Genomic DNA, 71,899 nt, shown 5'->3' with positions numbered 1-71,899 from the left:
GGTGGGACTCCATGGTCCTGGTATGGTCCCCGTATAGTGACATTCTTTCTGTGGAGTCCATATTGGTTGGTCCTGGTGAGACTCCATGGTCCTGGTATGGTCCCATATAGTGACATTCTTTCTGTGGAGTCCATATTGGTTGGTCCTGGTGAGACTCCATGGTCCTGGTATGGTCCCGTATAGTGACATTCTTTCTGTGGAGTCCATATTGGTTGGTCCTGGTGAGACTCCATGGTCCTGGTACGGTCCCGTATAGTGACATTCTTTCTCTGGAGTCCATATTGGTTGGTCCTGGTGGGACTCCATGGTCCTGGTATGGTCCCGTATAGTGACATTCTTTCTGTGGAGTCCATATTGGTTGGTCCTGGTGGGACTCCATGGTCCTGGTATGGTCCCTGTATAGTGACATTCTTTCTGTGGAGTCCATATTGGTTGGTCCTGGTGGGTCTCCATGGTCCTGGTATGGTCCCGTATAGTGACATTCTTTCTGTGGAGTCCATATTGGTTGGTCCTGGTGGGACTCCATGGTCCTGGTATGGTCCCTGTATAGTGACATTCTTTCTCTGGAGTCCATATTGGTTGGTCCTGGTGGGACTCCATGGTCCTGGTATGGTCCCTGTATAGGGACACTCTTCCTTTCTCCGGAGTCCATATTGGTCGGTCCTGGTGGGACTCCATGGTCCTGGTATGGTCCCGTATAGGGACACTCTTCCTTTCTCCGGAGTCCATATTGGTCGGTCCTGGTGGGACTCCATGGTCCTGGTATGGTCCCTGTATAGGGACACTCTTCCTTTCTCCGGAGTATGAATGGCATTCCTCAGCCTGGCATCCTATGTGTTCTGCATGAGCGGCGCCGGGTGCGGATTACCTGCAGGACAGACTGAGCCTTGTTCTCTTCTTCCCAGGAACAACAGCCGAGCCGTCCTTCAGAAAGTGGATCCCACGTCCCCAGGAACTCAGGTAAGGAGATCTACAGAAGGAGGTGACACCAAATCTATACATTGCAGAGCGTGGCCCCGGCCGGACACCGGGCTCTCCCACGCCAAGCTGGGAGGGGGGAGGGGAGGAATGACAGCTGCCTCCTCCATCTGCAATCTCTGCTGCTATCATTTCATGTTCAACAAGCTCCGCCGCCTCACCTCAACGCTCCGATTCCCAACCAACACTAATGTGCCAGGAACGTGGCTCCGCGTCCACGGATTCCCCTCCACACTCAGCACCAACACCATTCCTGGACCTGGGACACTACAACCACCCCATCCCAATCATTCCACGGATTCCCCGACCTGGGACACTACAACCTCCCCCATCCCAATCATTCCACAGATTCCCCGACCTGGGACACTACAACCTCCCCCATCCCAATCATTCCACGGATTCCCCGACCTGGGACACTACAATCTCCCCCATCCCAATCATTCCACGGATTCCCCGACCTGGGACACTACAATCTCCCCCATCCCAATCATTCCACGGATTCCAAGACCTGGGACACTACAACCACCCCATCCCAATCATTCCACGGATTCCCCGACCTGGGACACTACAACCTCCCCCATCCCAATCATTCCACGGATTCCCTGACCTGGGACACTACATCCTCCCCCATCCCAATCATTCCACGGATTCCCCTCCACGCTCAGCACCAACACCATTCCCGGACCTGGGACACTACAACCACCCCATCCCAATCATTCCACGGATTCCCCGACCTGGGACACTACAACCACCTCATCCCAATCATTCCACGGATTCCCCGACCTGGGACACTACAACCTCCCCCATCCCAATCATTCCACGGATTCCCCGACCTGGGACACTACAATCTCCCCCATCCCAATCATTCCACGGATTCCCCGACCTGGGACACTACAATCTCCCCCATCCCAATCATTCCACGGATTCCCCGACCTGGGACACTACAATCTCCCCCATCCCAATCATTCCACGGATTCCCCTCCACGCTCAGCACCAACACCATTCCCGGACCTGGGACACTACAACCTCCCCCATCCCAATCATTCCACGGATTCCCCGACCTGGGACACTACAATCTCCCCCATCCCAATCATTCCACGGATTCCTCTACATGGGACACTACAACCTCCCCCATCCCAATCATTCCACGGATTCCCCGACCTGGGACACTACAACCTCCCCCATCCCAATCATTCCACGGATTCCTCTACATGGGACACTACAACCTCCCCCATCCCAATCATTCCACGGATTCCCTGACCTGGGACACTACAACCTCCCCCATCCCAATCATTCCACGGATTCCCCGACCTGGGACACTACAACCTCCCCCATCCCAATCATTCCACGGATTCCTCTACATGGGACACTACAACCTCCCCCATCCCAATCATTCCACGGATTCCCCGACCTGGGACACTACAACCTCCCCCATCCCAATCATTCCACGGATTCCCCTCCACACTCAGCACCAACACCATTCCCGGACCTGGGACACTACAACCACCCCATCCCAATCATTCCACGGATTCCCTGACCTGGGACACTACAACCTCCCCCATCCCAATCATTCCACGGATTCCCCGACCTGGGACACTACAACCTCCCCCATCCCCATCATTCCACAGATTCCCCAACCTGGGACACTACAACCTTCCCCATCCCAATCATTCCACGGATTCCCTGACCTGGGACACTACAACCTCCCCCATCCCAATCATTCCACGGATTCCCCGACCTGGGACACTACAACCTCCCCCATCCCCATCATTCCACAGATTCCCCAACCTGGGACACTACAACCTCCCCCATCCCCATCATTCCACGGATTCCCCGACCTGGGATACTACAACCACCCCCATCCCAATCATTCCACGGATTCCCCTGCACGCTCAGCACCAACACCATGGACTGCATTCCCTGACCTGGGATACTACAACCTCCCCCATCCCAATCATTCCACGGATTCCTCTACATGGGACACTACAACCTCCCCCATCCCAATCATTCCACGGATTCCCTGACCTGGGACACTACAACCTCCCCCATCCCCATCATTCCACGGATTCCCCGACCTGGGACACTACAACCTCCCCCATCCCAATCATTCCACATATTCCCCGATCTGGGACACTACAACCTTCCCCATCCCAATCATTCCACGGATTCCCTGACCTGGGACACTACAACCTCCCCCATCCCCATCATTCCACGGATTCCCCGACCTGGGACACTACAACCTCCCCCATCCCAATCATTCCACATATTCCCCGATCTGGGACACTACAACCTCCCCCATCCCAATCATTCCACGGATTCCCCGATCTGGGACACTACAACCTCCCCCATCCCCATCATTCCACGGATTCCCCTCCACGCTCAGCACCAACACCATGGACTGCATTCCCTGACCTGGGATACTACAACCTCCCCCATCCCAATCATTCCACATATTCCCCGATCTGGGACACTACAACCTCCCCCATCCCAATCATTCCACGGATTCCCCGATCTGGGACACTACAACCTCCCCCATCCCAATCATTCCACGGATTCCCCGATCTGGGACACTACAACCTCCCCCATCCCAATCATTCCACATATTCCCCGATCTGGGACACTACAACCTCCCCCATCCCAATCATTCCACGGATTCCCCAACCTGGGACACTACAACCTCCCCCATCCCCATCATTCCACGGATTCCCCGACCTGGGACACTACCACCTCCCCCATCCCAATCATTCCACGTATTCCCCAACCTGGGACACTACAACCACCCCCATCCCAATCATTCCACGGATTCCTCTACATGGGATACTACAACCTCCCCCATCCCAATCATTCCACGGATTCCCCGACCTGGGACACTACAACCTCCCCCATCCCAATCATTCCACGGATTCCCCGACCTGGGACACTACAACCTCCCCCATCCCAATCATTCCACGGATTCCTCTACATGGGATACTACAACCTCCCCCATCCCAATCATTCCACGGATTCCCCGACCTGGGACACTACAACCTCCCCCATCCCCATCATTCCACGTATTCCTCTATCTGGGGTAACACAGCCCCTCCCCCATCCCAGTCATTCCACGTATTCGTCTATCTGGGGTAACACAGCCCCTCCCCCATCCCAATCATTCCACGTATTCGTCTATCTGGGGTAACACAGCCCCTCCCCCATCCCAATCATTCCACGTATTCGTCTATCTGGGGTAACACAGCCCCTCCCCCATCCCAATCATTCCACGTTTTCCTCTATCTGGGGTAACACAGCCCCTCCCCCATCCCAATCATTCCACGTATTCGTCTATCTGGGGTAACACAGCCCCTCCCCCATCCCAATCATTCCACGTATTCGTCTATCTGGGGTAACACAGCCCCTCCCCCATCCCAATCATTCCACGTATTCCTCTATCTGGGGTAACACAGCCCCTCCCCCGTCTTGTGGCCTTTTCGGAAGGTCATTCCTGATGGGTGTTTCCAGCGATTTTCCTGCCATGCTCGGTCCCCGGTACCGCAGTGGAAATCTGAGTGGTGGGGCCCCGTAGTCCCTGGAGTGTAATAACCGGACATTCCACACTAGTTGGGTGATAAGTTGAGGTGGCCAGATTAGATCTTCTACTGAGCACTACATGGGCCCCAATGTTTACAGGACCAGTACGTGGCCCCTTCCCAGATTCCTTCACTTCTTCCTTGTAAGGGACTGTTGGAAGCTCCCAGCAATATTTCCATCCAGAGAAAGATCCCGATATCTGTGGTCAGTCAGAAAACCAGATCTTCCTGTTCCCATCACACAAAGCTGGGATTTCCTCCAACAAACTTTCAGATTCCAAAATCACCCGGACACAGTTCTGACTACAGAGGAGCCACCAACAGTCCCTCCAGACACCCTTCTCTGACACCAACAGTCCCTCCTGCCTGCTCCTTCCTCCAGACAACCTTCTCCGACACCAACAGTCCCTCCTGCCTGCTCCTTCCTCCAGGCAACCTTCTCCGACACCAACAGTCCCTCCTGCCTGCTCCTTCCTCCAGACAACCTTCTCCGACACCAACAGTCCCTCCTGCCTGCTCCTTCCTCCAGACAACCTTCTCCGACACCAACAGTCCCTCCTGCCTGCTCCTTCCTCCAGACAACCTTCTCCGACACCAACAGTCCCTCCTGCCTGCTCCTTCCTCCAGACAACCTTCTCCGACACCAACAGTCCCTCCTGCCTGCTCCTTCCTCCAGGCAACCTTCTCCGACACCAACAGTCCCTCCTGCCTGCTCCTTCCTCCGGGCAACCTTCTCCGACACCAACAGTCCCTCCTGCCTGCTCCTTCCTCCAGGCAACCTTCTCTGACACCAACAGTCCCTCCTGCCTGCTCCTTCCTCCAGACAACCTTCTCCGACACCAACAGTCCCTCCTGCCTGCTCCTTCCCCCAGACAACCTTCTCCAACACCAACAGTCCCTCCTGCCTGCTCCTTCCTCCAGGCAACCTTCTCCGACACCAACAGTCCCTCCTGCCTGCTCCTTCCTCCAGGCAACCTTCTCCGACACCAACAGTCCCTCCTGCCTGCTCCTTCCTCCAGACAACCTTCTCCGACACCAACAGTCCCTCCTGCCTGCTCCTTCCTCCAGACAACCTTCTCCGACACCAACAGTCCCTCCTGCCTGCTCCTTCCCCCAGACAACCTTCTCCAACACCAACAGTCCCTCCTGCCTGCTCCTTCCCCCAGACAACCTGCTCCGACACCAACAGTCCCTCCTGCCTGCTTCTTCCTCCAGACAACCTTCTCTGACACCAACAGTCCCTCCTGCCTGCTCCCTCCTCCAGATAACCTTCTCCGACACCAACAGTCCCTCCTGCCTGCTCCTTCCTCCAGGCAACCTTCTCCGACACCAACAGTCCCTCCTGCCTGCTCCTTCCTCCAGATAACCTTCTCCGACACCAACAGTCCCTCCTGCCTGCTCCTTCCTCCTGGCAACCTTCTCCGACACCAACAGTCCCTCCTGCCTGCTCCTTCCTCCAGGCAACCTTCTCCGACACCAACAGTCCCTCCTGCCTGCTCCTTCCTCCAGATAACCTTCTCCAACACCAACAGTCCCTCCTGCCTGCTCCTTCCTCCAGATAACCTTCTCCGACACCAACAGTCCATCCTGCCTTCTCCTTCCTCCAGACAACCTTCTCCGACACCAACAGTCCCTCCTGCCTTCTCCTTCCTCAAGGCAACCTTCTCCGACACCAACAGTCCCTCCTGCCTGCTCCTTCCTCCAGATAACCTTCTCCAACACCAACAGTCCCTCCTGCCTGCTCCTTCCTCCAGATAACCTTCTCCGACACCAACAGTCCATCCTGCCTTCTCCTTCCTCCAGACAACCTTCTCCGACACCAACAGTCCCTCCTGCCTTCTCCTTCCTCCAGGCAACCTTCTCTGACACCAACAGTCCCTCCTGCCTGCTCCTTCCTCCAGGCAACCTTCTCTGACACCAACAGTCCCTCCTGCCTGCTCCTTCCTCCAGACAACCTTCTCCAACACCAACAGTCCCTTCTACCTGGTCCTTCCTCCAGGTAATGTTCTCTGACACCTCCAGTCATCTCTACCTGCTCCATCCTCTGGATAATGGTTTCTGACACCTCCAGTCACTTTTACTTGGTCCTTCCTCCGGATAACCTTCTCTGGCACCTCCAGTCACCTCTACTTGGTCCTACCAGTGATCTGCACCCTCTGTATCCTGCAGAGCTTTCCCTCTTCTCTGGAAGTCTCTCCTTCCTTCCAGCACACAATCCATTTGTCCTTTTTGAAGAAAACCTGTAAACCTTCTCTGTCTCCAGAGATATTCTGTACTTTTTGAATACTTCCTACAATGCACTTTAGTGGTTGATGAATGTTGGTTGGTAGGCGTTGGTAGGTGTTGGTTGGTAGGTATTGGTTGGTAGGTATTGGTTGGTAGGTATTGGTTGGTAGGTAAGGGTTGGTTGGTAGGTGTTGGTTGGTAGGTATTGGTTGGTAGGTATTGGTTGGTAGGTAAGGGTTGGTTGGTAGGTGTTGGTTAGTAGGTGTTGGTTGGTAGGCGTTGGTAGGCGTTGGTAGGTGTTGGTTGGTAGGTGTTGGTTGGTAGGTATTGGTTGGTAGGTATTGGTTGGTAGGTAAGGGTTGGTTGGTAGGTGTTGGTTAGTAGGTGTTGGTTGGTAGGTGTTTGATGGTAAGGGTTAGGTGGTAGGTGTTGGTTGGTAGGTATTGCTTGGTAGGTAAGGGTTGGTTGGTAGGTATTGGTTGGTAGGTGTTGGTTGGTAGGTAAGGGTTGGATGGTAGGTATTGGTTGGTAGGTAAGGGTTGGTTGGTAGGAGTTGGTTGGTAGGTGTTGGATGGTAGGTAAGGGTTGGATGGTAGGTACTGGTTGGTAGGTGTTGGATGGTAGGTAAGGGTTGGATGGTAGGTATTGGTTGGTAGGTAAGGGTTGGTTGGTAGGTGTTGGTTGGTAGGTGTTGGATGGTAGGTAAGGATTGGATGGTAGGTATTGGTTGGTAGGTGTTGGTTGGTAGGTGTTGGATGGTAGGTAAGGGTTGGATGGTAGGTATTGGTTGGTAGGTGTTGGTTGGTAGGTGTTGGTAAGTATTGGTTGGTTGGTGTTGGTTGGTAGGTGTTGGTCTGTTGGTAGATGTTGGATGGTAGGTGTTGGATGGTAGGTGTTAGATGGTAGGTAAGGGTTAGTTGGTAGGTAAGGGTTAGTTGGTAGGTGTTGGTTGGTTGGTAGGTGTTGCATGGTTGGTATTGGATGGTAGGTATTGGATGGTAGGTATTGGTTGGTAGGTATTGGTTGGTAGGGGTTGGATGGTAGGTGTTGGATGGTAGGTATTGGTTGGTAGGTATTGGTTGGTAGGTGTTGGATGGTAGGGCTTGTTGGTTGGTAGGTGTTGGTTGGTAGGTATGTGTTGGTTGGTAGGTATTGGTCGGTAGGTGATGGTAAGTAGATGTAGGTTGGTAGGGGTTGGTTGGTAGGGGTTGGTTGGTAGGTGTTGGTAGGTATTGGTTGGTAGGTGTTCGTTGGTTGGTAGGTGTTGGATGGTAGGTATTGGTTGGTAGGTGTTGGATGGTAGGGCTTGTTGGTTGGTAGGTGTTGGTTGGTAGGGGTTGGTTGGTATTGGTTGGTAGGTGTTGGTTGGTTGGTAGGTGTTGGATGGTAGGTATTGGTCGGTAGGTATTGGTCGGTAGGTGTTGGTCGGTAGGTGTTGGTTGGTAGGTGTTGGATGGTAGGTATTGGTTGGTCAGTGTTGGTTAGTAGGTATTGGTTGGTAGGTGTTTGATGGTAGGTGTTGGATGGTAGGTATTGGTTGGTAGGTGTTGGTTGGTTGGTAGGTATTGGTTGGTAGGTGTTGGTTAGTAGGTATTGGTTGGTAGGTGTTGGTTGGTAGGTATTGGTTGGTAGGTGTTGGTTGGTAAGTATTGGTTGGTAGGTATTGGTTGGTCAGTGTTGGTTGGTAGGTGTTGGTTGGTTGGTAGGTATTGGTTGGTAGGTGTTGGTTGGAAGGTGTTGGTTTGTAGGTATTGGTCGGTAGGTGTTGGTTGGTAGGTATTGGTTGGTAGGTGTTGGATGGTAGGTGTTGGATGGTAGGTATTGGTTGGTAGGTGTTGGTTGGTTGGTAGGTATAGGTTGGTAGGTGTTGGTTAGTAGGTATTGGTTGGTAGGTGTTGGTTGGTAGGTATTGGTTGGTAGGTGTTGGTTGGTAAGTATTGGTTGGTAGGTATTGGTTGGTTGGTAGGTATTGGTTGGTCAGTGTTGGTTGGTAGGTGTTGGTTGGTTGGTAGGTATTGGTTGGTAGGTGTTGGTTGGAAGGTGTTGGTTTGTAGGTGTTGGTTGGTAGGTGTTGGTTGGTAGGTGTTGGATGGTAGGTGTTGGTTGGTAGGTGTTGGTTGGTAGGTGTTGGTTGGTTGGTAGGTATTGGTTGGTCAGTGTTGGTTGGTAGGAGTTGGTTGGTAGGTATTGGTTGGTCAGTGTTGGTTGGTAGGTATTGGTTGGTTGGTAGGTATTGGTTGGTTGGTAGGTGTAGGTTGGTTGGTAGGTGTTGGTTGGTTGGTAGGTGTAGGTTGGTAGGTATTGGTCGGTAGGTATTGGTCGGTAGGTGTTGGTCGGTAGGTGTTGGATGGTAGGTATTGGTTGGTCGGTGTTGGTTGGTTGGTAGGTGTAGGTTGGTAGGTATTGGTTGGTAGGTGTTGGTTGGTAAGTGTTTGATGGTAGGTGTTGGATGGTAGGTATTGGTTGGTCAGTGTTGGTTGGTAGGTGTTGTTGGTTGGTAGGTGTTGGATGGTAGGTGTTGGATGGTAGGTATTGGTTTGTTGGTAGGTGTTGGTTGGTTGGTAGGTGTTGGTTGGTTGGTAGGTATTGGTTGGTAGGTATTGGTTGGTAGGTGTTGGTTGGTAGGTATTGATTGGTAGGTGTTGGTTGGTTGGTAGGTATGGGTTGGTAGGTGTTGGTAGGTTGGTTGGTAGGTATTGGTTGGTCAGTGTTGGTTGGTAGGTATTGGTTGGTAGGTGTTGGTTGGTTGGTAGGTATGGGTTGGTAGGTGTTGGTTGGTTGGTTGGTAGGTATTGGTTGGTAGGTGTTGGTTGGTAAGTATTGGTTGGTAGGTATTGGTTTGTAGGTATTGGTTGGTAGGTGTTGGTTGGTAGGTGTTGGCTTGTAGGTATTGGTTGGTAGGTATTGGTTGGTAGGTAGGTGTTGGTTGGTCGGTGTTGGTTGGTAGGTGTTGGATGGTAGGTATTGGTCTGTAGGTGTTGGATGGTAGGTATTGGTTGGTAGGTGTTGGATGGTAGGCGTTGGATGGTAGGTATTGGTTGGTTGGTAGGTGTTGGTTGGTTGGTAGGTATTGGTTCGTAGGTGTTGGTTGGTAGGTATTGGTTGGTAGGTGTTGGTTGGTTGGTAGGTATGGGTTGGTAGGTATTGGTTGGTCAGTGTTGGTTGGTAGGTATTGGTTGGTAGGTGTTGGTTGGTAAGTATTGGTTGGTAGGTATTGGTTGGTCAGTGTTGGTTGGTAGGTGTTGGTTGGTTGGTAGCTATTGGTTTGTAGGTATTGGTTGGTAGGTATTGGTTGGTTGGTAGGTGTTGGTTTGTAGGTATTGGATGGTAGGTTTTGGTTGGTAGGTATTGGTAGGTAGGTGTTGGTTGGTCGGTGTTGGTTGGTAGGTGTTGGATGATAGGTATTGGTCTGTAGGTGTTGGATGGTAGGTATTGGTTGGTAGGTGTTGGATGGTAGGTGTTGGTTGGTAGGTGTTGGTTGGTAGGTGTTGGTTGGTTGGTAGGTATTGGTTGGTCAGTGTTGGTTGGTAGGTGTTGGTTGGTAGTGGTTGGTTGGTAGGTATTGGTTGGTCAGTGTTGGTTGGTAGGTATTGGTTGGTTGGTAGGTATTGGTTGGTTGGTAGGTGTAGGTTGGTTAATAGGTGTTGGTTGGTTGGTAGGTGTAGGTTGATAGGTATTGGTCGGTAGGTGTTGGTCAGTAGGTGTTGGTCGGTAGGTGTTGGATGGTAGGTGTTGGTTGGTCGGTGTTGGTTGGTTGGTAGGTGTAGGTTGGTAGGTATTGGTTGGTAGGTGTTGGTTTGTAGGTGTTGGTCGGTAAGTGTTTGATGGTAGGTATTGGTTGGTCAGTGTTGGTTGGTAGGTGTTGGTTGGTTGGTAGGTATTGGTTGGTAGGTGTTGGTTGGTTGGTAGGTATTGGTTGGTAGGTGTTGGTTGGTTGGTAGGTATTGGTTGGTAGGTGTTGGTTGGTTGGTGTTGGTTGGTAGGTGTTGGTTGGTAGGTAGGTGTTGGATGGTAGGTGGTGGTTGGTAGGTGTTGGTTGGTAGGTGTTGGATGGTAGGTGTTGGTTGGTTGGTGTTGGTTGGTAGGTGTTGGTTGGTAGGTAGGTGTTGGTTGGTAGGTGTTGGATGGTCAGTGTTGGTTGGTAGGTGTTGGTTGGTAGGTGTTGGATGGTCAGTGTTGGTAGGTAGGTGTTGGTTGGTAGGTGTTGGATGGTAGGTGTTGGATGGTAGGTGTTGGTAGGTAGGTGTTGGTTGGTAGGTGTTGGATGGTAGGTGTTGGATGGTAGGTGTTGGTAGGTAGGTGTTGGTTGGTAGGTGTTGGTTGGTAGGTATTGGTTGGTCAGTGTTGGTTGGTAGTGTTGGTTGGTAGGTGTTGGATGGTAGGCGTTGGATGGTAGGCGTTGGATGGTAGGTGTTGGATGGTAGGTAGGTGTTGGTAGGTAGGTGTGGGTTGGTAGGTGTTGGATGGTAGGTGTTGGATGGTAGGTGTTGGTTGGTAGGTATTGGATGGTAGGTGTTGGATGGTAGGTGTTGGTTGGTAGGTATTGGATGGTAGGTGTTGGTAGGTAGGTGTTGATTGGTAGGTGTTGGTTGGTAGGTAGGTGTTGGTTGGTAGGCGTTGGTTGGTAGGTGTTGGATGGTAGGTGTTGGTAGGTAGGTGTTGGTAGGTAGGTGTTGGTGGGTTGGTAGGTGTTGGTGGGTAGGTAGGTGTTGGTTGGTAGGTAGGTGTTGGTTGGTAGGTGTTGGTTGGTAGGTGTTGGTTGGTAGGTAGGTGTTGGATGATAGGTATTGGATGGTAGGTGTTGGTAGGTAGGTGTTGATTGGTAGGTGTTGGTTGGTAGGTGTTGGTTGGTAGGTAGGTGTTGATTGGTAGGTGTTGGTTGGTTGGTGTTGGTTGGTAGGTGTTGGTTGGTAGGTGTTGGTTGGTAGGTAGGTGTTGGATGATAGGTATTGGATGGTAGGTGTTGGTAGGTAGGTGTTGGTTGGTAGGTAGGTGTTGGTTGGTAGGTGTTGGTTGGTAGGTAGGTGTTGGTTGGTAGGTGTTGGTGGGTAGGTAGGTGTTGGTTGGTTGGTAGGTAGGTGTTGGTTGGTAGGCGTTGATGACACCAGAGAAATGTGAGGACTCTCAGTTGGGGGTGTTCTGTGTGTTTGTTGTACTCTGCAGTGAATCGTTCTCCTTCCCGGGAAGAGTGCTGAAGAAAGGGATGACCCCCAGGGGCCGCTCTCGGATCCTCTCCTCCCGGGGACACTCTCGGGATCTGTTTGCAGTCTAACAAAGGAGAAAGTTCTCTTCCAATTAGAGTTGGGCGTGGTGCCAGCGTGCCGCGCTCCGCCATCTTCCCTCCGGCAAACCTTTCATCCTCAATTATGGCTCCGGCTGGCAAATCTCCGAGAACATTTCTTATCTCTGGAATGGATTATCTGTATGAAGGGCCCTGGAGCCGCGCCCAAATATCCCGCCATGTCCGTAAGTGGAGCCGCGCCCAAATATTCCGCCATGTCCGTAAGTGGAGCCGCGCCCAAATATTCCGCCATGTCCGTAAGTGGAGCCGCGCCCAAATATTCCGCCATGTCCGTAAGTGGAGCCGCGCCCAAATATTCCGCCATGTCCGTAAGTGGAGCCGCGCCCAAATATCCCGCCATGTCCGTAAGTGGAGCCGCGCCCAAATATTCCGCCATGTCCGTAAGTGGAGCCGCGCCCAAATATTCCGCCATGTCCGTAAGTGGAGCCGCGCCCAAATATTCCGCCACGTCCGTAAGTGGAGCCGCGCCCAGATATTCCGCCATGTCCGTAAGTGGAGCCGCGCCCAAATATTCCGCCATGTCCGTAAGTGGAGCCGCGCCCAAATATTCCGCCATGTCCGTAAGTGGAGCCGCGCCCAAATATTCCGCCATGTCCGTAAGTGGAGCCGCGCCCAAATATTCCGCCATGTCCGTAAGTGGAGCCGCGCCCAAATATTCCGCCATGTCCGTAAGTGGATCCGCGCCCAAATATTCCGCCATGTCCGTAAGTGGAGCCGCGGCCAAATATTCCGCCATGTCCGTAAGTGGAGCCGCGCCCAAATATCCCGCCATGTCCGTAAGTGGAGCCGCGGCCAAATATTCCGCCATGTCCGTAAGTGGAGCCGCGCCCAAATATCCCGCCATGTCCGTAAGTGGAGCCGCGCCCAAATATTCCGCCATGTCCGTAAGTGGAGCCGCGCCCAAATATTCCGCCATGTCCGTAAGTGGAGCCGCGCCCAAATATTCCGCCATGTCCGTAAGTGGAGCCGCGCCCAAATATTCCGCCATGTCCGTAAGTGGAGCCGCGCCCAAATATCCCGCCATGTCCGTAAGTGGAGCCGCGCCCAAATATTCCGCCATGTCCGTAAGTGGAGCCGCGCCCAAATATTCCGCCATGTCCGTAAGTGGAGCCGCGCCCAGATTTTCCGCCATGTCCGTAAGTGGAGCCGCGCCCAGATATTCCGCCATGTCCGTAAGTGGAGCCGCGCCCAAATATTCCGCCATGTCCGTAAGTGGAGCCGCGCCCAAATATTCCGCCATGTCCGTAAGTGGAGCCGCGCCCAAATATTCCGGCATGTCCGTAAGTGGAGCCGCGCCCAAATATTCCGCCATGTCCGTAAGTGGAGCCGCGCCCAGATATTCCGCCATGTCCGTAAGTGGATCCGGCGCTGCTCCCTAAGTGCACGATAATTGTGACCTGCCACCGGCTCCCCCTCCCCCACAGAGCACTGATGTACAGTTCTATGGTGTGCCATTTCCTGGCTGAGTTCAAAGGTCACCCGGGACGCTCACCCATTGGGGGTCACATTGTACGTCTTGTGTTAGATCTCCCGTCTCTCGGCCAATCCCAACCCAACATCCGATGTACATACCTGGAGTCATCCGGCCCCATGTGACCCCATCAGTCCGGGCAGAAATGTACACAGCGGGAGAGTCAGGTACTGCCGACACCTACCCCCCCCAACTGCCGACACCTACCCCCTCCCAGATCCCCCCCCAAAAGCCGACACCTGCCCCCTCCCAGATCCCCCCCCAACTGCCAACACCTGCCCCCTCCCAGATCCCCCCCCAACTGCCAACACCTGCCCCCTCCCAGATCCCCCCCCAACAGCCGACACCTGAGGGTGTCGGATTACCCCAGGTCGCCGGTCCCGTGTGGGTGAGTTGCAGAGGGTGTCAGGGTACCCCGGGTGGACGGTCCTGTGTGGGTGAGTTGCAGAGGGTGTCGGGGTACCCCGGGTGGCCAGTCCCGTGTGGGTGAGTTGCAGAGGGTGTCGGGGTACCCCGGGTTGCCGGTCCCGTGTGGGTGAGTTGCAGAGGGTGTCGGGGTACCCCGGGTGGCTGGTCCCGTGTGGGTGAGTTGCAGAGGGTGTCGGGGTACCCCGGGTTGCCGGTCCCGTGTGGGTGAGTTGCAGAGGGTGTCGGGGTACCCCGGGTTACCGGTCCCGTGTGGGTGAGTTGCAGAGGGTGTCAGGGTACCCCGGGTGGCCAGTCCAGTGTGGGTGAGTTGCAGAGGGTGTCGGGGTACCCCGGGTGGCTGGTCCCGTGTGGGTGAGTTGCAGAGGGTGTCGGGGTACCCCGGGTTGCCGGTCCCGTGTGGGTGAGTTGCAGAGGGTGTCGGGGTACCCCGGGTTACCGGTCCCGTGTGGGTGAGTTGCAGAGGGTGTCGGGGTACCCCGGGTTACCGGTCCCGTGTGGGTGAGTTGCAGAGGGTGTCGGGGTACCCCGGGTTACCGGTCCCGTGTGGGTGAGTTGCAGAGGGTGTCGGGGTACCCCGGGTGGCCAGTCCAGTGTGGGTGAGTTGCAGAGGGTGTCGGGGTACCCCGGGTCGCTGGTCCGTGTGGGTGAGTTGCAGAGGGTGTCGGGGTACCCCGGGTGGCTGGTCCCGTGTGGGTGAGTTGCAGAGGGTGTCGGGGTACCCCGGGTTACCGGTCCCGTGTGGGTGAGTTGCAGAGGGTGTCAGGGTACCCCGGGTTACCGGTCCCGTGTGGGTGAGTTGCAGAGGGTGTCGGGGTACCCCGGGTGGGCGAGTTGCAGCGGGAAATGAATAGTAGCGATTCCAGCTCACAGGATCGTCGGGATCTGGGAATTGTTCCGGAATCATTTGGCCCTGAAGGCTGAACTCCAGGAATTCAGTCACTTTGTAAAATCTGCTGGCATACCGGGAGTTAATAGGAAGGTGGTGCATGCCACCTCCTGGACATAGCTCTGACACTTCCATCTGACAGTATGATGGAGCACAGGGAGTACGGCTATCACTACACTCCCGGGACTCTGACAGCAGCTCTGCCTCCCTCCCCTCCATTCACATAATACAAGTGCTTTGTGATTGGGCAGGAGGGAGGAGGGGCGGGCACAATGGCACAGAGTCCAGAATCAGAGCGCTGGGAGTATATGGGTAGCTGTGTACCCGGCGCTCAGTAAAAATGGAAATGGAAGAAATAAATCCAGGCAGCAAGCGCCTCATTGGTCTGAACTCCTATAATCCCGCCCATTGCTTCATTCCTCCTCCACCCAACAAGGTTCTCTCCAGTTGGTGGGTCACCAGGAGTCCTGTCCTCTGCTGGGTCACCCGGTGGCCTGTCCTCTGCTGGGTCACCTGGCTTCCTGTCCTCTGCTGGGTCACCTGGAGGCCTGTCCTCTGCTGGGTCACCAGGAGTCCTGTCCTCTGCTGGGTCACCTGGCCTCCTGTCCTCTGCTGGGTCACCTGGCCTCCTGTCCTCTGCTGGGTCACCCGGTGGCCTGTCCTCTGCTGGGTCACCCGGTGGCCTGTCCTCTGCTGGGTTACCTGGCCTCCTGTCCTCTGCTGGGTCACCCGGAGGCCTGTCCTCTGCTGGGTCACCTGGAGGCCTGCCCTCTGCTGGGTCACCTGGAGGCCTGTCCTCTGCTGGGTCACCTGGAGGCCTGTTCTCTGCAGGGTCACCTGGAGACCTGTCCTCTGCAGGGTCACCTGGAGGCCTGTCCTCTGCTGGGTCACCTGGTGGCCTGTCCTCTGCTGGGTCACCTGGTGGCCTGTCCTCTGCTGGGTCACCTGGAGGCCTGTCCTTTGCTGAATCACCCGGGGCCTGTCCTCTGCTGGGTCACTTGGAGGCCTGTCCTGTTTGGTCACCCGGCCTCCTGTCCTTTGCTGGGTCACCCGGCCTCCTGTCCTCTGTTGGGTCACCCAGGGGCCTGTCCTCTGTTGGGTCACCCGGGGCCTGTCATCTGTTGGGTCACCTGGGGCTTGCCCTCAGCTGGGTCACTTAGCCTCCTGTTCTCTGTTGGGTCACCTGGTGCCTGTCCTCTGCTGGGTCACCTGACCTCCTGTCCTCTGTTGGGTCACCTGGGGCCTGTCCTCTGCTGGGTCACCCGGCCTCCTGTCCTCTGTTGGGTCACCCAGCCTTCTGTCCTCTGCTGGGTCACCCAGGGGCCTGTCCTCTTTTGGGTCACCCGGGGCCTGTCATCTGTTGGGTCACCCGGCCTTCTGTCCTCTGCTGGGTCACCCGGCCTCCTGTCCTTACGGATTGGTAGGAGTCTGATGCTCTCTCTTCTCTCTCCAGGAATCAGAAGTACACCGGGTGCCAGCAGCGGAGAGGAAGGCCCCGCGGGTGAAGTGCGGTAAGACAAATCAGAAGCGTCTTCTGCCCAGAGATCCCCCCCCCACTAACAGGCCCGGGGATCCCAAGAACAAGACGGGATTCTGATGAGGTTGTCTCCTCCTACAAGACAGGTTCCCTTCCTACAAGACAGACAAGTTCTCTTCCTACAAGACAGGACCTCTTCCTACAAGACAGGTCCTCCTCCTACAAGACAGGTCCTCTTCCTACGAGACAGGTCCTCTTCCTACGAGACAGGTCCTCCTCCTACGAGACAGGTCCTCCTCCTACGAGACAGGTCCTCTTCCTACGAGACAGGTCCTCCTCCTACGAGACAGGTCTTCCTCCTACGAGACAGGTCCTCCTCCTACGAGACAGGTCCTCCACCTACAAGACAGGTCCTCCACCTACAAGACAGGTCCTCCACCTACAAGACAGGTCCTCTTCCTACAAGACAGGTCCTCCTCCTACGAGACAGGTCCTCCTCCCACGAGACAGGTCCTCCACCTACAAGACAGGTCCTCCACCTACAAGACAGGTCCTCCTCCTACAAGACAGGTCCTCTTCCTACAAGACAGGACCTCTTCCTACAAGACAGGTTCTGTTCCTACAAGACAGACAGGTCCTCTTCCTACAAGACAGGTCCTCTTCCTACAAGACAGGTCCTCTTCATACAAGACAGGTCCTCTTCATACAAGACAGGTCCTCTTCCTACAAGACAGGTCCTCCTCTTACAAGACAGGTCCTCTTCCTACAAGACAGGTCCTCTTCCTACAAGACAGTCCTCCTCCTACAAGACAGGTCCTCCTCCTATAAGACAGGTCCTCTTCCTACAAGACAGACAGGTCCTCTTCCTACAAGGCTGGTCCTCTTCCTACAAGGCTGGTCCTCTTCCTACAAGACAGGTCCTCCTCCTACAAGGCTGGTCCTCTTCCTACAAGACAGGTCCTCTTCCTACAAGACAGGTCCTCTTCTACAAGACAGGTCCTCCTCCTACAAGACAGGTCCTCCTCCTACAAGACAGGTCCTCCTCCTACAAGACAGGTCCTCTTCCTACAAGACAGGTCCTCCTCCTACAAGACAGGTCCTCCTCCTACGAGACAGGTCCTCCTCCTACGAGACAGGTCCTCCTCCTACGAGACAGGTCCTCCTCCTACGAGACAGGACCTCTTCCTACAAGACAGGTCCTCCACCTACAAGACAGGTCCTCCTCCTACAAGACAGGTCCTCTTCCTACAAGACAGGTCCTCCTCCTACAAGACAGGTCCTCCTCCTACAAGACAGGTCCTCTTCCTACAAGACAGGTCCACTTCCTACAAGACAGGTCCTCCTCCTACAAGACAGGTCCTCCTCCTACAAGACAGGTTCTCCTCCTACAAGACAGGTCCTCCTCCTCCTACAAGGCAGGTTCTCCTCCTACAAGACAGGTCCTCCTCCTCCTACAAGGCAGGTTCTCCTCCTACAAGACAGGTCCTCCTCCTACAAGACAGGTCCTCTTCCTACAAGACAGGTCCTCCTCCTACAAGACAGGTCCTCTTCCTACAAGACAGGTCCTCCTCCTACAAGACAGACAGGTCCTCTTCCTACAAGACAGACAGGTCCTCTTTCTACAAGACAGGTCCTCCTCCTACAAGACAGGTCCTCCTCCTACAAGACAGGTTCTCTTCCTACAAGACAGGTTCTCTTCCTACAAGACAGGTTCTCTTCCTACAAGACAGGTCCTCCTCCTACAAGACAGGTCCTCCTCCTACAAGACAGGTCCTCTTCCTACAAGACAGGTCCTCCTCCTACAAGACAGGTCCTCCTCCTACAAGACAGGTCCTCTTCCTACAAGACAGGTCCACTTCCTACAAGACAGGTCCTCCTCCTACAAGACAGGTCCTCCTCCTACAAGACAGGTCCTCTTCCTACAAGACAGGTCCTCCTCCTACAAGACAGGTCCTCCTCCTACAAGGCAGGTCCTCCTCCTACAAGGCAGGTTCTCCTCCTACAAGACAGGTCCTCTTCCTACAAGACAGGTCCTCCTCCTACAAGACAGGTCCTCTTCCTACAAGACAGGTCCTCTTCCTACAAGACAGGTCCTCCTCCTACAAGACAGGTCCTCTTCCTACAAGACAGGACCTCTTCCTACAAGACAGGTCCTCTTCCTACAAGACAGGACCTCTTCCTACAAGACAGGTCCTCCTCCTACAAGACAGGTCCTCTTCCTACAAGACAGGTCCTCCTCCTACAAGACAGGTCCTCTTCCTACAAGACAGGTCCTCCTCCTACAAGACAGGTCGTCCTCTTCCTACAAGACAGGTCCTCCTCCTACAAGACAGGTCCTCCTCCTACAAGACAGGTCCTCCTCCTACAAGACAGGTCCTCCTCCTCTTACAAGTCAGGTCTTCCTCCTACAAGGCAGGTTCTCCTCCTACAAGACAGGTCCTCTTCCTACAAGACAGGTCCTCTTCCTACAAGACAGGTCCTCCTCCTACAAGACAGGTCCTCTTCCTACAAGACAGGACCTCTTCCTACAAGACAGGTCCTCTTCCTACAAGACAGGTCCTCCTCCTACAAGACAGGTCCTCTTCCTACAAGACAGGTCCTCCTCCTACAAGACAGGTCCTCTTCCTACAAGACAGGTCCTCCTCCTACAAGACAGGTCCTCTTCCTACAAGACAGACAGGTCCTCTTCCTACAAGACAGGTCCTCCTCCTACAAGACAGGTCCTCCTCCTCTTACAAGTCAGGTCTTCCTCCTACAAGGCAGGTTCTCCTCCTACAAGACAGGTCCTCTTCCTACAAGACAGGTCCTCCTCCTACAAGACAGGTCCTCTTCCTACAAGACAGGACCTCTTCCTACAAGACAGGTCCTCTTCCTACAAGACAGGACCTCTTCCTACAAGACAGGTCCTCCTCCTACAAGACAGGTCCTCTTCCTACAAGACAGGTCCTCCTCCTACAAGACAGGTCCTCTTCCTACAAGACAGACAGGTCCTCTTCCTACAAGACAGGTCCTCCTCCTACAAGACAGGTCCTCCTCCTACAAGACAGGTCCTCTTCCTACAAGACAGACAGGTCCTCTTCCTACAAGACAGGTCCTCCTCCTACAAGACAGGTCCTCCTCCTACAAGACAGGTCCTCCTCCTACAAGGCAGGTCCTCCTCCTACAAGGCAGGTCCTCCTCCTACAAGACAGGTCCTCTTCCTACAAGACAGGTCCTCCTCCTACAAGACAGGTCCTCTTCCTACAAGACAGGTCCTCTTCCTACAAGACAGGTCCTCCTCCTACAAGACAGGTCCTCTTCCTACAAGGCAGGTCCTCTTCTACAAGACAGGTCCTCCTCCTACAAGACAGGTCCTCTTCCTACAAGACAGGTCCTCTTCCTACAAGGCAGGTCCTCTTCTACAAGACAGGTCCTCCTCCTACAAGACAGGTCCTCCTCCTACAAGACAGGTCCTCTTCCTACAAGACAGGTCCTCCTCCTACAAGACAGGTCCTCTTCTACAAGACAGGTCCTCCTCCTCCTACAAGACAGGTCCTCCTCCTACAAGACAGGTCCTCTTCCTACAAGACAGGTCCTCCTCCTACAAGACAGGACCTCCTCCTCCTACAAGGCAGGTTCTCCTCCTACAAGACAGGTCCTCTTCTACAAGACAGGTCCTCTTCCCTCCCCCTCCCCCCCCCAGAATCATCTTCGGATAGGCAGTGGAGATATTACGGGGGGAGGGGTGTATGGGGGGAGGGGGGGTGTATGGGGGGAGGGGGTCATCTCTGGAAATGTCACCGACGGGCGATCGCCCTTTTCTGATTAATAAACTCATAAACCGAGTCACATGATCCGCTTCCTCTGGAATGAAAGTCGACTTTTCAAAGGTTTCATATCCAGACCTCCGACCCGCCATTCCCGGGAGGCCCCGGGGCCCGTTCCGGGTCACTTCACCTTTTATGAATTCCTCATCAGAGGACCGGCACCTGCCAGGTGTCCTCCACAAAGGGGGGATGGGGAGAGCCAATCAGAATCACCCAGAGAGCCGCCATCATTACACAAACCCCCAGGGGCCAATCAGCTGTGAGACGGGCCCCTCTATGGGTGGAACACTTCTTAATACCATTCATTGTGTGATTGTCAGCCCCCCACTGGATGTCATGCTGAGCCACATGGGGCCCTCCTTCTCCATGCTGGGGCCCCAGCCATTGCAGCACGTTATATTAGCAATCCCTATAAAGTAAGAGGTTGGTGTGGCCCTCAGTAGCAGGAATGTGGCCCCTGGCATTCACTCTGCACAGATTTGCTGAGGTAGATCTCCTGCCCCCAGTGGGGGTGGTGTTCCCCCTCATTCCCGTGTCCCCTCATATCCATGTCCCCCCATCCTGTGTCCCCTCATATCTGTGTCCCCCCATCCTGTGTCCCCTCATATCCATGTCCCCCCATCCTGTGTCCCCTCATATCTGTGTCCCCCCATCCTGTGTCCCCTCATATCCATGTCCCCCCATCCTGTGTCCCCTCATATCCATGTCCCCCCATCCTGTGTCCCCTCATATCCATGTCCCCCCATCCTGTGTCCCCTCATATCTGTGTCCCCCCATCCTGTGTCCCCTCATATCCTGTGTCCTTTCATACCCTGTGTCCCCCCATCCTGTGTCCCCTCATATCCTGTGTCCTTTCATACCCTGTGTCCCCCCATATCCGTGTCCCCCCATCCTGTGTCCCCTCATATCCGTGTCCCCCCATTCTGTGTCCCCTCATATCCTGTGTCCCCTCATATCCGTGTCCCCCCATCCTGTGTCCCCTCATATCTGTGTCCCCTCATATCTGTGTCCCCTCATATCCGTGTCCCCCCATCCTGTGTCCCCTCATATCTGTGTCCCCTCATATCCGTGTCCCCCATCCTGTGTCCCCTCATATCCGTGTCCCCCCATCCTGTGTCCCCTCATATCCGTGTCCCCCCATCCTGTGTCCCCTCATATCCGTGTCCCCCCATCCTGTGTCCCCCCATCCTGTGTCCCCTCATATCTGTGTCCCCCCATCCTGTGTCCCCTCATATCCGTGTCCCGTGTCTCCACAGAGCTGCTTCCGTGCTTCAATGGCGGGGAATGTGTCCAGAAGAAGTTCTGTGACTGCGGCAGATATAACGCCTCAGGACCGCGCTGCCAGATCGGTATTTGTCAGACTTTCCTGGAATCTCATCCAATCGTCGTGTTGCTCGTCCTCCTCATGTGATCCGCATGTCTTGTCATCCCGCAGTGTACAACACGGGAGCCGACCGGGAGAACATCTGCCGATCCTGGGGCCAATATCACTACGAGACCTTCGATGGGCTTTACTATTACTACCCGGGAACATCGACCTTCGACCTCCTGCGCCAGAGCAACCCCGACGAGCCGAGCTTCTCCATCCAGGTCCGAGAAATGACGGGAAATACCCTCCACACATTCCCCAATCTAGTCCCGGATTCCCCAATCTAGTCCCGGATTCCACACATTCCCCGATCTAGTCCCGGATTCCCCAATCTAGTCCCGGATTCTCCAATCTAGTCCCGGATTCCACACTTTCCCCGATCTAGTCCCGGATTCCCCAATCTAGTCCCGGATTCCCCAATCTAGTCCCGGATTCCACACATTCCCCGATCTAGTCCCGGATTCCCCGATCTAGTCCCGGATTCCCCAATCTAGTCCCGGATTCCACACATTCCCCGATCTAGTCCCGGATTCCCCAATCTAGTCCCGGATTCCCCAATCTAGTCCCGGATTCCCGACATTCCCGGATTCCCCAATCTAGTCCTGGATTCCCCAATCTTGTCCCGGATTCCCCAATCTTGTCCCGGATTCTCCAATCTAGTCCTGGATTCCCCACATTCCCGGATTCCCCAATCTTGTCCCGGATTCCCCACATTCCCGGATTCCCCAATCTAGTCCTGGATTCCCCACATTCCCGGATTCCCCAATCTTGTCCCGGATTCCCCACATTCCCGGATTCCCCAATCTAGTCCTGGATTCCCCAATCTTGTCCTGGATTCCCCAATCTTGTCCCGGATTCCCCAATCTAGTCCTGTATTCCCCACATTCCCGGATTCCCCAATCTAGTCCCGGATTCCCCACATTCCCTGATTCCCCAATCTAGTCCCGGGTTCCCCACATTCCCGGATTCCCCAAACAACTCCCTAATTCCCCAATCTAGTCCCACATTCCCCAATCTAGTCCCGGATTCCACACATTCCCCGATCTAGTCCCGGATTCCCCAATCTAGTCCCGGATTCTCCAATCTAGTCCCGGATTCCACACTTTCCCCGATCTAGTCCCGGATTCCCCAATCTAGTCCCGGATTCCCCACATTCCCGGATTCCCCAATCTAGTCCCGGATTCCCCAATCTAGTCCCGGATTCCACACATTCCCCGATCTAGTCCCGGATTCCCCAATCTAGTCCCGGATTCCCCATTCTAGTCCCGGATTCCACACATTCCCCGATCTAGTCCCGGATTCCCCACATTCCCGGATTCCCCAATCTAGTCCTGGATTCCCCAATCTTGTCCCGGATTCCCCAATCTTGTCCCGGATTCTCCAATCTAGTCCCGGATTCCCCAATCTAGTCCCGGATTCCCCAATCTAGTCCCGGATTCCCCAATCTTGTCCCGGATTCCCCACATTCCCGGATTCCCCAATCTAGTCCTGGATTCCCCACATTCCCGGATTCCCCAATCTAGTCCTGGATTCCCCAATCTTGTCCCGGATTCCCCAATCTTGTCCCGGATTCCCCAATCTAGTCCCGTATTCCCCACATTCCCGGATTCCCCAATCTAGTCCCGGATTCCCCACATTCCCTGATTCCCCAATCTAGTCCCGGATTCCCCACATTCCCGGATTCCCCAATCAACTCTTGGATTCCCCAATCTAGTCCCACGTTTCCCAATCTAGTCCCGGATTCCCCAATCTAGTCCCACATTCACAGATTCCCCAATCTAGTCCTGGATTCCCCACATTCCCGGATTCCCTAATCTAGTCCCGGATTCCCCAATCTAGTCCCGGATTCCCCACATTCCCGGATTCCCTAATCTAGTCCCGGATTCCCCAATCTAGTCCCGGATTCCCCACATTCCCGGATTCCCCAATCAACTCCCTAATTCCCCAATCTAGTCCCGGATTCCCCAATCTAGTCCCACATTCCCCAATCTATTCCCGGATTCCCCAATCTAGTCCCACATTCCCCAATCTAGTCCCACATTCCCCAGTCTAGTCCCACATTCCCCAATCTAGTCCCGGATTCCCCACATTCCCGGATTCCCTACATTCCCAGATTCCCCACATTCCCGGATTCCCCAATCTAGTCCTGGATTCCCCAATCTTGTCCCGGATTCCCCAATCTTGTCCCGGATTCCCCAATCTAGTCCTGGATTCCCCACATTCCCGGATTCCCCAATCTAGTCCCGGATTCCCCAATCTTGTCCCGGATTCCCCAATCTAGTCCCGGATTCCCCACATTCCCGGATTCCCCACATTCCCAGATTCCCCACATTCCCGGATTCCCCAATCTAGTCCTGGATTCCCCAATCTTGTCCTGGATTCCCCGATATTGTCCCGGATTCCCCAATCTAGTCCCGTATTCCCCACATTCCCGGATTCCCCAATCTAGTCCCAGATTCCCCACATTCCCGGATTCCCCAATCAACTCTTGGATTCCCCAATCTAGTCCCACGTTTCCCAATCTAGTCCCGGATTCCCCAATCTAGTCCCACATTCACAGATTCCCCAATCTAGTCCCGGATTCCCCACATTCCCGGATTCCCTAATCTAGTCCCGGATTCCCCAATCTAGTCCCGGATTCCCCACATTCCCGGATTCCCCAATCAACTCCCTGATTCCCCAATCTAGTCCCACATTCCCCAATCTATTCCCGGATCCCCCAATCTATTCCCGGATTCCCCAATCTAGTCCCGGATTCCCCAGTCTAGTCCAACATTCCCCAATCTATTCCCGGATTCCCCAATCTAGTCCCACATTCCCCAATCTAGTCCCGGATTCCCCAGTCTAGTCCCGGATTCCCCAATCTAGTCCCGGATTCCCCAATCTAGTCCCGGATTCCCCAGTCTAGTCCCGGATTCCCCAATCTAGTCCCACATTCTCCAATCTAGTCCCGGATTCCCCAATCTAGTCCCACATTCCCCAATCTAGTCCTAGTCAGTGGTGCGGTGTCTGTGATTGGTCGGCGGTGTGGTGTCTGTGATTGGTCGGTGGTGCAGTGTGGTGTCTGTGATTTGTTGGTCGGCGGTGCGGTGTCTGTGATTGGTCGGCGGTGCGGTGTCTGTGATTGGTCGGTGGTGCGATGTCTGTGATTGGTCGGTGGTGTGGTGTCTGTGATTGGTCGGTGGTGCGGTGCGATGTCTGTGATTGGTCGGTGGTGTGGTGTCTGTGATTGGTCAGCGGTGCGGTGTCTGTGATTGGTTGGTGGTGCGGTGCGGTGTCTGTGATTGGTCAGCGGTGCGGTGTCTGTGATTGGTTGGTGGTGCGGTGTGGTGTCTGTGATTGGTCGGCGGTGTGGTGCGATGTCTGTGATTGGTCGGCGGTGTGGTGTCTGTGATTGGTCAGCGGTGCGGTGTCTGTGATTGGTCGGTGGTGCGGTGCGATGTCTGTGATTGGTCGGCGGTGTGGTGTCTGTGATTGGTCAGCGGTGCTGTGTCAGTGATTGGTCGGCGGTGTGGTGTCTGTGATTGTTCGATGGTGCGGTGTGGTGTCTGTGATTGGTTAGCGGTGCGGTGTCTGTGATTGGTCGGTGGTGCGGTGTCTGTGATTGGTCGGTGGTGCGGTGTGGTGTCTGTGATTGTTCGGTGGTATTATCTCTTGTGATTGGTCGGCGGTGTGGTGTCTGTGATTGGTTGGTTGGTGGTGTGGTGTCTGTGATTGGTCAGCGGTGCGGTGTCTGTGATTGGTCGGTGGTGCGGTGCGATGTCTGTGATTGGTCGGCGGTGTGGTGTCTGTGATTGGTCAGCGGTGCTGTGTCAGTGATTGGTCGGCGGTGTGGTGTCTGTGATTGTTCGATGGTGCGGTGTCTGTGATTGGTCGGCAGTGCGGTGTCTGTGATTGGTTAGCGGTGCGGTGTCTGTGATTGGTCGGTGGTGCGGTGTCTGTGATTGGTCGGTGGTGCGGTGTGGTGTCTGTGATTGTTCGGTGGTATTATCTCTTGTGATTGGTCGGCGGTGTGGTGTCTGTGATTGGTTGGTTGGTGGTGTGGTGTCTGTGATTGTTCGATGGTGCAGTGCGGTGTCTGTGATTGGTCAGTGGTGCGGTGTCTGTGATTGGTCGGCGGTGCGGTGTCTGTGATTGGTCGGCGGTGCGGTGTCTGTGATTGGTCGGCGGTGCGGTGTCTGTGATTGGTCGGCGGTGCGGTGTCTGTGATTGGTCGGCGGTGCGGTGTCTGTGATTGGTCGGTGGTGCGGTGTCTGTGATTGTTCGGTGGTATTATCTCTTGTGATTGGTCGGCGGTGTGGTGTCTGTGATTGGTTGGTCGGCGGTGCGGTGTCTGTGATTGGTCGGTGGTGCGGTGTCTGTGATTGGTCGGTGGTATTATCTCTTGTGATTGGTCGGCGGTGTGGTGTCTGTGATTGGTTGGTTTGTGGTGTCTGTGATTGGTCGGTGGTGCAGTGTGGTGTCTGTGATTGGTTGGTTGGTGGTGTGGTGTCTGTGATTGGTTGGTTGGTGGTGTGGTGTCTGTGATTGGTCGGTGGTGCAGTGTGGTGTCTGTGATTGGTCGGCAGTGCGGTGTCTGTGATTGGTCGGTGGTGCGGTGTCTGTGATTGGTCGGCGGGGGGGTGTCTGTGATTGGTTGGTTGGTGGTGTCTGTGATCGGTCGGCGGTGCGGTGTCTGTGATTGGTCGGCGGTGCGGTGTCTGTGATTGGTCGGTGGTATTATCCCTTGTGATTGGTCGGTGGTATTATCCCTTGTGATTGGTCGGTGGTTGGATCTCCTCTGGGGATGTATTTCCAGGCAGAGATTCGGTACAATCAGAACTCGTTTCCTGAATGTTTGGTGTCATCAGATGTTGTCCGGGAATTGGAATGTTCTGATGGCTCAGAGACGATTATTTTGTACTCCTCCCCCCTCCACCATCACACACCATTTCCTGACCAATCCCAGCCCATCCCACCCTTTCCTGACCAAGCCCAGCCCACCATTTCCTGACCAATCCCAGCCCATCCACCCTTTCCTGACCAATCCCAGCCGATCCCACCCTTTCCTGACCAATCCCAGCCCATCCACCCTTTCCTGACCAATCCCAGCCCATCCACCCTTTCCTGACCAATCCCAGCCCATCCACCCTTTCCTGACCAATCCCAGCCCATCCACCCTTTCCTGACCAATCCCAGCCCATCCACCCTTTCCTGACCAATCCCAGCCCATCCCACCCTTTCCTGACCAATCCCAGCCAATCCCACCCTTTCCTGACCAATCCCAGCCAATCCCACCCTTTCCTGACCAATCCCAGCCCAGCACACCATTTCCTGACCAATCCCAGACAATCAAACCCTTTCCTGACCAATCCCAGCCCAGCTCACCCTTTCCTGACCAATCCCAGCCCAGCTCACCCTGCCTGGTCCCATCCTTCTAATCTATATTTGATTTTCTCCTCCACAAGGAGAACAGAGCAATTGATTCCCAGCGTGCTGGCCATCTCTTAGCAGTCGGTGAGCTGTGTGTTCTCCTTGATCTCTGCAGGTCCACAATGACCCAGCCTGCGGCTCCCTCCCGTACTCCTGCCTGCGTTCCGTCAGTCTGTACTTTGCCGGAGTCGGGGAAATCAAGTTACAGAACCGAATTGTCCTCTATAACAACGTCCAGTAAGTGGCCGCGAGCGTCACCACATTATACTGGGGGGGTGGGGGGATTCTGCTGGGGGGGGGGGGTCCTGCAAGAGATGGGGGTCTTGCTGTGAATGGGGGGTTTGGTGATGATGAGGGACAGTGAAGGGGATCTGCACTCAGCGACAACTTTATGAGGTCCACCTTGCTAGTCCCAGGTTGGACCCCCTTTGGCCTTCATTCTTCATGGTGTAGATCCAACAAGGTGTTGGGAACGTTCCTCAGAGATTTACTCCATATTGACATGATGACGTCACGCAGTTGCTGCAGATTTGTTGGCTGTACATCCATGATGGGAATCTAACTTTCCACCGCATCCCAAAGGTGCTCTATTGGATGGAGATCTGGTGACTGTGGAGGCCATTGGAGTCCAGGGACCTCATTGTCATGTTGGAGATGATCTGAGCTTTGTGACACGGAGCATTATCCTGCCTGGAAGGAGCCATCAGAAGATGGGGACACTGGAGTCATGGAGGGGTGGACATGGTCAGCAACAATACTCAGGTAGACTGTGGAGTTTATAAGATGCTCAATTGGTACTAAGGGGCCCAAAGTGTGCCAAGAAGATCTCCCCAACACCATGACACCACCACCAGCCTGAACCATTGATACAAGGCAGGATGGATCCCCCACACCATGACACCACCACCAGCCTGAACCAAGGATACAAGGCAGGATGGATCCCCCACACCATGACACCCCCACCAGCCTGAACCAAGGATACAAGGCAGGATGGATCCCCCACACCATGACACCACCACCACCAGCCTGAACCATTGATACAAGGCAGGATGGATCCCCCACACCATGACACCACCACCACCACCAGCCTGAACCATTGATACAAGGCAGGATGGATCCCCCACACCATGACACCACCAGCCTGAACCATGGATACAAGGCCGGATGGATCACCAACACCATGACACCACCAGCCTGAACCATTGATACAAGGCAGGATGGATCCCCCACACCATGACACCACCAGCCTGAACCATTGATACAAGGCAGGATGGATCCCCCACACCATGACACCACCAGCCTGAACCATTGATACAAGGCAGGATGGATCCCCCACACCATGACACCACCACCACCAGCCTGAACCATTGATACAAGGCAGGATGGATCCCCCACACCATGACACCACCACCACCAGCCTGAACCGATGATACAAGGCAGGATGGATCCCCCACACCATGACACCACCACCACCAGCCTGAACCGATGATACAAGGCAGGATGGATCCCCCACACCATGACACCACCACCACCAGCCTGAACCATTGATACAAGGCAGGATGGATCCCCCACACCATGACACCACCACCACCAGCCTGAACCATTGATACAAGGCAGGATGGATCCCCCACACCATGACACCACCACCACCAGCCTGAACCATTGATACAAGGCAGGATGGATCCCCCACACCATGACACCACCACCACCAGCCTGAACCATTGATACAAGGCAGGATGGATCCCCCACACCATGACACCACCACCACCAGCCTGAACCATTGATACAAGGCAGGATGGATCCCCCACACCATGACACCACCAGCCTGAACCATTGATACAAGGCAGGATGGATCCCCCACACCATGACACCACCACCACCAGCCTGAACCATTGATACAAGGCAGGATGGATCCCCCACACCATGACACCACCACCACCAGCCTGAACCATTGATACAAGGCAGGATGGATCCATGCTTTCATGTTGTTTACCCCAAATTCTGACTCTGCCATCTGAATGTCGCAGCCGAAATCCAGACTCATCAGACCAGGCAATGTTTTTCCAATCTTCTGTTGTCCAGTTTTGGTGATCCTGTGCGAATTGTAGCCTCAGTTTCCTGTTCTTAGCTGACAGGAGTGGCACCCGGTGTGGTCTTAGCTGACAGGAGTGGCACCCGGTGTGGTCTTAGCTGACAGGAGTGGCACCCGGTGTGGTCTTCTGCTGCTGTAGCCCATCTGCTTCAAGGTTGGACGTGCTGTGCATCCAGAGATGGTATTCTGCATACCTTGGGTGTAACGAGGGGTTATTGGAGTTCCTGTTGCCTTTCTATCATCTGGACCCAGACTGCCATTCTCCTCTGACCTCTGACCTCAGCAAGGCATTTTCCTCAGACCAGCCCGTCTGGCACCAACACCCATGCCACGTTCAAAGTCACTTCAATCCCCTTTCTTCCCCATTCTGATGCTCGGTTTGAACTTCAGGAAGTCGTCTTCACCACGTCTAGGTGCCTACATGCATTGAGTTGCTGCCGTGTGATTGGCTGATTAGCAGTTTGTGTTGCCGGGTCATTGGACAGCACTTCGGTGAGTGTAGATTCTGTATGGAGGACAATAGAGTGACCTCTGTTGGTGGTGAGCGGTGGGAGCGCCCTCTGCAGGTGGATGCTTTTCTGGGCGTATTCTGGATATTATGTTTCGTTTTGTACAGGGGGGAGGGGGGGGGAAATCTGCAACAATGTACGAAGTCTTCCCGAGATCCACTGAACGATCGCTGGGAATGGACACGGTGAGAGGGATTCTGGGACGTACCATGTATGCCCCGATGACGTCACCGAATTCCTCCAGGACATGGCGATGTCATTCTCCTCTGGAGACACCACCCAGGGGAACATCCTGACCAATGACAGACTACAGCTCCCATCACTCCCCATCACAGCTACTGGGAGCTCCACAGGACATGGCCTCCTATTGGCTGTGCCTAGAAATCCGGCAGGAGGTGTTTGGGGCAATTATGAGCGGAGTGGGGGGGATTATGAGCAAAGTGGGGGGGATTATGAGCGGTGGGGGGGGATTATGAGCAGAGTGGGGGGGGAAGATTATGAGTGGGGGGGGGATTATGAGCGAAGTGGGGGAGGATTATGAGCGGTGGGGGGGGGGATTATGAGTAGAGTGGGGGGGGGAAGATTATGAGTGGGGGGGGATTATGAGCGAAGTGGGGGGGATTATGAGTGGGGGATCTGTCCCTCAGTCCATTCATTGTATCCCTCGTTCTCTGTGCAGGGTGGGGCTGCCATACACAGTGGGGAACGTGAAGATCCAAGCCGTCTCTGGATACGTCATCGTGCGGCGGCAGGACGTCTTCTCAATGGCCTGGGATGGGAACTCCTCTGTCTATCTGAAGATGAGTCCCGATTATTTCGGGAGGACACACGGACTCTGCGGGAATAATAACTGGATTCCTCAGGATGATCTGGTGACCAGCTATGGTGAGACCCCAAATGTACAATCCGAGACCCCACAATGTACAGACCGAGACCCCACAATGTACAATCCGAGACCCCACAATGTACAGACCGAGACCCCACAATGTACAGACCGAGACCCCACAATGTACAATCCGAGACCCCACAATGTACAATCCGAGACCCCAAATGTACAATCCGAGACCCCACAATGTACAGACCGAGACCCCACAATGTACAGACCGAGACCCCACAATGTACAATCCGAGACCCCACAATGTACAATCCGAGACCCCAAATGTACAATCCGAGACCCCACAATGTACAATCCGAGACCCCACAATGTACAGACCGAGACCCCACAATGTACAATCCGAGACCCCACAATGTACAATCCGAGACCCCACAATGTACAGACCGAGACCCCACAATGTACAATCCGAGACCCCACAATGTACAATCCGAGACCCCACAATGTACAATCCGAGACCCCAAATGTACAATCCGAGACCCCACAATGTACAGACCGAGACCCCACAATGTACAATCCGAGACCCCAAATGTACAATCCGAGACCCCACAATGTACAATCCGAGACCCCACAATGTACAGACCGAGACCCCACAATGTACAATCCGAGACCCCAAATGTACAATCCGAGACCCCACAATGTACAATCCGAGACCCCAAATGTCCTTCATATGAAAAAAACAAATATTCATGAATGTCACCCGAACCACCAACACCGCCACTGCCTAGGTGCCCTCCCCTCCCCTTCACTTCCCTCCTCTTCTCTCCTCTCCCTCTTCTCTCTCTTCTCTCCTCTCCCTCTTCACTCTCTTCTCCCCTCTTCTCTCTCTCCTCTCCCTCTTCTCTCTCTTCTCTCCTCTCCCTCTTCTCTCTCTTCTCTCTCTCTCCTCTCCTCTCCCTCTTCTCTCCTCTCCCTCTTCTCTCCTCTCCCTCTTCTCTCCTCTCCCTCTCTTCTCCCTCTCTTCTCTCCTTCTCTTCTCCTCCCTCTTCTCTTCTCCTCTCCTCTCCCTCTTCTCTCCTCTCCTCTCCTCTCCCTCTTCTCTCCCTCTTCTCTCCTCTCCTCTCCCTCTCCTCTCCCTCTTCTCTCCTCTACTCTCCCTCTCCTCTCCCTCTCCTCTCCCTCTTCTCTCCCTCTTCTCTCCTCTCCCTCTTCTCTCCTCTCCTCTCCCTCTCCTCTCCTCTCCCTCTTCTCTCCTCTCCTCTCCCTCTTCTCCCTCTCCTCTCCCTCTTCTCCCTCTCCTCTCCTCTCCCTCTCCTCTCCCTCTTCTCTCCTCTCCCTCTTCTCTCCTCTCCTCTCCTCTCCCTCTTCTCCCTCTCCTCTCCCTCTCCTCTCCCTCTTCTCCCTCTCCTCTCCTCTCCCTCTCCTCTCCCTCTTCTCCCTCTCCTCTCCTCTCCCTCTCCTCTCCCTCTCCTCTCCCTCTTCTCCCTCTCCTCTCCTCTCCTCTCCCTCTCCTCTCCTCTTTTTTCTTCTTTTCTTCCCAGAGCACTCTGGGTTACCTAAAGTGAGCATTTTCTGCCTGTCTGTGTTGCTTTGTCTGATTGGAAGGTGGGACCGATCCATCCAATTAGGGAGGAGTCATAGAGGAGAGGTCTGTGCTCTGTGTACAATGCAGCTTGAGCTATTGAGCTCTATAAACAAAAGGCTTTCCTATAGGCGGTAGGGAGGAATTGCTGAGAGCTCCACCTGCTGGCTAGGCAGAAGAATTCTTCGTATCCATACCTAGTCCTCGTATAATAAATGTGAAGAAGGCGGTCCTCTTATCCCGGCCTCATGTGGTGAGTATTGGGGTTCTGTATATATAACGTGTATCTCTCTCATAAATCTGCAGGAAAATTGACAGAAAACATTGAAGAGTTTGTGAATAGTTGGAGAGAAGATCTGCCCCATAAATCCTCCCCCGGCGCTCCTATGCTGTACGAACCGCCATGTGCCAAGACAAGTCCACGTGTGACACAGGTACAGCAGGCACTGCCGGCACCTTCCTGCTTCTCTGGGGGGAGGTCTAGTAGTCCTTATTGCCTGGAATGAGGTTTTGTGCCCCTCCCCCACACTGTGCGACCACGTATCACCTTCTCAGGTAAAGTGGACCCATCAACAGATATTCCTCCATCGCCCCTTGAGGGACAAAAGGAGGTCAGACACCATTGGGTTATATGGCTACCTACCGGACGTTGGGACTCCAGGAGACTGAGACGTTGTAGGCCAGCCCCTGGATAGCCCTTCCTCTACCCAGCATGCCTTGGGTTATATGGCTACCTACCGGACGTTGGGACTCCAGGAGACTGAGACGTTGTAGGCCAGCCCCTGGATAGCCCTTCCTCTACCCAGCATGCCTTGGGTTATACTGCCACCTACCAGATGTTGGGACTCCAGGAGACAGAGACGTTGTAGGCCAGCCCCTGGATAGCCCTTCCTCTACCCAGCATGCCTTGGGTTATATGGCTACCTACCAGATGTTGGGACTCCAGGAGACTGAGACGTTGTAGGCCAGCCCCTGTATAGCCCTTCCTCTACCCAGCATGCCTTGGGTTATATGGCTACCTACCGGACGTTGGGACTCCAGGAGACTGAGACGTTGTAGGCCAGCCCCTGTATAGCCCTTCCTCTACCCAGCATGCCTTGGATTATACTGCCACCTACCAGATGTTGGGACTCCAGGAGACAGAGACGTTGTAGGCCAGCCCCTGTATAGCCCTTCCTCTACCCAGCATGCCTTGGGTTATACAGCCACCTACCGGATGTTGGGACACCAGCAGACAGAGACATTGTAGGCCAGCCCCTGTATAACCCTTCCTCTACCCAGCATGCCTTGGGTTATATGGCTACCTACCGGACGTTGGGACTCCAGGAGACAGAGACGTCGTAGGCCAGCCCCTGTATAGCCCTTCCTCTACCCAGCATGCCTTGGGTTATATGGCTACCTACCGGATGTTGGGACTCCAGGAGACAGAGACGTTGTAGGCCAGCCCCTGTATAGCCCTTCCTCTACCCAGCATGCCTTGGGTTATATGGCTACCTACCGGATGTTGGGACTCCAGGAGCCAGAGACGTTGTAGGCCAGCCCCTGTATAGCCCTTTGTCAGGAATGGACTGGCCAGCTATGGTGGGACTCACCTGCCTTTTGATCTGCAGTACCAGGGCTGGATGAGTTCATCATGCTGAGTAGCGGCATCAGGCTGAGGAGAGGCATCAGGCTGAGGAGAGGCATCAGGCTGAGGAGAGGCATCAGGCTGAGGAGAGGCATCAGGCTGAGGAGAGGCATCCGGCTGAAGAGAGGCATCCGGCTGAAGAGAGGCATCCGGCTGAAGAGAGGCATCCGGCTGAAGAGAGGCATCCGGCTGAGGAGAGGCATCCGGCTGAAGAGAGGCATCCGGCTGAAGAGAGGCATCCGGCTGAAGAGAGGCATCCGGCTGAAGAGAGGCTTCAGGCCGAGTAGAGGCTTTAGGCCGAGTAGAGGCTTTAGGCCGAGTAGAGGCTTCAGGCCGAGTAGAGGCTTCAGGCCTCTACTCGGCCTGAAGCCTCTACTCGGCCTGAAGCCTCTCTTCAGCCGGATGCCTCTCTTCAGCCGGATGCCTCTCCTCAGCCTGAAGCCTCTCCTCAGCCTGATGCCTCTCCTCAGCCTGATGCCTCTCCTCAGCCTGATGCCTCTCCTCAGCCGGATGCCTCTCCTCAGCCTGAAGCCTCTCCTCAGCCTGATGCCTCTCCTCAGCCTGATGCCTCTCCTCAGCCTGATGCCTCTCCTCAGCCTGATGCCTCTCCTCAGCCTGAAGCCTCTCCTCAGCCTGAAGCCTCTCCTCAGCCTGAAGCCTCTACTCAGCCTGATGCCTGCATTCAGCCTGATGCCGCTACTCAGCATGATGAACTCATCCAGCCCTGGTACTGCAGATCAAAAGGCAGGTGAGTCCCACCATAGCTGGCCAGTCCATTCCTGACACACTTCCTCTACCCAGCATGCCTTGGGTTATATGGCTACCTACCAGATGTTGGGACTCCAGGAGACAGAGACGTTGTAGGCCAGCCCCTGTATAACCCTTCCTCTACCCAGCATGCCTTGGGTTATACTGCCACCTACCAGATGTTGGGACTCCAGGAGACTGAGATTTTGTAGGCCAGCCCCTGTATAGCCCTTCCTCTACCCAGCATGCCTTGGGTTATACTGCCACCTACCAGATGTTGGGACACCAGCAGACAGAGACGTTGTAGGCCAGCCCCTGTATAGCCCTTCCTCTACCCAGCATGCCTTGGGTTATACTGCCACCTACCAGATGTTGGGACACCAGCAGACAGAGACGTTGTAGGCCAGCCCCTGTATAGCCCTTCCTCTACCCAGCATGCCTTGGGTTTTGTCCGAGGATGTTGGAGGCCATTTCTAAGTCTCATTTTTATCCTGCCCTTTTGCTTCGTAGAAAGATTCCTCCCTACATTGCTGATGGGCCGATCTCTACATAGCGCCTATCTGGACCTGTGTGGAGTCTGTACCCGGACATGTGTGGCCAGCCCGGGTCTTCACCTTCAGGCTCCGGGCTCTGCATTGAAGGGAGTGTAATGTGTTGGCTGCAGGACCCTTTCCAGGTCCAGAGTCATAGCGCAGGTCAGACCCCGTCTCTGAAGACTCAGTGAGGGAGGCCAGTTGGGCTGAAGCACCAGGAGCCACCTCACCATTTGTACTGCTGGGAATCTTTTCAGATTTCCCCCCACCATCCTGCATTGTACCACTTCGAGGGTTAAAGCTGAGGGATCGAGTACCGATGTCAGGTGGAGTGCTGTGTGTACGCCCCTCACATATTGTTATAGGGTTATCATTCTTAGAGTCTCTTTCATTTCTCTCAGGTGGGACCATGGCCTCCACCCTTCTACAGGGGCCTCCATGTCCATTCTGGACTTCCTGTGCCCAGATATTGGAGCAAGCTGCCCATAGAGGTTCTAAGTGTTCCACAGCCCCATCCCTGCAGAGTCCCATCTCCTGAACCCATGAACCAAGCCATGCCTTTGGGTGGCCTGTGTCATGACCTCAGATTTAGAGTCCCAGCAGTCAACCTTAGGAGAGCCTGTTTTTTGGGTCACCACAGTCCCCTGCAGTGGACTAAGATATGCAGGGGGTTGGGTCAAACCTTATTGATGGAGGGCCTATCACCCTACAACTGGAGGATCATCCTTCTCTTCTACCCTTTTAGAGCTCTTACAGCTGCAAAGACCTTTCCAGTACACCATCTTTGTGAGGCGTTTACCCACGTGGCCTGGAACACCCTGAAGGATCCTCAGCCCCACCTGAGAATGAGCCTGTAGGCAGGTGGCACTGCTCTTTTACTAAAAGCCACTCCCTTGGTGATGTTATTAGGAGGAGGTATGTGGCTTTTTATATTCTGGTGTGGGTGAAGCCCTGGGGAGAAGGTGGGCGTGGCTACCCCTGACAGCCTGAAGTGTAGTTGGCCTTCTGGGCCTAAGCCCGGGACTATAGTCACTGCTGGAGGACTCATGGAAGATTGTTCAGGAAGATGGCTGGACTCTAAGTGCTCTATAGATAAGGGAGTCAAGATGTGGAACTGTTGTGTCCGCTCATTCTTCCGTAAAGTGTTGAAAATGCACCTTGAGTGGACATTATTCCTAAAGGTGGGACTCTGGCCGGTAGTGTCTGTGACAAAACATGGCGGAGTCCCTCTGATGGGTACGTGTGTGTCCTATCCAGAGACTCGACCTGGACTTGGCAGGAAACGCTGACTACCAAGCTGGAACATTTCCCCTCTGATATAGAGTTTCTAATCTGGTTCTCTGTGCCGACTCTGGACATCTCCGTCATCCACATTGACAGAATCGCCACTAAATGGGTGGAACGTGTGCCCACATTTCATCTTCAGGGGCAGACAGTTACATTCCCACCTTAGATCCCACTTTGAATCGCCTGGCTTGGCCCTCCATCCTGTGTTGGCGGTAACTTTGGTCTATCAGACATTAATCAGAATGGGAAGAAGCCCTCAAGCAGGATCCCTCCACCACTGGGGTATCCCCCATTTCAGAAAGTGGCTGCAGATGTCTGAAGCTTCATACTTTAGTGGTGACTGTGGGTCTCCAGCCCAGAAACGTGAGTCTCTCCTGGGACTGGAGTCTGTAAAGCGGTGTGGGGCACTCTGGATACATGCGTTGGGTGTAGATGAAATATTCCAGGATTATCTGATATACTTCTCCTTTGAGAGACGCCGACACTGTTCTTCACAATGCCACCAGTATCCAGAGTGTGGGGTGCGTCAGTGCGGAGGGGTTGGCGGAATCCCACCGTCTTCCCTCATCTATCTCAGAATGAAGTACTCATCGCCTTCAGAGCCTAATTCCAACTCGGGCTGTGTGACCAAAAGGTCAGGTATCCCCTCCGATACGTCATCTGCATGAAGATGCGTCCCACTTCTACAAGTGGAGGGGTTGTGTGTACATCCGGAAAAGGTCGTCGAGGAGTTTTGCCCAGCATTTGGATGCTCATGACACCCCTTTTAGCCCATTGGCTAACTCTTTGTGTCTCCTTCAGCTGCCCCTCATCTCCCTCCTTGTGCTACTGTACTCGGTAGTGTCTTCCCAGGTTCCTCCCACCCTGACACCCCCTTTACTGTTGCTGACAGAACTCAGGGGCTGAATCCCATGCAGAATTTCACTCCCTTCTTCAGAACATTTTTCATCCTAGGGTGCTATTGAACCCCTTGTGGTAACTGGTACCTCTCAGCATTCCTCCTCTCCAGAGGCAATTGAGTCCTGTCCGTGATACTTTTTTTATTTGCACTAACATACAATTTTGAGGACAAGCTTTCGGGGTATGTCCCCTTCTTCAAGGTCTAAGCAGTACTATTAAAAATCACAAAGTTTAAGCAGAATGTTAGAATGGATTGAGAGAAAAAAAAAAAAAGGGCTACAGATAAGATACATCAAAAGTGAGGGGGGGAGGGGGGATACAACACTCACACAGAGGGGGTCACGTTTTAGCTAATAGTCATAAAGCTGTCAGATAATGGTTGAGGAATCCCAGGTCCAAATTAAGGCCGTTATCTTTAGTGTCAAATACAATTATCATTCTTAGTTCAAATGTTTTTCTTTCCTGGATGGATTTAAATTTTCCTTTCAGAACTAAAATATTGAGGTCTTCCATATTGTGATCTGGTTGTGAGAAATGGTGTCCTACAGGTGTGCAGAGGTCATCTTCTTTATGTTCCTTGATGGTATGTCTGTGTAAATTCATCCGTGTTTGCAACCTCTGTCCTGTTTCACCAACATAAGATCCTTTGCTGCATTTTCTGCACTGGATGAGGTACACAACATTACTGGAGGTGCAGCTGTATGATCCGGAGATAATGAAGATCCCTTTTGAGTGTCTGACACTTGTTGATGGATTGATTTGGTTGCACAGCTTGCAGCGTTTCTTATTGCAGGGTTCGCTTCCATTATTTGTGGCATCATCATCAGAAGGAAGTTTCCTACTGATTAGTTTATTTCTGAGGTTGGGGGGTTGTCTGAAGGCCAGTATTGGGGGGTTGTCTGAAGGCCAGTATTGGGGGTTGTCTGAAGGCCAGTATTGGGGGGTTGTCTGAAGGCCAGTATTGGGGGTTGTCTGAAGGCCAGTATTGGGGGTTGTCTGAAGGCCAGTATTGGGGGGTTGTCTGAAGGCCAGTATTGAGGGGTTGTCTGAAGGCCAGTATTGAGGGGTTGTCTGAAGGCCAGTATTGGGGGTTGTCTGAAGGCCAGTATTGGGGGTTGCTGGAATATTTCTTTCAGAGTTCCATCCTCTGCTATGATGGGTTGTAAATCTTTGATTATTTTTCTTCCTTCTTCTAGTGCCGGGTTGTATGTAGTTACTAGAGGTACACGGTTGTTTGTTTTTTTCTCTTTGTACTGAAGCAGATTTTCCCTTCGGGTTCTCAAGGCTGTGTTTATGCCGGTGTTGATAGTTTTGTCCTTGTAACCTTTCTTATGGAAGGAGTCTGCTAGTGTCCCGAGATGTGTATCTCTGTCTCTTGGGTCAGAACATACTCGGTGGTATCTGATGGCCTGACTGTGTATGATGGCACGTTCCGTGTGTTGGGGGTGGAAGCTGGAACTGTGGAGGTAGTGGCATCTGTCGGTGGGTTTTCTGTATATTGAGGTGTGAAGCGTATCATCCCTGATGTATACTGGGGTGTCTAGGAAGTTGACCTGTGTGTTTGAGTATTCCATTTTTAGTTTGATTGATGGATGAAAAGTGTTCATCAATGAGTAAAATTGTTTTAGATTTTCTTCACCTTCCGTCCATATGATGAAAATATCATCAATATAGCGATCGTATCTGTATGGTTTTTGTTCCGTGCTGTTCAGGAATTGTTCCTCCAGGTCAGCCATAAATAAATTTGCATATTGGGGTGCCATTTTACTTCCCATCGCAGTGCCCATACATTGGAGATAGATGTCCTTATTGAAAGCAAAGTAGTTGTGTGTAAGTATGAATTCAATGAGCTGTGTAACATCCTCAGCAGTGTATTTGTTGTTTGGTGAGGATGATAAGGATCTGTGACATGCAGCTCATCCATCCTTGTGAGGGATATTACTATACGGGGATACTACATCCATAGTCACTAGAAGTGTATTAGATGGTAATTGCTGGATGTTGTTGATCTTGTTCAGAAAGTCAGTTGTGTCTTGCAGGAAACTAGCAGTATTCATGACTAACGGTTTTAAAATTTTTTCTACAAAGCCTGAGATTTGTTCGGTGAGTGTATTCATACCTGTTATGATGGGTCTGCCTGGATTTCCTGGCTTGTGGACTTTGGGCAGCATGTAGAAGTCCCCGATTTCTGGATGATCCGGAATCGCATTTATAAGTTCTGAATGTAGGTGGGCTGGAAGTGTTTTAATGAGACCTTTTAATTGCTTTGTAAAGTCCTGGGTTGGATCATGATCCAGTTTTTTATAGTAGATGGCATTTTCCAGCTGCCTCTGGCCTTCTTGTATGTATTTGTTTGTATCCATCACAACAACTGCTCCCCCTTTGTCCGCTGGTTTGATGGTGATGGCCTGATTGTTGCGCAAATTGTGTATAGCCCTTCGCTCTAGTGGTGAAAGATTGTACAGAATTTTCTTTTGCTGGGTGGATATCAGGGATGTAGCTCGCAGTCTGAAGCTATCAATATAGGTGTCCAGTTTGGGGTTGCGTCCTTGTGGAGGTGTGAAGCAGCTGTTCTTTTTCTTTGTGTCGCACTCCATTGTCCTAGGATTCCTTTCATTATTGTGGAATATTCTTTGAGCCTTAGTCTCCTGAAGAAATCCTCCATATCTGACAATACTTGTAAATGATCCAATTTGGTGGTTGGGCAGAATGTAAGGCCTTTGGAGAGGATAGTTAATTCTGGTTCAGAAAGTTTATGATTTGACAAGTTGATGATTCCAAGTTCCTCTGTAATATCCACATTTTCAGTCGGGTCAGCATTTACACAAGGGATCCCTTGGGATTCCCGATTAGATTCCAGGTCACTGATGGTAAGAGGTATAGATGTTGGGTTGCTTTTATGTTTAGGTTGTATCCAAAAGGTCTGCTCTTGGTGCAGCTTCTGAAGTTTTTTTTGTTTCCCATTCATGGTCAAGTTTTTGTGTTTGTCTTTGTAAAGTTTCCAATTCATTCTTGATTTGGTTAATGTTGGTAGGGTCCAATGATGTTAGGGTTTCAAACAAAGACTGTTTCTGTATCCTGATAGTTACCCTTTTTCCATACAGTTTGTGAATGAGGTGATTCCTTAATCTCTCACTGGTGCGTCTGCAAAGTCCTTCTGCATAAGGAGAGTTGATTGTATTTACGCAAGGATTTTTAATCCGCAGGCCTTGTGGTATGAGATTCCTCTTTTTGCATCTTGAGAGAAAGAAAATATCACTGTTGATCTGTGTTTCCTTTGTGATTAGGTTGGTTAACTGCTTCTTTATGCGGCTATATGCAGTATCTTCCATTTTGCTTGAGGTGATTGTAGTCGTATTAGTGCATTTGCGACAGAAACAATTGAGTACTGTCCGTGATACTTTTTTTATTTGCACTAACATACAATTTTGAGGACAAGCTTTCGGGGTATGTCCCCTTCTTCAAGGTCTAAGCAGTACTATTAAAAATCACAAAGTTTAAACAGAATGTTAGAATGGATTGAGAGAAAAAAAAAAAAAAAAAAAAAAAAGGGCTACAGATAAGATACATCAAAAGTGAGGGGGGGAGGGGGGATACAACACTCACACAGAGGGAAACCTTCATTTCAGATTTTGGTAGGTCCTGTCAGCACCCTCCCACCTGACATCCTTGAAGATCTGAAGGCTGAATGTGTACACCGTGTGTCTATGGCCAACTGTAGATCCTCCTTCCATGACTTGTCTGCAGCCTCTTGAGGAAGTTTATCCAGATCCTCAGTTCTGTTCCTGATCAGGTGAACATTTGGTGAAGGTTCCTGCCGCTCACTCAATGGGTGTTGAAGCTTCACTGGACCGGTTTGGGTCAGATGACTCTTAGAACTGTCTTCTGTATTAGGATAGACAGGCCGTGCAGAGTGTCCTTCTCAGGCCCCAGGGACACCTCTGGGTGTTTTAGTGAATGAGTCCCTCTCATCCTCCCGTTATTCTGGTGTTCATGTTCACCAATCTAGAGCTACAGCACACCTTCTTCCCTGCCCGCCCTTGTAGGAGTACTTACCTGCCTCACTTCTTCCATCAGGCTGACTTTAGAGTTCCCACCAGTCTCCGAGGTCTATTGTCAGTCCAGTGGAATCTGATGGAGGTTTCTCACTTCCCTTGGATATCTCCTGTGAGGTGTGACCAACTGACTTTCTTCGTATCCTGGTACCTTCCTTCTCTGAATTCCGAGCCTTGGGCCTTCCACTGGTGGAATCTTCTCCAGTGGACCTGTTTCTTGTCCCAGGTTCCCTCTGGGGAATATTTTCCGGTGTTCTTTGTTCCCCATATTATATTGTTTGGTCTATTGGTAGTTGTATTGGTCCACCCGTTGTGGTGGAATTTTTGGCTCACAGCTGGTCCCTGCTCGGTGTTCAGGAAGTCATCTCCTCTGTCCTGGTCTGAACACCAGGCTGGGGCCTTCCATGGTCATTGGCAGACTCTCCTGCCTCGAGGGGACCTCACCTCACCTGGTTGCTGGTGTCCCAACCTCCTCTAAGTGGAAGTATAACCCGACTGTTCCTGAATTCCTGCATCCCTCAAGAATTTATGGTAAGTACTTTTCATAGGGTTTTTTGGGTGCGGATTGAGTGTGGATGAGGACACAGGGGCCCCATGATCCCCTATTGCCCAGGGGCCCCATGAGTTCACAGTCCACCCCTGGTAAGTACAAAACCATTCTTATATCCATGTTAAGGCCATGCATGCCGAGTGATATGTCCGTGTGAAACGCTTCCTTCTCCTCCTACAAAGTTACAATGTACAGTCTGATCACTGGGGGAGGAGACACAGGAAATGACTCCTCCTCCTTCTACAAAGTTACAATGTACAGTCTGATCACTGGGGGAGGAGAGACTGAGGAAATGCTTCCTCCTGCCTGCAGCAGACTGATGAAATCATGAATTATGGCTTTGTAATATGGGGAGGAGACAGAATCATCTCATAGTGAGAGTGGGTGTGGCTTGTTGGGGGTGGGCGGGGGACAATGAAATGTTCGGTTGTGTGATGTCATCTCTCCTCTCTGCAGATGTCGCAGTCGCTGTGCTCTGTTCTCCTCCAACATCCATTCCACAGTTGTCACCACATAGTCAGCCCCTCCCCTACATGGCCGGCTGTACTAGTGACCTCTGCAGGTGAGTGATGGTGAGCACGGGGGGCGGAGATAGTGGAGGGGACGGTGCGGTCACACACAATGGGGTCCCCCGAGTGCGGTCATGTGTCACACACAATGGGGTCCCCCGAGTGCGGTCATGTGTCACACACAATGGGGTCCTCCGAGTGCGGTCATGTGTCACACACATTGGGGTCCCCCGAGTGCGGTCATGTGTCACACACAATGGGGTCCCCCGAGTGCGGTCATGTGTCACACAATGGGGTCCCCCGAGTGCGGTCATGTGTCACACAATGGGGTCCCCCGAGTGCGGTCATGTGTCACACAATGGGGTCCCCCGAGTGCGGTCATGTGTCACACACAATGGGGTCCCCCGAGTGCGGTCATGTGTCACACACAATGGGGTCCCCCGAGTGTGGTCATGTGTCACACAATGGGGTCCCCCGAGTGCGGTCATGTGTCACACACAATGGGGTCCCCCGAGTGCGGTCATGTGTCACACACAATGGGGTCCTCCGAGTGCGGTCATGTGTCACACACAATGGGGTCCCCCGAGTGCGGTCATGTGTCACACACAATGGGGTCCCCCGAGTGCGGTCATGTGTCACACACAATGGGGTCCTCCGAGTGCGGTCATGTGTCACACACAATGGGGTCCCCCGAGTGCGGTCATGTGTCACACACAATGGGGTCCCCCGAGTGCGGTCATGTGTCACACACAATGGGGTCCCCCGAGTGCGGTCATGTGTCACACACAATGGGGTCCCCCGAGTGCGGTCATGTGTCACACACAATGGGGTCCCCCGAGTGCGGTCATGTGTCACACACAATGGGGTCCCCCGAGTGCGGTCATGTGTCACACACAATGGGGTCCCCCGAGTGCGGTCATGTGTCACACACAATGGGGTCCCCCGAGTGCGGTCATGTGTCACACAATGGGGTCCCCCGAGTGCGGTCATGTGTCACACACAATGGGGTCCCCCGAGTGCGGTCATGTGTCACACAATGGGGTCCCCCGAGTGTGGTCATGTGTCACACAATGGGGTCCCCCGAGTGCGGTCATGTGTCACACACAATGGGGTCCCCCGAGTGCGGTCATGTGTCACACACAATGGGGTCCCCCGAGTGCGGTCATGTGTCACACACAATGGGGTCCCCCGAGTGCGGTCATGTGTCACACACAATGGGGTCCCCCGAGTGCGGTCATGTGTCACACAATGGGGTCCCCCGAGTGTGGTCATGTGTCACACAATGGGGTCCCCCGAGTGCGGTCATGTGTCACACACAATGGGGTCCCCCGAGTGCGGTCATGTGTCACACACAATGGGGTCCCCCGAGTGCGGTCATGTGTCACACACAATGGGGTCCTCCGAGTGCGGTCATGTGTCACACACAATAGGGTCCCCCGAGTGCGGTCATGTGTCACACACAATGGGGTCCTCCGAGTGCGGTCATGTGTCACACACAATGGGGTCCCCCGAGTGCGGTCATGTGTCACACACAATGGGGTCCCCCGAGTGCGGTCATGTGTCACACACAATGGGGTCCCCCGAGTGCGGTCATGTGTCACACACAATGGGGTCCCCCGAGTGCGGTCATGTGTCACACAATGGGGTCCCCCGAGTGCGGTCATGTGTCACACAATGGGGTCCCCCGAGTGCGGTCATGTGTCACACACAATGGGGTCCCCCGAGTGCGGTCATGTGTCACACACAATGGGGTCCCCCGAGTGCGGTCATGTGTCACACAATGGGGTCCCCCGAGTACGGTCATGTGTCACACACAATGGGGGTCCCCCGAGTACGGTCATGTGTCACACACAATGGGGGTCCCCCGAATGCGGTCATGTGTCACACACAATGGGGTCCCCCGAGTGCGGTCATGTGTCACACAATGGGGTCCCCCGAGTGCGGTCATGTGTCACACAATGGGGTCCCCCGAGTGCGGTCATGTGTCACACACAATGGGGTCCCCCGAGTGCGGTCATGTGTCACACAATGGGGTCCCCCGAGTGCGGTCATGTGTCACACAATGGGGTCCCCCGAGTGTGGTCGTGTCACACAATGGGGTCCCCCGAGTGCGGTCATGTGTCACACAATGGGGTCCCCCGAGTGCGGTCATGTGTCACACAATGGGGTCCCCCGAGTACGGTCATGTGTCACACACAATGGGGGTCCCCCGAGTGCGGTCATGTGTCACACAATGGGGTCCCCTGAGTGCGGTCATGTGTCACACAATGGGGTCCCCTGAGTGTGGTCATGTGTCACACAATGGGGTCCCCTGAGTGTGGTCATGTGTCACACAATGGGGTCCCCCGAGTGCGGTCATGTGTCACACAATGGGGTCCCCCGAGTGCGGTCATGTGTCACACACAATGGGGTCCCCCGAGTGCGGTCATGTGTCACACAATGGGGTCCCCCGAGTGCGGTCATGTGTCACACAATGGGGTCCCCCGAGTGTGGTCATGTGTCACACAATGGGGTCCCGAGTGTGGTCATGTGTCACACAATGGGGTCCCGAGTGTGGTCATGTGTCACAATGGGGTCCCCTTGGTGTATCTCACCCTCCCCCTCTCTCCTGCAGGTCGGATGGGGATTTGGACACGTGGTGTCACGCCCTGGCAGAGTATGCGCGCTCCTGTGCCCACGCCGGTCTCCCTCTACATGGCTGGCGGGAGAAGTACGGACGCTGCGGTGAGTACATTACAGAGGAATTGTCCCAGGATGTATATAGGAGAGTCTGGGGGTTGGGGGGCCGGGGGGTCCCCGGGGGGGGTCCCCCGCCTGTGTGTCTCGTCCAATGAGGGGGCACAGAGACCGCCCCCCGTCTGTAGGTCCCGTCCAGTGAGGGGGCACAGAGACCGCCCCCCGTCTGTATGTTACGTCCAATGTGGGGGCACAGAGACCGCCCCCCGTCTGTAGATCCCGTTCAATGAGGGGGCACAGAGACCGCCCCCCGTCTGTATGTTACGTCCAATGTGGGGGCACAGAGACCGCCCCCCGTCTGTAGATCCCGTTCAATGAGGGGGCACAGAGACCGCCCCCCGTCTGTATGTTACGTCCAATGAGGGGGCACAGAGACCGCCCCCCGTCTGTAGATCCCGTCCAATGAGGGGGCACAGAGACCGCCCCCCATCTGTAGATCCCGTCCAATGAGGGGGCACAGAGACCGCCCCCCATCTGTAGATCCCGTCCAATGAGGGGGCACAGAGACCGCCCCCCCATCTGTAGATCCCGTCCAATGAGGGGGCACAGAGACCGCCCCCCCCGTCTGTAGATCCCGTCCAATGAGGGGAAACAGAGACCGCCCCCCCATCTGTAGATTCTGTCCAATGAGGGGGCACAGAGACCGCCCCCCCATCTGTAGATCCCGTCCAATGAGGGGGCACAAAGACCGCCCCCCGTCTGTAGATTCCGTCCAATGAGGGGGCACAGAGACCGCCCCGCCGTCTGTAGATCCCGTCCAATGAGGGGGCACAGAGACCGCCCCCCGTCTGTAGATCCCGTCCATTGAGGAAGCATAGAGACCCCCCCGTCTGTAGATCCCGTCCAATGAGGGGGCACAGAGACCGCCCCCCGTCTGTAGATCCCGTCCAATGAGGAGGCACAGAGACCGCCCCCATTCTGTATATCCTGTCCAATGAGGGGGCACAGAGACCGCCCCCCGTCTATAGATTCCGTCCAATGAGGAGGCACAGAGACCATCCTCCGTCTGTAGATCCCATCCAATGAGGGGGCACAGAGACCGCCCCCATTCTGTATATCCCATCCAATGAGGGGGCACAGAGACCGCCCCCCGTCTGTAGATCCCGTCCAATGAGGGGGCACAGAGACTGCCCCCGTCTGTAGATCCTGTCCAATGAGGGGGCACAGAGACTGCCCCCGTCTGTAGATCCCGTCCAATGAGGGGGCACAGAGACCGCCCCCCGTCTGTAGATCCTGTCCAATGAGGGGGCACAGAGACCGCCTCCGTCTGTAGATCCCGTCCAATGAGGGGGCACAGAGACCGCCCCCCGTCTGTAGATCCCGTCCAATGAGGGGGCACAGAGACCGCCCCCCATCTGTAGATCCTGTCCAATGAGGGGGCACAGAGACCGCCCCCGTCTGTAGATCCCGTCCAATGAGGGGGCACAGAGACCGCCCCCCGTCTGTAGATCCCGTCCAATGAGGGGGCACAGAGACCGCCCCCCGTCTATAGATCCCGTCCAATGAGGGGGCACAGAGACCGCCCCTCCATCCTGGTAACATGGAATGATGAGTCCCCGGCACGGAAGGGGCCCCATGTGGACTGTAATGACCCGATGTCTCACCTGCAGCCGTCCCGTGTGAGGGGGATCTTCTGTACAACGAATGTATCGCCTGCTGCCCCGACTCCTGTCACCGGAGGAAGCCGTGTATAGACAGCGAAGTGGCCTGCGTGGATGGGTGCTACTGCACCGAAGGTACGACCAGGTATAGGCGTGGCATGGGAGGAGCCAGGTATAGATGTGGAATGGGAGGAGCCAGGTATAGGCGTGTCATGGGAGGAGCCAGGTATAGGCGTGTCATGGGAGGAGCCAGGTATAGGTGTGGCATGGGAGGAGCCAGGTATAGGCATGTCATGGGAGGTGCCAGGTATAGGCGTGTCATGGGAGGAGCCAGGTATAGGTGTGGCATGGGAGGAGCCAGGTATAGATGTGGCATGGGAGGAGCCAGGTATAGATGTGGAATGGGAGGAGCCAGGTATAGGTGTGGAATGGGGGGAGCCAGGTATAGGTGTGGCGTAGGAGGAGCCATGTATAGGTGTGGCGTGGGGGGTGCCATGTATAGGTGTGGCGTGGGGGGAGCCATGTATTGGTGTGGCATGGGAGGAGCCATTTTTGGTGTGGAATGGGAGGAACCAGGTATAGGCGTGGCATGGGGGGGGAGCCAGGTATAGGCTTGGCATGGGAGGAGCCAGGTATAGGCGTGGCATGGGAGGAGCCAGGTATAGGCGTGACATGGGAGGAGCCAGGTATAGGCGTGACATGGGAGGAGCCAGGTATAGGCGTGACATGGGAGGAGCCAGGTATAGGCATGGCATGGGAGGAGCCAGGTATAGGCATGGCATGGGAGGAGCCAGGTATAGGCGTGGCATGGGAGGAGCCAGGTATAGGCGTGGCATGGGAGGAGCCAGATATAGGCGTGGCATGGGAGGAGCCAGGTATAGGTGTGGAATGGGAGGAGCCATGTATAGGTGTGGAATCGGAGGAGCCAGGTATAGGCATGGCATGGGAGGAGCCATTTATAGGTGTGGCATAGGGGGAGCCATGTATAGGTGTGGCATGAGGGGGAGCCAGGTATAGGCGTGGCATGGGAGGAGCCAGGTATAGGCGTGGCATGGGGGGGAGCCAGGTATAGGCGTGGCATGGGGGGAGCCAGGTATAGGCATGGCATGGGAGGAGCCAGGTATAGGTGTGGCATGGGAGGAGCCAGGTATAGGTGTGGAATGGGAGGAGCCAAGTATAGGTGTGGAGTCAGGTATACATGGGTCATATGGGGAGGATATACAGGTATATACCAGGGGCAGACTGACCATTTGGAAACTCGGGCAATGCCCGAGGGCCCGGGGTCAATAGGGGGCCCCATGAGATGCCCCTGGTACCTTTTTCATAGGCTTTTTTTAGTTTGGGCAAGGACACAGGGGCCCCATGATCCCCCTATTTCTCGGGGGTCCCATGAGTTGTCAGTCCGCCCCTGGTATACACACGAGGGGTGCAGGATATATATTGGATGGAATGGGAGGAGCCATGTTTAGGTGTGGAATGGGAGGAGCCAGGTATAGGTATGGAGTTTGGTGTAGATGGGTCACATGGGGAGGATATACAGGTGATCCTTTATACACGAGGGGTGCAGGATATACAACGGATGGAATGGGAGGAGCCATGTATAGGTGTGGAATGGGAGGAGCCATGTATAGGTGTGGAATGGGAGGGGCCATGTATAGGTGTGGAATGGGGGGAGCCATGTATAGGTGTAGAGAGTCAGGTGTAGATGGGTCACATGGGGAGTATATACACGAGGGGTGCAGGATATACATCGATGGAATGGGAGGAGCCATGTATAGGTGTGGAGTGGGAGGAGCCAGGTGTAGGTGTGAAGTCAGGTATACATGGGGAGTATATACATGAGGGGTGCAGGATATACATCGATGGAATGGGAGGAGCCATGTATAGGTGTGGAGTGGGAGGAGCCAGGTGTAGGTGTGAAGTCAGGTATACATGGGGAGTATATACATGAGGGGTGCAGGATATACATGGGATGGATCTTTCTTCAGCCTATTGAACTCTATGGACATGGAGGTCCAGAACATGGAAGGTGTATATAGGTGACATGGAAGGTGTATATAGGCGACATGGAGGGTGTATATAGGCGACATGGAGGGTGTATATAGGTGACACGGAAGGTGTATATAGGTGACATGGAGGGTGTATATAGGTGACACGGAAGGTGTATATAAGTGACATGGAGGTCCTATTGGTAGAGAACATGGAGGGTGTATATAGGTGACATGGAGGGTGTATATAGGTGACATGGAAGGTGTATATAGGCGACATGGAGGTCCTATTGGTAGAGAACATGGAGGGTGTATATAGGTGACATGGAAGGTGTATATAGGTGACATGGAGGTCCTATTGGTAGAGAACATGGAGGGTGTATATAGGTGATACGGAAGGTGTATATAGGTGACATGGAAGGTGTATATAGGTGACATGGAGGGTGTATATAGGTGACATGGAGGTCCTATTGGTAGAGAACATGGAGGGTGTATATAGGTGACATGGAAGGTGTATATAGGTGACACGGACGGTGTATATAGGTGACACGGAGGGTGTATATAGGTGACACGGAGGGTGTATATAGGTGACACGGAGGGTGTATATAGGTGACATGGAAGGTGTATATAGGTGACACGGAAGGTGTATATAGGTGACACAGAAGGTGTATATAGGTGACACGGAAGGTGTATATAGGTGACACAGAAGGTGTATATAGGTGACACGGAAGGTGTATATAGGCGACATGGAAGGTGTATATAGGCGACATGGAAGGTGTATATAGGCGACATGGAGGGTGTATATAGGCGACATGGAGGGTGTATATAGGCGACATGGAAGGTGTTATATAGGTGACATGGAGGGTGTATATAGGTGACATGGAAGGTGTATATAGGTGACACGGAGGGTGTATATAGGTGACATGGAGGTCCTATTGGTAGAGAACATGGAGGGTGTATATAGGTGACATGGAGGGTGTATATAGGTGACATGGAAGGTGTATATAGGCGACATGGAGGTCCTATTGGTAGAGAACATGGAGGGTGTATATAGGTGACATGGAAGGTGTATATAGGTGACATGGAGGTCCTATTGGTAGAGAACATGGAGGGTGTATATAGGTGATACGGAAGGTGTATATAGGTGACATGGAAGGTGTATATAGGTGACATGGAGGGTGTATATAGGTGACATGGAGGTCCTATTGGTAGAAAACATGGAGGGTGTATATAGGTCATATGGAAGGTGTATATAGGTGACACGGAAGGTGTATATAGGTGACACGGAAGGTGTATATAGGTGACACGGAAGGTGTATATAGGTCATATGGAAGGTGTATATAGGTGACACGGAAGGTGTATATAGGTGACACGGAGGGTGTATATAGGTGACACGGAAGGTGTATATAGGTGACACGGAGGGTGTATATAGGTGACACGGAAGGTGTATATAGGTGACATGGAAGGTGTATATAGGTGACACGGAAGGTGTATATAGGTGACACGGAAGGTGTATATAGGTGACACGGAAGGTGTATATAGGTGACACGGAGGGTGTATATAGGTGACACGGAAGGTGTATATAGGTGACACGGAAGGTGTATATAGGTGACACGGAGGGTGTATATAGGTGACACGGAGGGTGTATATAGGTGACACGGAAGGTGTATATAGGTGACACGGAAGGTGTATATAGGTCATATGGAAGGTGTATATAGGTGACACGGAAGGTGTATATAGGTGACACGGAAGGTGTATATAGGTGACACGGAAGGTGTATATAGGTCATATGGAAGGTGTATATAGGTGACACGGAAGGTGTATATAGGTGACACGGAAGGTGTATATAGGCGATCTCCTGTATACAGCATGTGAGGTGTGTGATGTATATAGACTGTGTGGAGAGTATATATATATATACTGTACCTACATTCATACGTCTTCCTTCTGTACTCACAGGTTTGATCTATGAGAACGGTTCCTGCGTTCACCCCTCTGAATGTCCCTGTGACCTCCATGGCACCGCCTACCCTGCTGGCTCTGTTGTCCGGGACCGCTGCAACAACTGGTCAGTCTGTGGCCCCGATAGGGTGACGGCCGGCAGATCCGGGGATGTGGAATGTTTGTATGTCTGTGGTGTATCTGTGGATGGCGGGTGAAGATTATTATTATCATACGGGATTTATATGGCGCCAACAGTGTGCGCAGCGCGGTACAACATGAGGGCAGACAGTGCAGCTACAATACAATGTGATACGGGAGGAAACAGAGGCCCTGATCCTGGGAGCTTACAATCTAGGAGGATTCCAATGTACCATAACCAATGCACACCTTCCTGATGAATTGGCTGTATGTGTAAGCGGGTGCTGGAGCCGCCATCAGCTGGAACCGTCACAATGAGAGAACGTCACAGCAGAAGCCATGTTGTAGAGCCTCACAGGACCCCTTCACCAGGCTTGTGACGTTGGGTGGTGTGTAGGGTGGGTGGTGTGTAGGTTGGGTGGTGTGTAGGGTGGGTGGTGGGTGGTGTGTAGATTGAGTGGTGTGTAGGGTGGGTGGTGTGTAGGGTGGGTGGTGTGTAGGTTGGGTGGTGTGTAGGTTGGGTGGTGTGTAGGGTGGTTGGTGGGTGGTGTGTAGGGTGGGTGGTGTGTAGATTGGGTGGTGTGTAGGGTGGGTGGTGTGTAGATTGGGTGGTGTGTAGGGTGGGTGGTGTGTAGGGTGATTGGTGGGTGGTGTGTAGATTAAGTGGTGTGTAGGGTGGGTGGTGTGTAGGGTGGTTGGTGGGTGGTGTGTAGATTGGGTGGTGTGTAGGGTGGGTGGTGTGTAGGGTGGTTGGTGGGTGGTGTGTAGATTGGGTGGTGTGTAGGGTGGGTGGTGTGTAGGGTGATTGGTGGGTGGTGTGTAGGGTGGGTGATGTGTAGGGTGGTTGGTGGGTGGTGTGTAGATTGAGTGGTGTGTAGGGTGGGTGGTGTGTAGGGTGGTTGGTGGGTGGTGTGTAGATTGGGTGGTGTGTAGGGTAGGTGGTGTGTAGGGTGGTTGGTGGGTGGTGTGTAGATTGGGTGGTGTGTAGGGTGGGTGGTGTGTAGGGTGATTGGTGGGTGGTGTGTAGATTGAGTGGTGTGTAGGGTGGGTGGTGTGTAGGGTGGTTGGTGGGTAGGGTGGGTGGTGTGTAGGGTGGTTGGTGGGTGCTGTGTAGATTGGGTGGTGTGTAGGGTGGGTGGTGTGTAGGGTGGTTGGTGTGTAGATTGGGTGGTGTGTAGGGTGATTGGTGGGTGGTGTGTAGATTGAGTGGTGTGTAGGGTGGGTGGTGTGTAGGGTGGTTGGTGGGTGGTGTGTAGATTGAGTGGTGTGTAGGGTGGGTGGTGTGTAGGGTGGTTGGTGTGTAGATTGGGTGGTGTGTAGGGTGGGTGGTGTGTAGGGTGATTGGTGGGTGGTGTGTAGATTGAGTGGTGTGTAGGGTGGGTGGTGTGTAGGGTGGTTGGTGGGTGGTGTGTAGATTGGGTGGTGTGTAGGGTGGGTGGTGTGTAGGGTGATTGGTGGGTGGTGTGTAGATTGAGTGGTGTGTAGGGTGAGTGGTGTGTAGGGTGGGTGGTGTGTAGGGTGGTTGGTGGGTGGTGTGTAGATTGGGTGGTGTGTAGGGTGGGTGGTGTGTAGGGTGATTGGTGGGTGGTGTGTAGATTGAGTGGTGTGTAGGGTGGGTGGTGTGTAGGGTGGTTGGTGGGTGGTGTGTAGATTGAGTGGTGTGTAGGGTGGGTGGTGTGTAGGGTGGTTGGTGGGTGGTGTGTAGGGTGGGTGGTGTGTAGGGTGGGTGGTGTGTAGGGTGGTTGGTGGGTGGTGTGTAGGGTGGGTGGTGTGTAGGTTGGGTGGTGTGTGTGGGGGTGTGTGTGTAGGTTGGGTGGGATATATGGTGGGAGGTGTGTACAGTGGGTGGTGTGTAGGGTGGGTGGTGTATATATTGGGTGGTGTGTATGGTGGATAGGGTGTATGTTGGGTGGTGTGTAGATCGGTGGATGGCATGTAGTTCGGTGGTATGTCGGTGGATGGTGTGTTGGTCGGTGGATGGCATGTTGGTTGGTGGTATGTCGGTGGATGGCGTGTAGGTCGGTGGTATGTCGGTGGATGGCGTGTAGGTCGGTGGTATGTCGGTGGATGGCGTGTAGGTCGGTGGTATGTCGGTGGATGGCGTGTAGGTCGGTGGTATGTCAGTGGATGGCGTGTAGGTTGGTGGCATGTCGGTGGAATGTGTATTAGGGAACATTTCTGTAATGTATGAATAACGAGACATACATGAAGCTGTCATTGCTGAATGGATTCTGAAGATGCCGATTTCCTGGCTGTCTTTTTAACAGGAAAGAGAGAGAGAAGTCAGAACTCGGGGACCATAGACTGGTTCGGGGTCCGTGGACTGGTTCGGGGTCTGTGGACTGGTTCGGGGTCCGTAGACTGGTTCGGGGTCCGTAGACTGGTTCGGGGTCCGTAGACTGGTTCGGGGTCCGTGGACCGGTTCGGGGTCCGTAGACTGGTTCGGGGTCCGTGGACTGGTTCGGGGTCCGTAGACTGGTTCGGGGTCCGTGGACTGGTTCGGGGTCCGTAGACTGGTTCGGGGTCCGTGGACTGGTTCGGGGTCCGTAGACTGGTTCGGGGTCCGTGGACTGGTTCGGGGTCCGTGGACTGGTTCGGGGTCCGTAGACTGGTTCGGGGTCCGTAGACTGGTTCGGGGTCCGTAGACTGGTTCAGATTCCGTGGACCGGTTCGGGGTCCGTGGACCGGTTCGGGGCCCGTGGACCGGTTCGGGGTCAGTGATTCAGATTAGTAAAGCCATTTGATCAGCATTGCCAGGAAATTGGCATTTTCAGGAATGTGAGAGGTGAAGGACGGGTGTGGTAGTCTCATCATGGAGAGCAGCACTTTGCCTTCCATTGACTGATCCATGTAGACAGGACGTGTTCCCTCCCCCACCCCACTCTGTGTGTGAGAGGCGGTCCCTGTGTGCCAGGATCTCAGCTCTGATTGGTCCTTCTCTTCTTCCAGCACCTGCTCAGGAGGAAGATGGATCTGCACTGACGTGACCTGTCCCGGTGAGTGCTCCTGCTGGTAGTATATCTGTTTGTGTTTGTGTAAGAGGGGGCTTGTGATTGGCTGGTTGTTGGCGCTAAATTACTCAAGTCCCCGCCCCACTTCTTCTAGGATTGGACAGCCCCACCTGCTGGTAGTTGTGTCTCTCTGCCATATTGTATCCAACTCCCGGCCATAGACCTTCCCACCACATCCCCGGCCACAGACCTTCCCACCACATCCCCGGCCACAGACCTTCCCACCACATCCCCGGCCACAGACCCTCCCACCACATCCCCGGCCACAGACCTTCCCACCACATCCCCGGCCACAGACCTTCCCACCACATCCCCGGCCACAGACCCTCCCACCACATCCCCGGCCACAGACCCTCCCACCACATCCCCGGCCACAGACCTTCCCACCACATCCCCGGCCACAGACCTTCCCACCACATCCCCGGCCACAGACCTTCCCACCACATCCCCGCTCATAGACCTTCCCACCACATCCCCGGCCATAGACCTTCCCACCACATCCCCGCTCATAGACCTTCCCACCACATCCCCGCTCATAGACCTTCCCACCACATCCCCGGCCATAGACCTTCCCACCACATCCCCGCTCATAGACCTTCCCACCACATCCCCGGCCACAGACCTTCCCACCCCTTCCCCGGCCACAGACCTTCCCACCACATCCCCGCTCATAGACCTTCCCACCACATCCCCGGCCACAGACCTTCCCACCACATCCCCGGCCACAGACCTTCCCACCACATCCCCGGCCACAGACCTTCCCACCACATCCCCGGCCACAGACCTTCCCACCACATCCCCGCTCATAGACCTTCCCACCACATCCCCGGCCATAGACCTTCCCACCACATCCCCGCTCATAGACCTTCCCACCACATCCCCGGCCATAGACCTTCCCACCCCTTCCCCGGCCACAGACCTTCCCACCACATCCCCACTCATAGACCTTCCCATCACATCCCCGGCCATAGACCCTCCCACCACATCCCCGCTCATAGACCTTCCCACCACATCCCCGGCCACAGACCTTCCCACCACATCCCTGGCCATAGACCTTCCCACCCCTTCCCTGGCCATAGACCTTCCCACCACATCCCCGGCCATAGACCTTCCCACCACATCCCCGGCCACAGACCTTCCCACCACATCCCCGGCCACAGACCTTCCCACCACATCCCCGGCCACAGACCTTCCCACCACATCCCTGGCCATAGACCTTCCCATCACATCCCTGGCCATAGACCTTCCCACCCCTTCCCTGGCCATAGACCGGGTCCGTATAGATGGAATATATATGTATAGACTGGGTATATATATATATGTTGGGTCCAGTACCATTAACAGTCTCTCTTTTCTCCCATGTTGTCAGCGGAATGTTCTGTCACAGGAGACTTTCACATTGTGACGTTTGATGGGAGGAAGTTCACCTTCCAGGCTCCATGTCAGTACATCCTAACCAAGAGCCGGACTTCCGGAGCATTTACTGTGTCTGTGCAGAACGCCCCCTGTGGACAGGTGAGACAACACAGGACAGCAAGACCAATGATCACCTACCCAGCACCTACAGCACTGACCTGTCTGGTAAAAGCAGTGTTCTATGTGCAGTGGCCAGGGTGTCCCATACGGCTCTCAGCTCCCTCTGATGTTGCTCAGTAGATATATTTGTGGATCGGTGCTCCTCAGGCAGTGGCCAGGGTGTCCCATACGGCTCTCAGCTCCCTCTGATGTTGCTCAGTAGATATATTTGTGGATCGGTGCTCCTCAGGCAGTGGCCAGGGTGTCCCATGTGGCTCCCAACTCCCTCTGATGTTGCTGAGTAGATATATTTGTAGATCGGTGCTCCTCAGGCAGTGGTCAGGGTGTCCCATGTGGCTCCCAACTCCCTCTGATGTTGCTGAGTAGATATATTTGTGGATCGGTGCTCCTCAGGCAGTGGCCAGGGTGTCCCATGTGGCTCCCAACTCCCTCTAATGTTGCTGAGTAGATATATTTGTGGATCGGTGCTCCTCCGGCAGTGGCCAGGGTGTCCCATGTGGCTCTCAACTCCCTCTGATGTTGCTGAGTAGATATATTTGTGGATCGGTGCTCCTCCGGCAGTGGTCAGGGTGTCCCATGTGGCTCCCAACTCCCTCTGATGTTGCTCAGTAGATATATTTGTGGATTGATGCTCCTCTGGCAGTGGTCAGGGTGTCCCATGTGGCTCCCAACTCCCTCTGATGTTGCTCAGTAGATATATTTGTGGATTGCTGCTCCTCTGGCAGTGGTCAGGGTGTCCCATGTGGCTCCCAACTCCCTCTGATGTTGCTGAGTAGATATATTTGTGGATCGGTGCTCCTCAGGCAGTGGCCAGGGTGTCTTGTGGTCCTTTGGGTCTCTGCTTGAAGCACACAGAATTTAATGTATAGGATTCCATTGAAATGTTCAGTATAATTCATGAAGGTGCCAGAGTACTTGGTGCCATCCTAGAGTCCCATCTGTCCTTCCAGCCCCAAGTCCAATCGCTGACAAACTCATGTAGACTTCACCTCCATAACATCTCCAACCTCCGCAACATCTCCCACCTCCGCCACATCTCCCACCTCCGCCACATCTCCCACCTCCGCCACATCTCCCACCTCCGCCACATCTCCAACCTCCGCCACATCTCCCACCTCCGCCACACCTCCCACCTCCGCCACACCTCCCACCTCCGCCACACCTCCCACCTCCGCCACATCTCCCACCTCCGCCACATCTCCCACCTCCGCCACATCTCCCACCTCCGCCACATCTCCCACCTCCGCCACATCTCCCACCTGCGCAACATCTCCCACCTCCGCAACATCTCCCACCTCCGCCACATCTCCCACCTCCGCCACATCTCCCACCTCCGCCACATCTCCCACCTCCGCCACATCTCCCACCTCCTTCCTCATTGGCCGACCTCATCACAGGCTATCCCCTCTTCAGTCTATCATGAATGCTGCTGCCAGATTCATCCACCTTACTAACCGTTCCATATCTGCCACCCCTCTCTGCCGATCCCTCCACTGGCCTCCACTCAGTGTCCTCCACCCCTCCCTGCCGATCCCTCCACTGGCCTCCATTTAGTGTCCTCCACCCCTCTCTGCCAATCCCTCCACTGGCCTCCATTCAGTGTCCTCCACCCCTCTCTGCCAATCCCTCCACTGCCCTCCATTCAGTGTCCTCCACCCCTCTCTGCCAATCCCTCCACTGGCCTCCATTCAGTGTCCTCCACCCCTCTCTGCCAATCCCTCCACTGATCTCCATTCAGTGTCCTCCACCCCTCTCTGCCAATCCCTCCACTGGCCTCCATTCAGTGTCCTCCATCCCTCTCTGCCAATCCCTCCACTGGCCTCCAATCAGTGTCCTCAACCCTTCTCTGCCAATCCCTCCACTGACCTCTAATCAGTGTCCTCCATCCCTCTCTGCCAATCCCTCTACTGGCCTCCCATTGCCCAATGGATAAAATTCAAAACACTAACACTGACGTATAAAGCCATTGATAATACTGCCTCAAATTACATCATCGATCTTGTCTCCAAATATCACCCAAACCGTCCTCTCCACTCCTCACAAGACCTCCTACTCTCTAGTTCCCTGGTCTCCTCCTCCCATGCCCGTCTCCAGGACTTCTCCAGAGCCTCCCCCATCTTCTGGAACTCCCTACCCCAATCCATCAGACTATCACCTACTCTCCTCTCCTTTAGGCGATCTCTGAAAACCGATCTCTTCAGGGAAGCCTACCCCACCCTCAGCTAATACTGAATCCTCCACTCCATCCCCCACAGCTATCTCCTCCTGTACCACTACCCCCTCCCTCCTAGATTGTAAGCTCCCAGGATCAGGGCCCTCCCCCCCCCTCGTGTATTGTATTGTTACTGTATTGTCTCATGTTCTGTCCCCACTATAATGTACAGCTGAGCGAACCTTCTGCCGCCATATAAATCCTCTATAATAATAATAATGAAGGTGTTTTGAATTCCTTGTCTTTCACATGTGACTTGTTGGCATGGTGTTGCTGGGGGCCCCAGACAGGCGGACTCTAAATTTTGAGTATAATTTGGGGGGACAGTAAAAAGCACCAAAAATAAAACTAAAATGAATGGTGTAAGGTTGATGCTTGTTTTATCTGAGAATCTGCCACCAGCAACATGGGAGGGAGCTGAGAGCCACATGAGGACCTCAGCATTGCTGTGACCCCATCACACCATCCATTGTATTTCCAGTCTCTGGTAATAGCAGACACAACACCATACAATAAGCTGGTGACAGGCAGGGGGCACCCTGGAGACCTCGAAGAACTTTCTCCTCTTGAAGTCCTCCTCCTATCTCTGGTGAAATGTGTCCATGGTGGCCATTGATTGGATACGGCTGAATTTCCCCTGTGCTGGCTCTTCCTATTGGTCCTCCAGATTCCGGGAGCCTTTGCTGGGTTCTGTAATTGCCCCATTGAGGACTCTGCCAGTCAGCCGAGGTTTTATCCCGATGTTGATGGACGCAGTGATTGTGGTACACGGGTGTTGATGTGTGGACATCGGTGGCCCTAGTTGGGTGTGTCTATAGTATGGAGTGTTCAGCGTATATCGCAGTGTGCGCCTCCATTTCTGGCGGATGAGAACGTGGAGTCGGGGAGCAGACAGGTTCTTGGCGTGGATCACAAAGGCTCCAGTCATGGCGCTCCTCAGACACGCTGACACTAACAATCATCGAGCCATAAGCAGCTTCAGAATTTTCAGAAATTTTGCTAAAGCGCTTTCTGGACGGCAAATCAGAGGAGCAGCTTAACCTTATCGCGGTGTCAGGTGTCGCCATCAATGTCTTTGTACTTCCCTGAGATGAGAAGAGATCGGAATATAGGAATTTATTGTCTCATGTGAAGACAGCTGCCGGACATGAAAGGGACGATTCATGGGAACAGAGCCGGATTCTCTTCTAGAATTTCTCCTTTTCACAAGCAATGGAAGAAGAAAGTGTTGTGTCCATCTCCGCACCATAGGTGAAGGTACATGTCCTGCTGAGCACCCCTCCCCACTGCCCACCGACTCTTCACATGGGAGCTTTATTGACTTCTTCAGCTTCTCACTCTGTCATTGGATGAAGAAAGTGTTGTGTCCATCTCCGCACCATAGGTGAAGGTACATGTCCTGCTGAGCACCCCTCCCCACTGGTCACCGACTCTTCACATGGGAGTTTTATTGACTTCTTCAGCTTCTCACTCTGTCATTGGATGAAGAAAGTGTTGTGTCCATCTCCGCACCATAGGTGAAGGTACATGTCCTGCTGAGCACCCCTCCCCACTGCCCACCGACTCTTCACATGGGAGCTTTATTGACTCCAATAGCTTCTCACTCTGTCATTGGATGAAGAAAGTGTTGTGTCCATCTCCGCACCATAGGTGAAGGTACATGTCCTGCTGAGCACCCCTCCCCACTGCCCACCGACTCTTCACATGGGAGCTTTGTTGACTTCTTCAGCTTCTCACTCTGTCATTGGATGAAGAAAGTGTTGTGTCCATCTCCGCACCATAGGTGAAGGTACATGTCCTGCTGAGCACCCCTCCCTACTGGTCACCGACTCTTCACATGGGAGCTTTATTGACTCCAATAGCTTCTCACTCTGTCATTGGATGAAGAAAGTGTTGTGTCCATCTCCGCACCATAGGTGAAGGTACATGTCCTGCTGAGCACCCCTCCCCACTGCCCACCGACTCTTCACATGGGAGCTTTGTTGACTTCTTCAGCTTCTCACTCTGTCATTGGATGAAGAAAGTGTTGTGTCCATCTCAGCACCATAGGTGAAGGTACATGTCCTGCTGAGCACCCCTCCCTACTGCCCACCGACTCTTCACATGGGAGCTTTATTGACTTCTTCAGCTTCTCACTCTGTCATTGGATGAAGAATGTGTTGTGTCCATCTCCGCACCATAGGTGAAGGTACATGTCCTGCTGAGCACCCCTCCCCACTGCCCACCGACTCTTCACATGGGAGCTTTATTGACTCCAATAGCTTCTCACTCTGTCATTGGAAGAAGAAAGTGTTGTGTCCATCTCCACACCATAGGTGAAGGTACATGTCCTGCTGAGCACCCCTCCCCACTGGTCACCGACTCTTCACATGGGAGCTTTATTGACTTCTTCAGCTTCTCACTCTGTCATTGGATGAAGAATGTGTTGTGTCCATCTCCGCACCATAGGTGAAGGTACATGTCCTGCTGAGCACCCCTCCCCACTGCCCACCGACTCTTCACATGGGAGCTTTATTGACTCCAATAGCTTCTCACTCTGTCATTGGATGAAGAATGTGTAGTGTCCATCTCCACACCATAGGTGAAGGTACATGTCCTGCTGAGCACCCCTCCCCACTGCCCACCGTCTCTTTACATGGGAGCTTTATTGACTCCAATAGCTTCTCACTCTGTCATTGGACGAAGAATGTGTTGTGTCCATCTCCACACCATAGGTGAAGGTACATGTCCTGCTGAGCACCCCTCCCCACTGCCCACCGTCTCTTCACATGGGAGCTTTATTGACTTCTTCAGCTTCTCACTCTGTCATTGGATGAAGAAAGTGTTGTGTCCATCTCCGCACCATAGGTGAAGGTACATGTCCTGCTGAGCACCCCTCCCCACTGCCCTCCGTCTCTTCACATGGGAGCTTTGTTGACTTCTTCAGCTTCTCACTCTGTCATTGGATGAAGCAGAACCTTAAAGTGGAAGATGTTCCCCAAAAGTCCACCAAGAATGTGGGACATTTCATGGCAGCTTATGGCCACCATCAGGTCAGCCACCTTTCCTGGTACAACTCTCCTCAGGTGAAGCCCAGATCACCCAGGGAAAGACCCGGAACATTCTTCCTCTGAGAATATTGTGGTGGAGGTTTGTACCGTGTTGGCTGTCGACTTACACAGACGGTCTGGATTCTTACATGTTGTGGTGAGATTAAAGATGTAAACTTTCAGGACCTGTCAGATCTCTTTATACAGTTCTGCAAATGGTTCTGCCCCCCCCCCCCCCCCCATATTTATTTGCAGAATTAAAAGGAGGAGCCGAAGAACACAACCAATAATAAAAATACAACTATTATCAAAAATAAAACAACCCGAGACGTACATCTATGTTTTCCTGAAACATTGGGAGGGATTTACTAAAACCGGAGAGAGCAAAATCTGGAGCAGCTGTGCATGGGAGCCAATCAGCTTCTACCTTCAGCTTTTTCAATGAAGCTTTGGCAATAAAACCTGGAAGCTGATTGGCCGCCATGCACAGCTGCACCAGATTCTGGACTCTCCAGTTTTAGTAAATCCCTCCCATTGGGTGATAATGGCCACGCTAATGGGTTATGTTGGGCCTACACGGCTGGAACTTCGGCCAATCCCCGCTGAAGCCTTGGGTGACCCTGCTGGGACTTCATCCAAAGAGCCGCGCAGAACATATCTGGGAGAAGAGTGACTGTAGCCAGTCAGATGGAGGCAATGTTCAGGTATCCTGACAGCCGTGGGAGCAGCAGCCTTCTAAACACAAGAGCCGGCAGTGGGGATTCCTCCATCCATGCTGCTTAGACTGGACGGGGGAATCTACAGAATCTTCATGTGTATGGCTCACCTGAGACCTCAGAAAGTGATTGAGAAGAAGTCCCGGCACTCTTCTCACCATCATGTGACTTATGTCGGCTGAACACGATTTCCCCATTCACACCAGACTATGGATGGAGGAACCTCTCCTGCCTCGTCCCCGGCTGAGTACCCGCCCAGTCATGGCACGTGATTGGACGCACTCACTCTTCATCCAGCAGTTTTCTCCGGATCTCTGACATTTATCAATTGAGGTTTATTCAGACGATTGTTACCAAAAGAGTCACCCAGGGATCCAATGTCGGCCAATTCAGCGTGAATCGCCCATAGATCGAGCCGTGAGACCACCAAGTGACTCCTCTCCATGGACCTCTATGTTCTCCATATCTATGGACGTTGTGACGTCTCGTATCTCTCCATTAGAGGTCTCCTTGGATCTCTGTATTAGGACATTGTGACGTCTCGTATCTCTCCATTAGAGGTCTCCTTGGATCCCTGTATTAGGACATTGTGACGTCTCGTATCTCTGTATTAGAGGTCTCCTTGGACCCCTTTATTAGGACATTGTGACGTCTCGTATCTCTCTATTATATTAGAGGTCTCCTTGGACCCCTGTATTAGGACATTGTGACGTCTCGTATCTCTCCATTAGAGGTCTCCTTGGATCCCTGTATTAGGACATTGTGACGTCTCGTATCTCTATTAGAGGTCTCCTTGGATCTCTGTATTAGGACATTGTGACGTCTCGTATCTCTATTAGAGGTCTCCTTGGATCCCTGTATTAGGACATTGTGACGTCTCGTATCTCTGTATTAGAGGTCTCCTTGGACCCCTTTATTAGGACATTGTGACGTCTCGTATCTCTCTATTATATTAGAGGTCTCCTTGGACCCCTGTATTAGGACATTGTGACGTCTCGTATCTCTATTAGAGGTCTCCTTGGATCCCTGTATTAGGACATTGTGACGTCTCGTATCTCTCTATTATATTAGAGGTCTCCTTGGACCCCTGTATTAGGACATTGTGACGTCTCGTATCTATTAGAGGTCTCCTTGGACCCCTGTATTAGAACATTGTGACGTCTCGTATCTCTCTATTAGAGGTCTCCTTGGACCCCTGTATTAGGACATTGTGACGTCTCGTATCTCTCTATTATATTAGAGGTCTCCTTGGACCCCTGTATTAGGACATTGTGACGTCTCGTATCTATTAGAGGTCTCCTTGGACCCCTGTATTAGAACATTGTGACGTCTCGTATCTCTCTATTAGAGGTCTCCTTGGACCCCTGTATTAGGACATTGTGACGTCTCGTATCTCTCTATTAGAGGTCTCCTTGGATCCCTGTATTAGGACATTGTGACGTCTCGTATCTCTGTATTAGAGGTCTCCTTGGACCCCTGTATTAGAACATTGTGACGTCTCGTATCTCTGTATTAGAGGTCTCCTTGGACCCCTGTATTAGAACATTGTGACGTCTCGTATCTCTGTATTAGAGGTCTCCTTGGATCCCTGTATTAGGACATTGTGACGTCTCGTATCTCTCTATTAGAGGTCTCCTTGGACCCCTGTATTAGGACATTGTGACGTCTTGTATCTCTCTATTATATTAGAGGTCTCCTTGGATCCCTGTATTAGGACATTGTGACGTCTCGTATCTCTGTATTAGAGGTCTCCTTGGACCCCTGTATTAGGACATTGTGACGTCTCGTATCTCTCTATTATATTAGAGGTCTCCTTGGACCCCTGTATTAGGATTGTCAGGGATCGCGGCATCCTGTCGGCCGGCGCATGCGCACTGGCGACGGCTCACGCCGGGACACAGGCACTAGGTCCCGGCGAGCCGTGGATGACAGGATGCCGCGCATGCGCAGTGGGACCCGCGGGCGCGCCTCGGGCGGCCAATGACAGCCCGGGGGCGCGACCCGAGCGGCCAATGACAGTGCAGGGCGCAATATTTAAAGATGCCCTGCACTGTCAGTAATCGCCGCAAGGTCTTCTGAGTTCCTGAGTCCTGTACCTGTGTTTTTGACCCTGATTGACCCTGACTACGCTGCCTACTCCTGTGTTGACCCGGATTGTCCTGACTACTCTGCCTTCTCCCATCCTGACCCTCGGCTTGTTTTGACCTCTCTACAGACTGACTTATCCTGCTGACCCTGCGTGTGACCTGACTACTCTCCGCCTGCCGATTCTGTACCTCGCCTACCCCACGGGACCCCCGCTCGTGATCCATCCTGCTAGGTCCTGCCGTCCTCCTCACATCTGGCTCTCCCGGTACCAATACATCCCCGGAGGTTGCCCCTGCCACTGGTGGGCCTACTCGGAGGTCGTGACCTGGTCCCGGTCTGTTTCAAGTCCATCCCCACCATCAGGGGCCCTGGTGAAAGCACAGACCGGGACTTAGACTCCACGCTTTGGGTAGGTCTGTCAAGTGGGCAGCCAGGGGCACCACCTGGCGGGTTCTAACAAGGACATTGTGACGTCTCGTATCTCTATTAGAGGTCTCCTTGGATCCCTGTATTAGGACATTGTGACGTCTCGTATCTCTGTATTAGAGGTCTCCTTGGATCCCTGTATTAGGACATTGTGACGTCTCGTATCTCTGTATTAGAGGTCTCCTTGGACCTCTGTATTAGGACGTTGTGACGTCTCGTATCTCTGTATTAGAGGTCTCCTTGGATCCCTGTATTAGGACATTGTGACGTCTCGTATCTCTCTATTAGAGGTCTCCTTGGACCTCTGTATTAGGACGTTGTGACGTCTCGTATCTCTATTAGAGGTCTCCTTGGATCCCTGTATTAGGACATTGTGACGTCTCGTATCTCCCTATTAGAGGTCTCCTTGGACCCCTGTATTAGGACATTGTGACGTCTCGTATCTCTCTATTAGAGGTCTCCTTGGACCTCTGTATTAGGACATTGTGACGTCTCGTATCTCTATTAGAGGTCTCCTTGGACCCCTGTATGACATTGTGACGTCTCGTATCTCCCTATTAGAGGTCTCCTTGGACCCCTGTATTAGGACATTGTGACGTCTCGTATGTCTCTGCTGTGGGCAGCACAGACAGAACTTCTTTCATGTAGACTGATGACCTGTTTGTGTGTTTGGGGCGGAGTTCCTCTGCAGTGACGTTCTCCATGTTGGTTTTTGTTTTGCAGAATTTGGACGGCTCATGCATCCAGTCAGTCAACGTCATTATGGAGCAGGATCAGAGGAAACAGGTCACCTTAACGCAGGCGGGGGACGTCCTCGTGTACGACCAATACAAGATCAACCTGCCATACACAGACGGTGAGATCCCAAAACTTCCGTAACCAGACTGCTTCCTCCCCAAAGATGGACATCTGAGAATACACAATACTGCTGCAAGTCTGGTAACCCATAGTAACCAATCTCAGGTTAATTTGCTGCAGGTAGAATAGAGGTAGGGATGACGCTGGGATTCCACCCTGTGCCCGGCACCATAATGCTTTAGCATCACCCAGCTTACTCTTCTACAAATTCCCATGATTGTGCCGTCCATGTTTTTCCACCATCACTATGTCTATGTGGCTCACCACCTATAGAGCTAGGAGTGCGCACATGAATCAGAGGCCCGAGGGCCCCTACAATAGATGGGGAGTGGTTGGGGTATGTACATGGATCAGAGGCCCGAGGGCCCCTACAATAGATGGAGAGTGGTTGGGGTACGTACATGGATCAGAGGTCTGAGGGCCCCTACAATAGATGGGGAGTGGTTGGGGTATGTACATGGATCAGAGGCCCGAGGGCTCCTACAATAGATGGGGAGTGGTTGGGGTACGTACATGGATCAGAGGTCTGAGGGCTCCTACAATTGATGGGGGGTGGTTGGGGTACAAACATGGATTAGAGGTCTGAGGGCTCCTACAATGGATGGGGAGTGGTTGGGGTACGTACGTGGATCAGAGGCCCGAGGGCTCCTACAATAGATGGGGAGTAGTTGGGGTACGTACGTGGATCAGAGGCCCGAGGGCTCCTACAATAGATGGGGAGTGGTTGGGGTAAGTACATGGATCAGAGGTCTGAGAGCTCCTACAATGGATGGGGAGTGGTTGGGGTACGTACATTGATCAGAGGTCTGAGGGCTCCTACAATAGATGGGGAGTGGTTGGGGTACGTACGTGGATCAGAGGCCCGAGGGCCCCTACAATGGATGGGGAGTGGTTGGGGTACGTACGTGGATCAGAGGCCCAAGGGCTCCTACAATAGATGAGGAGTAGATGAGGAGGACAATGGATGAGAGGTCTGAGGGCTCCTACAATGGATGGGGAGTGGTTGCGGTACGTACATGGATCAGAGATCTGAGGGCTGCTACAATAGATGGGGGGTGGTTGGGGTACATACTTGGATCAGAGGTCTGAGGGCCCCTACAATAGATGGGGGAGTGGTTGGGGTACGTACATGGATCAGAGGCCTGAGGGCTCCTACAATAGATGGGGAGTGGTTGGGGTACGTACATGGATCAGAGGTCTGAAGGCTCCTACAATAGATGGGGAGTGGTTGGGTACGTACATGGATCAGAGGTCTGAGGGCCCCTACAATAGATGGGGAGTGGTTGGGGTACGTACATGGATCAGAGGTCTGAGGGCCCCTACAATAGATGGGGAGTGGTTGGGGTACGTACATGGATCAGAGGTCTGAAGGCTCCTACAATAGATGGGGAGTGGTTGGGGTACGTACATGGATCAGAGGTCTGAGGGCCCCTACAATAGATGGGGAGTGGTTGGGGTACGTACATGGATCAGAGGTCTGAAGGCCCCTACAATAGATGGGGAGTGGTTGGGGTACGTACATGGATCAGAGGTCTGAAGGCCCCTACAATAGATGGGGAGTGGTTGGGGTACGTACATGGATCAGAGGTCTGAAAGCTTCTACAATAGATGGGGAGTGGTTGGGGTACGTACATGGATCAGAGGTCTGAGGGCCCCTTCAATTGATAGGGGGAGGTTGGGGTACATACATGGATCAGAGGTCTGAGGGCCCCTACAATTGATGGGGGGTGGTTGGTGTACGTACATGGATCAGAGGTCTGAGGGCCCCTACAATTGATGGGGGGTGGTTGGGGTACGTACATGGATCAGAGGTCTTAGGGCCCCTACAATTGATGGGGGGTGGTTGGGGTACGTACATGGATCAGAGGTTCTTCTCCTGCCATGGCACATTTTTGGGGGAAATCCCTCATTTCCACCATTCTGCGTGTTTTTCAGACGTGTTCCGGGTGAGGAGATTGTCGTCTGTGTTTGTCCAAGTGAAGACAGAGATAGGACTTCATCTGCTGTATGACCGGCTGGGTCTGCGCCTCTACCTCCAGCTCGATGGCCACTGGAAGGACAACACGGCCGGCCTTTGTGGGACCTTCAATGACAACACGCAGGATGATTTTCTGTACGTGCCTCCAGTTCTGGGGGGGGGGGGGGGCTGTTCCTTTAATAGGAGGATGGGGAGGAGGGCAAAAAGAGACTCCATGCAGATGTTCAGCAGAGCTGGACACGTAATAGGATTCTGAAGAACAAAACCCAAACCTGGAATAACGCCAACTCCATCCAAAAGTGGAGTGAGCCTCAGGGTCCATACATCTCTAAGGGGGTCCATACTTCTCTAAGGGGGTCCTTACTTCTCTAAGGGGGTCCTTACTTCTCGAAGGGGGTCCATACTTCTCTAAGGGGGTCTATACATCTCTATGGGGGTCCATACTTCTCTAAGGGGGTCCATGCTTCCCTAAGGGGGTCCATACTTCTCTAAGGGGGTCTATACATCTCTAAGGGGGTCCATACTTCTCTAAGGGGGTCCATACTTCTCTAAGGGGGTCCATACATCTCTAAGGGGGTCTATACATCTCTAAGGGGGTCTATACATCTCTAAGGGGGTCTATACATCTCTAAGGGGGTCCATACTTCTCTAAGGGGGTCTATACATCTCTAAGGGGGTCCATACATCTCTAAGGGGGTCCATACTTCTCGAAGGGGGTCTATACATCTCGAAGGGGGACATACTTCCGGCACAGGGGCGGCACAGTGGCTTAGTGGTTAGCACGTCTGCCTTCCAATAAATGGGTCATGGGTTTGATTCCCAACCATGGCGCCTCCTGCCTGGAGTTTGCATGTTCTCCCTGTGCGGGTTTCCTCCTGATACTCTGGTTTCCTCCCATACTCCAAAGACATGCTCGGAGGTGAATTGGCTCCTGACTATATTGGCCCCAGTATGTGTATGTATGAATGTAAGTTAGGGACCTTAGATTGTACACTCCTCGGGGGCGGGGCCTGATGTGAATGTAAGTTAGGGACCTTAGATTGTACACTCCTCGGGGGCGGGGCCTGATGTGATGTACAATATATATATGGAAAGTGCGGAGTACATTGATGGCGCTATAGAAGTACCTGAAATAAATAAATAAAAAAAAACATCTCTAAGGGGGTCCATACATCTCTAAGGGGGACTATACATCTCTAAGGGGGTCCATACATCTCTAAGGGGGTCCATACATCTCTAAGGGGGTCTATACATCTCTAAGGGGGACTATACATCTCTAAGGGGGTCTATACATCTCTAAGGGGGTCCATACATCTCTAGGGGGGTCTATACATCTCTAAGGGGGTCTATACATCTCTAAGAGGGTCCTTACTTCTATAAGGGGGGTCCATACATCTCGAAGGGGGTCTATACATCTCTAAGGGGGTCCTTCTCTAAGGGGGTCCATACATCTCTAAGGGGGTCTATACATCTCTAAGGTGGGCCATACATCTCTAAGGGGGTCCATACTTCTCTAAGGGGGTCCATACATCTCTAAGGTGGGCCATACATCTCTAAGGGGGTCCATACTTCTCTAAGGGGGTCCATACATCTCTAAGGGGGTCCATACTTCTCTAAGGGGGTCTATACATCTCTAAGGTGGGCCATACATCTCTAAGGGGGTCCATACTTCTCTAAGGGGGTCCATACTTCTCTAAGGGGGTCCATACATCTCTAAGGGGGTCCATACTTCTCTAAGGGGGTCTATACATCTCTAAGGGGGTCCATACATCTCTAAGGGGGTCTATACAACTCTAAGGGGGTCCATACATCTCTAAGGCGGGCCATATTTCTGTAAGGTGGGTGTGTCCATACTTCTATAAGGTTGGGTGTGTCCATACTTCTATAAGGTGGTGGGGGGGTCCATACTTCTATAAGGTGGGGGGGTCCATACTTCTATAAGGTGGGGGGTCCCTTCTTCTATAATGTGGGGGGTCCATACTCCTATAAGGTGGGGGGGTCCATACTTCTATAATGTGGGGGGGTCCATACTTCTATAAGGTGGGGGGTCCCTTCTTCTATAAGGTGGGTGTGTCCATGCTTCTATAAGGTGGGGGGTCCCTTCTTCTATAAGGTGGGTGTGTCCCTTCTTCTATAAGGTGGGGGGTCCCTTCTTCTATAAGGTGGGGGGTCCCTTCTTCTATAAGGTGGGGGGTCCCTTCTTCTATAAGGTGGTGGGGGGTCCCTTTTCTATAAGGTGGTGGGGGGTCCCTTCTTCTATAAGTTGGGGGGTCCCTTCTACAAGGTAGGGGGGTCCCTTCTTCTATAAGGTGGGGGGCTCCCTTCTTCTATAAGGTGGTGGGGGGTCCCTTTTTCTATAAGGTGGGGGGTCCCTTCTTCTATAAGGTGGGTGTGTCCATGCTTCTATAAGGTGGGGGGTCCCTTCTTTTATAAGGTGGGGGGTCCCTTCTATAAGGTGGGGGGTCCCTTCTATAAGGTGGGGGGTCCCTTCTTTTATAAGGTGGGGGGTCCCTTCTTTTATAAGGTGGGGGGTCCCTTCTATAAGGTGGGGGGTCCCTTCTTCTATAAGGTGGGAGGTCCCTTCTTCTATAAGGTGGGGGGTCCCTTCTATAAGGTGGGGGGTCCCTTCTTCTATAAGGTGGGGGGTCCATACTCCTATAAGGTGGGGGGGTCCATACTTCTATAATGTGGGGGGGTCCATACTTCTATAAGGTGGGGGGTCCCTTCTTCTATAAGGTGGGTATGTCCATGCTTCTATAAGGTGGGGGGTCCCTTCTTCTATAAGGTGGGGGGTCCCTTCTTCTATAAGGTGGGGGGTCCCTTCTTCTATAAGGTGGGGGGTCCCTTCTTCTATAAGTTGGAGGGTCCCTTTTCTATAAGGTGGTGGGGGGTCCCTTCTTCTATAAGTTGGGGGGTCCCTTCTACAAGGTAGGGGGGTCCCTTCTTCTATAAGGTGGGGGGTCCTTTCTATAAGGTGGGGGGGTCCCTTCTTCTATAAGGTGGGGGGGGTCCCTTGTATAAGGTGGGGGGGTCCCTTCTATAAGGTGGGGGGTCCCTTCTTCTATAAGGTGGGGGGGGTCCCTTGTATAAGGTGGGGGGGTCCCTTCTATAAGGTGGGGGGGTCCCTTCTATAAGGTGGGGGGGTCCATACTTCTATAGGTCTGGGATCTCTGTCTTCCAGGACACACTCTTGTCTCTGTTCAGCAGGAGATGCTGACTGTTCTTCCTCTTCTCTGATTTGATGACATCATTGTAATATGTGGACTTCCCATGATGCTTTTCTCTGAGGAACGTTTCATGTTTTGGTGGTTCAGGTCTCCTGTTGGGGTTCCGGAAAGTACTCCGCAGCTGTTTGGGTGTTCCTGGAAGACGTCATCCGCCTGCAGAGTGGAGTATCCCCCCTCCCCCCTGGACCCCTGCGACGTCCACTTACAGGCAGGTAGGCATTGATGGGATGGGGAGGGGGGGCGGTAACAGACTTTAAGGGGGTCCATAATCTTCTGGAAACGAGATCGATAACTCCGACCTCATCTGCAGAAAATCAGATATTTCCTGATTCCGGGAACCGAGATTATTGGTGGAATCTCTGCCCACCAGGAGGCCCAGAAACGTTCCACAGCCCCGGTACATGAAGTACCACACCACTCATCTCTATAGGTCCCACCTCAGATCCAGGTCAGATCCAGCTCAGACCCACCTCAGATCCACCTCAGACCCACCCCAGATCCACCTCAGACCCACCCCAGATCCAGCTCAGACCCACCTCAGATCCAGCTCAGACCCACCCCAGATCCACCTCAGACCCACCCCAGATCCAGCTCAGACCCACCCCAGATCCAGCTCAGACCCACCCCAGATCCAGCTCAGACCCACCCCAGATCCAGCTCAGACCCACCCCAGATCCAGCTCAGACCCACCCCAGATCCAGCTCAGACCCACCCCAGATCCAGCTCAGACCCACCCCAGACCCACCTCAGATCCAGCTCAGATCCAGCTCAGACCCACCTCAGATCCACCTCAGACCCACCCCAGATCCACCTCAGACCCACCCCAGATCCACCTCAGACCCACCCCAGATCCAGCTCAGACCCACCTCAGATCCAGCTCAGACCCACCTCAGATCGAGCTCAGACCCACCCCAGATCCAGCTCAGACCCACCCCAGATCCAGCTCAGACCCACCCCAGATCCAGCTCAGACCCACCCCAGATCCAGCTCAGACCCACCCCAGATCCAGCTCAGACCCACCCCAGACCCACCTCAGATCCAGCTCAGATCCACCTCAGACCCACCCCAGATCCACCTCAGACCCACCCCAGATCCAGCTCAGACCCACCTCAGACCCACCCCAGATCCAGGTCAGATCCACCTCAGATCCAGCTCAGACCCACCTCAGATCCAGCTCAGACCCACCCCAGATCCAGGTCAGATCCACCTCAGACCCACCCCAGATCCAGCTCAGACCCACCCCAGATCCAGCTCAGATCCAGCTCAGACCCACCCCAGATCCAGCTCAGATCCACCCTAGATCCAGCTCAGACCCACCTCAGATCCAGCTCAGACCCACCTCAGATCCAGCTCAGACCCACCCCAGATCCAGCTCAGACCCACCCCAGATCCAGCTCAGATCCAGCTCAGACCCACCCCAGATCCAGCTCAGATCCACCCTAGATCCAGCTCAGACCCACCTCAGATCCAGCTCAGACCCACCCCAGATCCAGCTCAGATCCACCTCAGACCCACCCCAGATCCAGCTCAGACACACCCCAGATCCAGCTCAGACACACCTCAGATCCAGCTCAGACCCACCCCAGATCCAGCTCAGACCCACCCCAGATCCAGCTCAGACCCACCCCAGATCCAGCTCAGACCCACCCCAGATCCAGCTCAGACCCACCCCAGATCCAGCTCAGACCCACCCCAGATCCAGCTCAGACCCACCCCAGATCCAGCTCAGACCCACCCCAGATCCAGCTCAGACCCACCCCAGATCCAGCTCAGACCCACCTCAGATCCAGCTCAGACCCACCTCAGATCCAGCTCAGACCCACCTCAGATCCAGCTCAGACCCACCCCAGATCCAGCTCAGACCCACCCCAGATCCAGCTCAGACCCACCCCAGATCCAGCTCAGACCCACCCCAGATCCAGCTCAGACCCACCCCAGATCCAGCTCAGACCCACCCCAGATCCAGCTCAGACCCACCTCAGATCCAGCTCAGACCCACCCCAGATCCAGCTCAGACCCACCTCAGATCCAGCTCAGACCCACCCCAGATCCAGCTCAGACCCACCTCAGATCCAGCTCAGACCCACCCCTGATCCAGCTCAGACCCACCCCTGATCCAGCTCAGACCCACCCCAGATCCAGCTCAGACCCACCCCAGATCCAGCTCAGACCCACCCCAGATCCAGCTCAGACCCACCCCAGATCCAGCTCAGACCCACCCCAGATCCAGCTCAGACCCACCCCAGATCCAGCTCAGACCCACCTCAGA

At 53.6% G+C, this 71,899-nt stretch overlaps 1 protein-coding gene across 1 annotated transcript; it reads left to right on the top strand.

Annotated features, from left to right (window-relative positions):
- Positions 1-15,127: 15,127 nt before the first annotated feature.
- Positions 15,128-69,842, top strand: LOC149428516 (otogelin-like; the record flags this gene model as incomplete). The annotated part of the gene is given in 17 exon segments (XM_089667314.1): positions 15,128-15,167; positions 15,292-16,275; positions 21,395-21,487; positions 21,574-21,728; positions 27,035-27,156; positions 30,200-30,405; positions 32,241-32,368; positions 42,090-42,150; positions 42,153-42,195; positions 44,757-44,866; positions 46,489-46,614; positions 50,427-50,535; positions 53,499-53,545; positions 54,930-55,075; positions 64,291-64,423; positions 66,361-66,538; positions 69,718-69,842. Coding segments are annotated over 17 exon segments (2,806 nt in total), but the record flags the coding sequence as incomplete, so codon positions are not given.
- Between the last annotated feature and the right edge of the window lie 2,057 nt (positions 69,843-71,899).

Source organism: Staurois parvus, unplaced genomic scaffold, assembly GCF_062004578.1.
Source record: "Staurois parvus isolate SC_StPar_1 unplaced genomic scaffold, SC_StPar_1.0 ptg003170l, whole genome shotgun sequence".
NCBI lineage: Eukaryota > Metazoa > Chordata > Amphibia > Anura > Ranidae > Staurois > Staurois parvus.
Note: the sequence above shows the minus strand (reverse complement) of the source record. Positions and strands in the feature narration are given on the sequence as shown.